Genomic DNA, 72,089 nt, shown 5'->3' with positions numbered 1-72,089 from the left:
GCTATGGCGACCAGTCGTTCACCGGTCGTCTCAGGTGAGGACACTCACCTATGGAGACCACTTCATCGGCGCTTTTTCGGCCGGAAAAAAACGCCGATCACGCAGTCACAGGGAGTGTCAACTCAACCTTTCCCTTGTTTCCTCTCTTTCTCTCTCCTCTCTCTCGGTAAGTTCGTCGAACAGGTTCTCTCTTCAATGTTCAGTTTTTTTTTTCGTTTTTTGTTGATCTATTCCCGCCCAAATTCAGTTAGAACCGACTTGCAATCCGTTGGGATTGATTCCCTGGTGCTAGCTGGATATTTTCCAGCTAGCAAAATCGATTAAAACGTGGTAAATTGATCGGGAATGATCGGTGAAGTCGCGGGCACGAGTTGTTTTTTTCTGGGTGTGCTTTGGCTAAGTCGGGCGAAGAAGGTGAGTAACCCGGGTCGGGTCGGGTTGACCCAGTCGATCCGACAGACCCGGGTTGGTCTAAATTCTCAAATTCGACCCGATTTTGACCTAATTTTCCAAATTTAACCCCAAAATTGAATTCCCCATCATATTCCGAACCCAAATATATAATTTGCCCCAATTTTTATTACAATTGTGTCCAAGATTTTCTCATTTTTATATTCGGGTTAATAGAGTTTTGTTCAATTTGATGTCCTAATAACCTGATTAGGCAAAATTGATGCCAAAATTGAATTACCCACATCTGATTAACCCTAGAAATGATGGTCTCATGGTTCGACAATTTCATATTTGGCACCATTCCCAATTTGAGTTCAAAATTCTTAATTTTCAATTAAATTTTGGGATTTTTGATTTTTATGTCAAATTGTGCAATTGGACTGACCATTATGCAATTCAAGGTCCCAGAATCATTTGTTGTGAAGACACTATGACTTAAAAATGACTAGAAAAAATTTAATTGCATTTTTGGTTCAATTCGGGTTTAATTTTGCCCAATTTTAGGAAAAACATATACCCGATTGAGATTTTTCAAAATTGACAATGTATTCATGAAATTGGATTTAAAATAAGACTAATGACTATTTTTATGGAATTTTATGATTCCATTTGCTATTTTTCTTGATTTTCTCACCTATTTTGACTAAAAGAAATTAAGGAAAAATGCAGAAAAATGCTAAAAAATTATTTTTTGGTTTAGAAATAGGTTTCTAGGCTTGGCCAAGATTCCTAGTCCTAATTTTGAAATTTTTAAAAATATGAAAAAAATGAGCTAAAAATTAAGTGTCAACACGTATATGATGGTCCAAGAGTGGATTTTGCTTGAAGGAATTCGGGACTCAAATTTCAAGTTTGAGGTAAGCCACCTCTCGAGTTTAATGGCTACTCTCAGGATTGAGCTCAAAATGCAAACCAAGATTAAAGCAGTGAAACCTTCGGATCCTGAATTTCAAAAGATTCTGAAAATGGGCGTGGTGAAGAGAAAACCTGACTTTCAAGTATCCAAAGACGAGATCTTGAAGTTTCGTGGACGATTATGCGTGCCCAATAATGGAAGACTTAAGGAGGAAAATTTGACAAAAGCTCATAGTAGTAACTACAGTATTCATCCGGGCAGCACAAAGATATATCAAAATCTGCGTCAGTACTATTGATGGAATGGCATGAAAAGGGATATTGCCAAGCATGTGGCTAAGTGCTTAACATGTCAACAGGTGAAAGCACAGCATTGTAAGCCTGGTGGATTACTGCAATCTCTTGAAATCCCAGAATGGAAATGGGAACATATCATGATGGATTTCGTGATTGGTCTACCGAGGAGTTAAAGAGGTAATGATTCTATCTCGGTTGTAGTGGATAGACTCACAAAGTCTACTCATTTCATTTACGTGCGAAAGGACTTTGCCATGGACAAGTATGCTGAGTTGTATGTAAGGCATATAGTTCATCTTCATGGTGTGCCAGTGACAATCACGTCGGATCGAGACCCCAAATTCACTGCTACTTTTTGGAAGAGTCTTTAAGGCGCCATGGGAACAAAATTGCAGTATAGCACTGCTTTCCATCCACAGACAGATGGCTAATCCGAGAGGACGATTCAGACTTTTGAGGATATGCTGCAAGCCTGTGTTATGGATTTCAAAGGAAGTTAGGAAGAACAGTTACATTTTGTTGAGTCCGCGTACCACAACAGTTATCAGTAAAGTATTAGAATGGCACCTTTTGAAGCGTTGTATGGTGGACCCTGTAAGACTCCTGTTTGTTGGAATGAGGTTGGTGAATGAAATATTACGGGTCCTGAGTTGGTGCAATAGTCGTCGAATGCTATTAAGGTTATCAGGGACAGGCTAAGGACAGCCTAAAGTCGCCAGAAAATTTATGCAGATAGGCGACATAGACCGTTGGAGTTTCAAGTGGGAGATCACGTGTTCCTCAAAGTATCACCAATGCGAGGGACTGCGCGTTTTGGCGAGAAAGGCAAGCTAAGTCCAAGATATGTAGGACTGTTCGAGATGTTGGAGCGAATTGGATTATTGGCGTATCGTTTAGCCCTGCCGTCGAGATTGGCTCAAGTACATGACGTATTCTACGTGTCTATGTTAAGGAAGTATGAGCTGGATGACAGGGTATCGTACATGGAAAGACTAGTAAGAATTGAGGATCAGAAGGAACAAGTACTACGAAACAAGACGATTCCTCTAGTCAAAGTTGTGTGGCAACATCATGGAACCGAGAGAGCCACGTGAGAAAGTGGAAATAATAAGGCATCAATACCCCTTTCTTTTTGAGGAATTGGAAGTAAATTCAAATTTCGGAGACGAAATTTCTATAAGGGAGGAAGAATTATGATATCTTGGAAATTAGACTTATTTTGGTGATATATGAATTGGTGATTTCATTGACGCTCTATTAATTAATTTTTGCCCTGACCTGATCACTTAGGGAATACTAACTAAAGGTGAAAGGCTATCGAGGCATTTGCTTCTAACAGCCGCCCATTAGTTTGAGATGTACTATAGCTGCGATTGATTGATTTTAGCCACGAATTATGATTCAATTTTGAGCGTCGAATGTTCAAGGGTTTCACAACCAATCCATAGGACGTCGCCTCATAATTTTACGAGTTGCCTTTGAAAATTTCAAATTTGAATAAGGATCAAAGAATCAGGAATTTGATGTGAGAAGCGGAAGTGGATCGGGCAAGAGCCTATTGGGCCTCACGCCTAAGGGGGCCAACCAACAAGGCCCGATAAGGATAAGTTGGCCCGTAATCGGTACAAGGGCCAAGGATAAAGTGGTAATTTTGGGGGACAAAGTTGAGAAAATTACAAAAATTGCATTGTGGAACAAGTGTCAATCAAAGAAGAATTTTGGGGGATATTTGTGGGAAAATCATTTGACTTTCTCTCTCCCCTCTCTCTCTCCTCTCACCCCCCCACTTCAGCTGACTCCCCCACCGACTCCCACCAGCCCTCGTCATTTCTTTCTTCTTCTTCTTCGTTCTTTCTTCTTCTCGACTTCTTCTTGTTCCGCCGGTTGCCGGACCAAACCGCACCAAACCAACTGTAACATTCCGATTTTCGACCCATTTTTGAAATTTATAAAACGTGTAATTCGTCAGTGTGCTTATAGTAAAATCTCGCCCGGGAACTAATCACTCTCGGTTATTTTTAAATTAGAGATTTCGCTAGAATCGCACTTGATCGAATTTGGCCGTTATTTAAAGCCTAAACTTTGGTGTTGATTTTCGGGAGTTTCGGGACGAAATAATTTGGACGATGTCGATATTATTGTGGCCAGTGTCGAGATTGTCAGGAATAATGGAAAAATGGGAGTTTTTGACCGGGTGCGAATTTGGACTAGTAGACCTCCCTCGGGGTAATTTGACTTAATTGATTTGGCCTTTGTCCCTTATTATATTCGAGGTTTAATTTGGACCGGTAGATCGTTGTCGGTTTTAATTATGGGCCATTTAATTGCATTATTTATTTAATTGAACATTTAAATTTCTCTCTCTCTCTCTCTTTCTCTCTCCTCTCTCTCCTATGCCCGCGCACGTACTTCCCCCCATTATCACGTCTGTCCTGCTCTCTCTCTCTCTCTCTCTCTCTCTCTTTTCCCTCTCTGGTCGCCGGACGCGCACGTCTCCCCCCTGGCAGACGTCCCCTCGGCCACGCCCATGCAGACCAACCACTCCTCCTGACATTCTCTCTCCTCCTTTTTCCTTTTCCCTTCCTTCCTTCTCTTCTCTTTCTTCTTCCCTTTCTTCTTCTTCGCCCGTCCTCGCTTCGTCCCCTCGTCTCTCGCTTCTTCTCCCCGGCCGCCACGTGCCGCCGCCGCTCGCCCGCCCGGCCGCCGCCGCCAGCCGCCGCCCGCCATCGCCGCCACGACCCCCCTCTCCCTTCCCATCCCACCTGCTTTTCTTCCCCCAACTCTTCCCCGTTTCCGCTCGCCCGCTACCGTCCTACGCCGCCGTTCCGGCCGCCATCGCCCCCACTGGCTCGCCGTCACCATCCTAGCTCCCCCCCCAAGCCGCCGTCGCTCCTACTGCTCCGGCGACGACGCGTCTACCTTTCCCTGTTTTGGCCAAGCCTCGGCCGCCCAGCTTGGCCGCGCACCTCGCCCATCTCTCCATCGCCGTCGCCGTCGCCGCTCATCCTGCACCGGAGCTGTCGCCGTCGCCCTCCTCTTCCTTTTCTTCCCCGTTCGCGCGGCCTGGGTCGCTGCGGAGCCGAGGCCGACCAGATCCGCCGCTCGCCGTCCGTCTAACCTCCGACGCCACTGCTCGCTTTGCCGCCCCCCCAGCTCGCCGTCGCCGCCCGCCCTCGCCCACGCCACGTTCCGCGGAGTACCTTAGTTGCTTGCCGTTTTGCCTCTCGCTCGTCCTCTTTGGCCCACCCGTCGCCCCCATTCCCGTCGCTGTCGCTGTCCGGCCGCCGCCGTCGCTGCCAGCCGTCACCGGAGCCGTTCTGTTCGGTGAGGTCCCCGCCACTCGCCGGCGCCGCCGCTTCTCACCACCGTGAACCCAACCGCTCGCCCTTGCTGCCGCTGAGTCGTCGCCACCGCTGTCCCGACGATCCTCCCCGTGGCCCAGCCCCGTTTTCTTGCTCAAGTCGTGGTAAGCGACTTCCTAATCCCGACTTAGGATGATGGGTAATGCTAGACTTGTTTAGGGGTTCGTGTGTTCGTGTGTGGGCTGAATATAGTGAATATAGTGGCTGTCATGGGCTATTTGGCGTGGTTTTGGTGGCCGTTTAGCGCGATTGGGTGGCTGAGCTATGGGCTGGTTCGGGGCGAGTGGAGGGGCTGAAGTATGGGCTGAATCGCGATGGTTTATGGCTGAATTTTGTGGTTGGATTAGAGGTCGTTAGTGCTGGAATTTATGCCGAGATCGTCGATCGTTCGTGCGTGATTTAATGGTCGTTTGACGGTAGTTCGTGTTGATGATTCGTGATGGGGATAATGCGCCTATTGTGAGTTGAGGCTTAGTGTGATTGTATGAGAGGCCATTGAGGCTAGAATATTAATTTAGTGTGTGATTGTTCCGTGTGGTCCAAATGCTTGAATTGTGTTCATATGTGGTGAATTAATGATTGGTTGTGATCGCTCTATAGTGATCGTAGGTGTTTGTTGAAATGCAACGTGAATTGGTAGAACCATGGCCTTTTTGGCTTGAGCATGGCGAATTATGTTGTGGTCGTTTGGAATGGTTGTGTGATATTTGATTCCGTGAAAGACGTGAAATTGATTGAATTAAGTGGCGTGTGTGTTTGCTTGAAATGCTCGGATTGATCGGAGGGCTGCCAACTTGAGGCGTGGTTACGCGGGTGTGGCGAGAAAGGCAAGAAAAGACCTGAGGCGTGTTTACGCGGGTCATTGGAAAGAAAGTTGGCCCTGAGGCGTGTTTACGCGGGCAGTGAGAATGAGCCTGAGGCGTGTTTACGCGGGCTGTAAGATTGGACCTGAGGCGTGTTTACGCGGGTCGTGTGATTGGGCCTGAGGCGTGTTTACGCGGGCAGTGAGAATGAGCCTGAGGCGTGTTTACGCGAGCTGTGAGAAGGGACTTGAGGCGCGTTGACGCGAGTCGTGGATAGTTGGTTGGACACGTGTGCGTAATGTGAGTGTTTGGATTGGCTGGATGAATATGTGGATGTTTGGTTGAATTAGTTGAATGTACGTGCGGATGTTTCGTTGGGTTGGTTGAGTGCAAGTGTGAATGGCGCTCGAGCGATTGTGTTATATTCTCGGGATATTATTGAATTACCATGATTTGACTAATGTGCAGAGATGGCGTGTGATTTGAGGCAAGGTAAGTATATTATGTGAAATTTGTTATGTGAATAGTTAGATTGCATGTTTGGACTCGTCTGGGTACGCATTGGCCTATGTGGGGTTTAGGGGTCTGCTTATTGAGATTTATCTCATTCCCGTTGTTAAACATTTTCAGGTTTTGAGTGACGAACAGTCGTCACGTGCGGTTCGGAGGCCGGGGGTGGTATTGGACATTGATGCTTCATCCTTGTTTGGATGCCCATTGTTAATAGTGAAGTTAGGTTACCCAATCACCGCCCCCTTTTGATGATCGTGGTTTGAAGTTAGTAGCCAGGGGTTGATGTTGTGTATTGTGAATGCTGTAGGTAATTGCCAAGCTTGTTATGCGTATATTGATTTGTGCAAATACTATCCTTTGGTCATTATTTATTGTCTGGGTTATTTCTATTTCGCTTCCGCTTGCCTTTATCGTTGGTTGTTTCGTTTGGGTCGGCGACGCGTCCTGGGACGTCGCGTTCAATATGGCCATCGAAGGGATGTCGTGAGCCCGTCGGGGTTCGGGGCGTGACACCAACCACCGCCGTGCGTCGCTCTTCCTCGCCGTCGAATCACTGCCATCCTAGCTTCCTTTCTGGTCGAATAGCTCCGTCCCAGCCGAGCTCCAGCCGCCCATCGCCGGTTAGCCCAAGCTGTGCGCAAGTCGCGTCGCCCGCCACCCGTCTCCGCTGCTCGTTCGCCACTGTCCAGGCCGCCAAGCCACCACCACTAGCCGCCGTTCCATGCCCAGAACAACCCCTGAGCTGCCACCGAACAGCCACTAATAACCACTCATCCGTCTCGCCCGTTCGTTGCCGTTCGCCGCTCGCCATGCCCAAGCTGAGGCCACCGTGGACAACCGTCTTGAATGCTTGAGTCTTGTGGTATGGCATTGTTATGAACACGATCCATGTTTGATTAGCTAATTGAAAAGATAAGAATTGGCTTTGAATACTTGAGTGCTGTGTGATCACATGTCGAAGCCGTCTTGTTGTAGATCACTTGACGTTGCCTGATTTATCGGGGTCTTGCTGTAGATCGCTTGACAATACCCGATTTGTCGGATGCTTAGAGATTATCTCGATTGCCGATACTCTGGATGCCGAGTCGCGGCCCGAGGGCGAATTCGATGCTCCTTACGGGATACCATCTTACTATAGATCGTTTGATGTTGTCGTATTGGAATGCCGTCATCTTGTAGATCGTTTGACGTTGCTATGCTCGACGGAGCGGGATGATGCCCGGTCATGCCGAAAGACTGCCATCTTGCTGTAGATTGCTTGATGTGTAATGGTCTAGAGGGGTCGTAATAAATGGAACACGCATATTGCATAGTGCTTGATTATGGGGTGAAAACTGCTAGTCATGGTATGAGACGTGCCCAAGTGGGTTTTACCTTATAATCAAGACACGCGCTATCACGCCCCGAACCCATGAACGCAATAACATCCTACCTTGGTCGTTATAATGCGATGTCCCAGGACTCGTCGCCGACCCAATCGATCTAACTTACAATTAAACGTATGCGGAAGCGAACTTCAATCACCCAACAACATTCGATAAACGGGATAGTAAGGAAAACAATTGATACACAACACAACGAAGCCATTTTTATAATACAACGGTAACCCACGGAAGATGCAATGTACACGCCTAAGCAAGGCGGCTTCCTAACAAGACCACGGACAACAAAAAGGATCGGGTGGTCGGGTTAACTTAGCTTCGCTACCAAAAAGGAGCGATCTAAAAAGATGGGATGTCCTAACCCATCATCAAACCCCGTGATACCCTGGTGGCGTCTCCGGATCCGACTCCATGTCATCCGAATCGGATAATCAGTAATCCGGGTCAGACTCCACTTTATCCGCCACAGACTCCATATCATCCGGACCAGTATCCAGATCGGTAATAGCACTATCCTGAGGTTCAAAATCTATGAGGTTCCAAACCTCATCACCAGGGCCATCATCAGGGGGTCTATCAAAGCCCCTTATCGGGCCAAACCATCTATTGCCCTTCCTAATGAACCAGGCAACGAATTCATGTGGTTGCCACATCTCAAGCCCCTCGTCAACCCAGACAATTGACATATGCTTCTCGTAAACTCTACTCGGTCCCATTGGGATCTCTACTATTATCATGCCCATATCCATGGGCACGCTAAAATGCATCGGAGGGCTACTCATACTCGGGGGTATGAAAATATTTAAATAAACAACAATGAGATAAACTCAGTAAGTTAGGCTGCGAATGACAACCATTCTGTTTCAGAAATCAATTTCTGACCAGAAATTGATTTTTCTATTTCTGTTTCTAGTGAAGTTTCTGAGCAAAAAAACACGTTTAATAATGACACAAAATTTCTGTTCTAGAAATAGAAATTTGTTTGATAATAGCATAAAATTTCTTCCTCTCAAGTGGCCGGTGAGTGGACGACGGGCGGTGGATGGTGGGGGGAGGTGGCGGCGGGAGAAGGGTTGCCGGCGGCAGGAGACGATGGCCGGTGGTTGATGGGCTGCGGCCCACGGTGGCCGGCGGTGGAAGGTGGACGACGGCTGAAGGAGGGCAGCCGAAGGCGGGAGCGGTGGCCCACAGTAGCCTGCGGTGGGAGGTGGGCGGCGGCCGAAGACGGGCGGCGGCAGGAGGAGGGAGGCCGGTGGCGAGAGACGGTGGTCGGCAGTGGGAGGCAGGTGGCAGGTGGCGGGTGGCGGGTGGCGGGTGGCGGGTGGCGGAGGGAGGAGGGCGACCGGCGACGGGAGACGGTGGCCCGGTAGACGGCGGGTGGCGGCCCACGGTGGCCGGCAGGTGGCAGCCCATGATGGCCGGCGGTGGGAAGCGGGCGATGGGAGACGATGGCAGGCAGGGGGATTCGGGCGGCGGTGGGAGGAGGGTGGCCGGCGGCGGAAGACGGTGGATGGCAGGCGGCGGACGGCGATGGAAGGTGGGCGGCGGCGGTCGACGGGTGGCGGCGAACAGCGATCGCCGGTAAGTGGGTGGCGGATGGGCGACCGACTAGTAGCAAGGGCGAGCGATGAGAAGAATTTTAACTTCTCATTTCTGTTCCAGAAATAGAGAAGCAAAAAATTTTAAGTTCTGATTTTTATTCCAAATCTATTTCTGAAACAAATTTTTGTTCCAGAAATAGAAATTAAAATTGCGTTACCAAACGGATTTCTATTCCAAACCTATTTCTAGAACAGAAATAGAGAAATATAATGGTTATCATTCGCAGCCTTAACGACCTAAGCCTCGATTAGGAGGTCAACTCATCTCGGATGCCCTAAACATACAATTCAGTTCGATGCACACAAACATGCCATCACACAATCGTAAATAACCTTACCTTACCTTAGTACATGCTCTGTATGTTATAACATCATGTACCATGATAATTCCATAAGTATATAATGCAGTCAGAATATGCAGCAACTTTCCCATGCACAATGTATCCACACGTGTCCCAATTATAAGGTGAAACCGCTTCGGCCTGTCACATACCTTGCCTCACAATTTCATCCCATAATCAAGCGCAACACCACCATAATCTTTCATGCGTATTCCGATTACTACGGCCACATAGGGCACAGCATAACCCGCGTTATTTGCATCAGGTTGACGGTCTTTCGGCATAACCGGACATCGTCCTACCTCATCGGGCACGACATCGTCTCACCAACCTCAAGATGGCATCCCTTAAAGGGGTTCATTCCGAATCCAATTCACGAACGACTTCGTCGCCTCCGCCCCTGCGACGGTATCCAATTACCAAATTGGGGACACTTGTTAAGGCCACGACCAAATCCTAGGTTGGCGGTCATCCGGTATAATCGAGTACGAAAGGAACCTTTAAGTGATCATGCATACATAACAATCACTCAAGTCCCATTGTTATCTTTCTCAATTAGCCAATGCAGACAAGATCCGTGCTAATATGTTAAAATATTGCAACTTTCACACGTAAAAATGCACTAGAATAATCACACGTGATAACATACATATAATTAAACTATCAAACTTTGCATACTTCCCAATTCAAACATCCACACCCAATTTAGCTCATAAAAATTGACATATAAACCCGACACCTCGGGATTTACTGTTCATATGCCCGTAATTCCATCCTTAAAAATGGCAATACAATTCATTTAGTTATACAAGCCAATTTTTACCGCAATTTCCAACATAGACATCACAATTCAAGCCTAAAACAATCACAATTTATTATTAAACTCTACACAAAAATGTTAATAAAATATTAATATTTAAATTCCGAAAATTAATTCATTTAATAATAAAATATTAATTATAAAATAATCTGATAGCTTATCGCATTTTTTCGATAACTTATCAAGTCCACTTATCACTTATCATGATAACTTATCGACTAATCCCTAATTAATTAGTACTAAACATAATTAATCTAAACTAACTCATCCTATTCAAGTTTAACCTACTAATCAAGGGATTAGCGCAATAACTCACCCGTTAGCGATTCCGATTACACGGACATGATGATGGCAGGGCTACGCGTGGCACGGTTGGAAAATGGCTCGGGTGATGACGGCAGCTGGGTTTCGGCTGAATAGCAGCTATGGGCGGCTGGTTTGCTTCAGCGAGACTCAGACCGGTGGTGGAAATGGCTTGAACGGGTGGCTCATGGTGGCGGGAGGCCACGGCATCACTGCTGGTGGTTCCACAGTAGCAACACAGTAGCAAAGGGGGCTGTTCTACTTGTTCAGCCGAAAGAAGAAGAAAGGAAGGAGAAAAGGGAAGTTGCCGTGGAAGAGAAAGAGGAGAGAGAGTGAGTGAGATGAGAGACTAAGAGAGATATTTCTCTCATTAAAGCCATGTCCTTAAAGTCTTATTCATCATTTCCCCACATAAATGCCAAGCCCAAAGTCTTCATGCATTAAACCCTTTTGTTTCTTGATCATAAATGCTAGAAGGGTAAAATGGTAATTTCACAAGGTATAAAAATACTATATACGTATACAAGCTAAAATTTTGTACGGGCTCATATAAATCAAGTTTGGGCTCAAACAGATAAATAATGGGCTTGAAAATGCTATCGGGCTCAACTTGGACTTGAAAATAGAAAATGGGCTTAGTGGGCCTCATTGGGCCTACTTGGGCTTGTCTTGGGCCCAAATGGCCAAACCACATGGGCTTGAGGCCCAATGTGCCTTTGTCCGGCACACTTCCTCGTGGGCTCTAAATTCTCGGCCCGTTAATCCTTTTTCGAGAATTCTGAGCAAACCGATAAATTGGAGGATTAATGAGGCGACGTCTAATAGTTTAGTCTTGAAATCCTCGAAAGTTCGACACCCAAATTCGGATTCTAATTCATGGTAAAAATCGATCAATCGCAACTTTAGTATGTCTCAAACTAAGGGGCAGCTTTTAGGAGTTACGCGTATTCGACCCGTGGTTGACTTAATATAAACCACATTTAAGTTTTCTCGAACTATGAATGATCTCAGTTGTCATGTAATTGCGAGGGGTCAATCGCTGTTCCGAAGTACACAATTGTTAGGAATTGATTTAGGGTCGTTCGCAATCCATACAATGGTCAAACGGAATCACCCGCGCTTCAATTATATACTATTGGCGAAATATTCTATAAACGTTCCTTGATCAGTTTATGATGGCTCAAAATTATCCCTCATCAATCCTTATGATCGAATTGTCAATCCATGATCGAGTTCTCAGGTCGTGTGTACTTAATTCCCTAATAGCCTTTCCCTATCGGTTAGTCTCTCATGAGTGATCAATTCAGAGCGAGATTTATTAACAGTGCATCGATTAATATCATCAATTCATTACATCTAGAATAGGGTCGAAATTTGAGGATGTCACACGCACGAGTATGGATACATGATGCATGGGAAATCTCGATAAATGTTCCGAGTATGTGTTATGCTTGATGCATTGTTATGACACTTGATAACCTATGTCATGCATGATGTGTGTGCCAAAGCGAGGTAAGGTTGCCTGTGATTGCTTACTAACTTGCTAGTGATCAGTTTATGAGGTGTGACCGCATGGCTAGGAACCCCGAGGCGAGTCGGCCTCCTAAGCAGGGCTTAGGCTATTAGCTTATTGAGATTTTTATCTCATTTGTTGTTGTTAAACCTCTTTCAGGACCTTAGAATGTCGATGCACCCGGTACAGTTCAGGGTACCTCAGGATATAGATACTGTTATTTCCACATATGTGTTCCCCGACAAGCCGTACGTTTTTTAGCACAACTAGACGACAGTTTGGGTAGATGAGGGACTAACTTATTGGGACCCCTATCGATTCCAAGCCTGGTTTGTTAGGGATGGTGAGAATTTATTTGGGCCTCTCAAGGGTTTCGACGGTCCTCCGGAAGAGGGTCCTAGGCACGAGATATGGGACCTTATGGATGTTGACCCGCCTAACGGGTCAATAGAGAATCTCGAGCCCGAGCCCAATCCCGCTCCCAAGTACCCATTGGATTTTGAACCATCGGAGCATGATCCCGACTCGCCTTATGTCGACTCACCGACGCTCTACATGGATAGCCCATGAGTGACCCGCCTGGAAGCTGACTTTTTGACTGACACGCTGTTGATGTAGTAGATTGACCCTTAGCCTGGTATCTTTTTGTAGGCTTATGTGGAAATGCCCAAAGGGGGCTTGTAAGAAAATGTTTCCCAAGGGTTAATCAAGTAAATACTAAAATGGTGTTTTGGTTTGGCTTTTGTGAGCTGTGTTCCTACCTATCCCTGTTTATTGTTGTTGTCTGGGTGTTTATTGTTATAGCTTCCGCATGTGTAATTAAAAGATAAAATGAAGGGTCGGCGATGAGTCCTGGGACGTCACATCTGAACGACCATAGCGGGATGTTGCGCGCTCGTTGGATTCGAGGCGTGACATGCAAAGTGCTAAGGCTATTTGGCATGTAGAATGCCAAACGATGAGTAGCCTATTAGTTGCGCACTTCAAGCTTTCAGCTGACCTTGGATGACAATCGGAGGATGAGAGGGAATTATTTCTCGTGCTCCCAATGTTAGTGCCGTTGTTGTGTTATTATGTATGTTACAGTTTGCACTAGGCTAGATATTTCGCATGTTGTTAGTGTTTTGAGTAGATATATAAGCAATTCTAAAAAGGAAACATTTGAAAGCTGTAAAACGGATTATGAGGTTATTAAAAAGGGAAGCAAATGTTGTTTTGGCATCTGGTAAAAGATGGGCTCCAAGCGGTATACCAAGTGTTGAGTATGTCTTAAATTTTTTATGGGCTTAGGCCAACTTTAGGGCTTGGGGGTAATATAAATATTACTTTTCTCAAGTTATTGTTGACACATGATTTTTAGCTCTTTTTTTTATATTTTCAAAAATATCAAAATTAGTATTAGGAATCTTGGTCAAGCCTAGAAACCTATTTCTAAACCAAAAATGGTTTTTTTAGCATTTTCCTGATTTTTCTTTAATTTCATTTAGTCAAAATGAGTGAGAAAATCAAGAAAAATAGCAGATGGAATCAGAAAATTCCATAAAAATAGTCCTTAGTCTTCTTTTAAATCCAATTTCACTAATGCATCATCAATTTTGGAAAATCTCAATCGGGCATGAGCTTTTCCCAAAATTTGGCAAAATCAAATCCGAATTGAACCAAAAATGCAATTAGATCTTTTCTAGTCATTTTTAAGTCATGATATCTTCACAACAAATGATTTGGGGACCTTGAATTACATAATGGTTAGTCCAATTGAACAATTCAACAAAGAAATCAGAAAACCCCAAAATTCAATTGAAAATTAGGAATTTTAAGCACAAATTGGGAATCGTGTCCAATTCAAAATTGTCGAACCATGAGACCATCATTTCTAGGGTTAATCAGATGTGGGTAATTCAATTTTGGCACCAATTTTGCCTAATCAGGTCATTAAGGTATCGAATTGAACAAAGACCCAATAACCCGAGTACAAAAAGTTAAAAATCTAGGACATGATTTTGTCAAAAATTGGGGAAAATCACATATTTGGGTTTAGAATGTTATGAGAAATTCAATTTTGGGATTTACTTTTGAAAATTCCTTCGAAATCGGGCTTAATTTGAATTTTTAGTGAAAGCCGGACTTACCGGGTCGGCCGGGTCGACCCGACCCGACCCGGGTTAGTCATCCCTTCGCCCTGTTCGCTCATTGCACAATAAACCCAGAAAAAATATTATCAAATCCGTGATTTCGACGACTTCATGTGATCAATTTAGCACGTGTAAATCGATTCGGCCAGCCGGAGAATCTCCAGCTGGCGCCAGAGAATCGTTACAACCGATTCTTAGTCAGTGGTAACGATTTTTGAGCGGGAAAATTGATCAACAAAAGTGAAAAAAAACATGATGAAATGTAAAAGAAGCTGTTCGACGAAATTCCAGAAAGAGAAAAGAGAGAGAAACAGTGAGAAACAGTGTAAAGTTTAGAAAGAGAGAGAGGAGTAGAGATCCCTGGATCGAGTGATCGGCGCCTGCCGATTGAACGGCGTCGGCAAATCGATCATTCAAGGAGATCTCCTTCTCGGGTGACCAACAAAAGTCTGATCGCGAAGCTCTGAAAACCGCGATTGTCTGGAGCATCCAGAGCTCATTCTGCGAATCCAAGACCACCGGGTTGAAGCTCAAATATTAAGGAACGATTCCATAGGCACGGATCAATTCGGCGATTCCTCCTGATCATCGCACGAAGAAGGTAAACATCGCTTATGATCACATTTTTGCAGAATTCCAGAATAATGTTTTGGTTTGTTCGTGCATGTTTCTCTATGATTTTACTATATTAGGTGCCTAAAACGTGTTCTAATCGTGTTTTACTTTGATTGATTGCATTTTTTTATTGGAAAACATGCATAAAATGTCTCGGTTGCCCATTAAACCACCTCGCCGGAGTTCGGGAGTCCTCGTCGGAGTGTCGTCGTGGCCTTAGGCCACTCAAGTTAGTCTTCCTTGATCTTTGCTTGATGTTTTGTTAGTGATTAGAATCGAGTTAGATGGCTAGGGCGTTCTATATTGTAATTTGAAGATTTGGTCAGTTAATATAGAATAGTTGCAAGTTAGGTTTTACCGACCGGCTTTTCGCCGGCCGGCGATCGTCCGGCGGCACTTTGATTAGGCTAGATCAATACTAGAACATATGAACTTGATAGCAGATCAAAAGAAATGGTGAAATAGTCGTTGGAAGGTCGTCGGAGGAAGGCTCAAAGCCACGGCCTCGAGTACTCAAAATAAGAAAATATGCACACTAGGTGCTCGGCGAAATCCTGAAGAGAAAATCGCTAGAAACGGCGCCGTTTTGGCGCTGTTTCTCGCCGAAGAAGACAATCGACTACCGGCGCCGGCAAGGCCCAGTTCGGCCAAACCGAACCGGGTTGAACCGGGCTGGTCCGATTCTTTTTCCGGCGAAAAATTAAAAAAATCTAAAAAAAATTAGACATTTTCGGAAAATTCATAAAAATTTCAAAAAATTAGAAAATTTCATAAAAATTCAAATTTTTTAGAAAATCCATAAAAATTCAGAAAATTCAGAAAACACAAATAAAAAATGTGAAAAAATTCAGAAAATCTAAAAAAATTGTAAAATTCGAAAATTCATAAAATTTTTTTCAGAAAATCATAAAAATCAATTCTTGGTTAATGAAATTCTTAGAAATTTAATTTTCAAAAAAATAAATAAAAAAAATAAAAAATTTCAAAAATTCACAGAATGGTCCAAAAACACTGTGGCCAACCTTGGAAAGTGAAATTTGAATTTTTGAAAGTACCCAAGCGGCATTTTTAGAAAATCTCAAATTCAGGGGTTATAACCCCTAAAAAACCCTAAAACCCTAAAAAGACACAAATCATGAAATGAACAAGCCTTTAGGGCTTCATTAGGGTTTGGATGTTTTGGTTGGATTTCATTTTTAAACACAATTTAGGATTGTTTGGTTTGATTGACCTTGATTGCGCATTTAATTCTTGATTGATTTCCCCACAATTAGAATGGATAAGATTAGTGGATAAGCCTTGGAAACTTGCGTGACACGTTAGACATCGTATCGTTCTTAGGTATCGAAAAGGCGTTAGAGATCTCAATTTGGGATCATTAACGTAACCAAGTCCCCGAATTCAGAATCTCTAGTTCGTAGAATCGTGGTATTTCTCCCATACCCTGATTAGGTTTCTAGTCAACTTACCAATAATGACCAGTGGCGACTCCAAAATCGAAAACTTAGATCAAGTAGGAAATTATCATCCACTGTCACGTGAGGTATGGTCTGGGAGAGACCTTTGCACGGAAATACCTCCTTAGCGCGCAAACCCCGAAAACTCAAAAAAAGACCGGCGCGACAGTTATTAGATTAAGAAGTTGAGACAGAAAGAGTCTTTAGTTTTTGAGTTACCTTTATGTAATCCTCAATATTTTATAGTGGATTTTGCTTCTCCTCTCCCCGTGGTTTTTCCCTTAAGAGTTTTCCACGTAAATTTTGGTGTTCTTTATTCTTCTCCGTTTTAATTTCGTTATTGTTTCCACATCAATCATAATAATTTGGTATCAGAGCCTGAGGGTTTTTCGATCTTCTGGTTATGGCTTCAAGTTCAACAACGAAATTTGATATCGAGAAGTTTGATGGGAGAGGCAGTTTCAACCTATGGATGGTTCGTATGTTGGTTGTTTTTACGCAGCAGGGTTTGAAGAAAACTCTGTTTGGGAAAGGGAAGAAATTGCAAAACACATCAGATGAAACTTGGGAAGAATTAGATGGAAAAGCTCTATCTACTATTTAGTTGTGTCTCACAAATGAAGTTCTGCAGAAGGTACTAGATCAAAAAGCAGATTCAGGTTTATGGATGAAATTGGGGAGTATTTTTTTGATAAAATCCCTCACCAATCGGTTGAGGCTCAAGCAACGACTCTTCACTCTTCATATGGCAGAAGGTGCTTCTCTCAAGTCTCATATTCTGATTTCAATGCTATTATCTCTGAATTAAAAAGTATTGATGTTAAGATCGAAGATGAGGATCAAGCTCTTTTACTGTTAGTTTCACTACCTCCCTCTTATAAGAATTTTAGAAAGACCATAATTGTTTGTAGAGAAACTATTGATCTTGAAGATGTCAAAACTAGTCTTCCAAATAAGCAAAAACTATATACAGAATTGACTTTTGAAGGCAGTAATGATCATGGGGCTGGTTTAGTCACTAGAGGAAGATCTGTTGGGAGAAGCAGTAGTAGCAAGAGCATATCAAAATCGAACCATAGGGATTTGATTTGCAACTATTGTAAGTCTAAGGGGCATATCAAGATAAATTGTGTGAAACTAAAGGCAAAGCAGCAAAGAGAAAATAATCTGAATCAACAAAATCAAAAGAATGGAAATTGACAAAATAATCAGAACTACCAGAATAGACAGAATCAGGGAAATGAAAATCCTGCTCAAGCTGGTGTTACTGAAGAAGAAAACGAAGATTGGTTATTGGTTGCAGATGATAAAGATAAATTTAGTAAGAGCTGGATTCTTGATTTAGGCTGTTCATACCACATATGTCCTAATCGTGATTGGTTCTCCACATATAAGGAATATGATGGTGGAGTTATTCTAATGGGAAATAATGCTAAATGCAAAGCAGTTGGGATTGGGACTGCCAATATTAAGATAAATGATGGCATGATCAGAACCTTGGAGAATGTCAGACATGTTCCTGATTTGAAGAAGAACCTTATCTCTTTGGATACACTTGATGCTAATGGTTGTAAATTTACAACTAAAGGGGGAGTTATGAAAATTATGAGAGGTTCACTTCTGTTGATGAAAGGTCTAAAAATTGAAACTTTGTATCAACTGCAAGGTATTACAGTTACTGGTTAAGCTGCAGTTTCATCCTCTATGGCAGAATCAGATAACACTAAATTGTAGCATATGAGACTAGGCCATATGAGTATTAGAGGGATGGAAGAGCTGAGTAAGAGAGATCTTTTGTGTGGTCAAAAAATTGGAAAACTAGATTTTTGTGAGCATTGTGTTTTTGGAAAACAGAAAAGGGTCAGTTTTAAGACAAGAATTCACACAACAAAGGGCACTTTGGATTATATTCTCTCTGATCTTTAGGGGCCTGTGAAAGTTCCTTCGAAAGGTCTTGGCTCGAGGTATTTACTTATTGTCATTGATGATTTTTCAAGGAAAGTTTGAGTCAATTTTCTAAAGCAAAAGAGTGATGTTTTTGTTACATTTAAGCAATGGAAAACATTGATTGAGAAGCAGACTAGTAAGAAGATCAAGAGACGAAGAACAGATAATGGGCTAGAATTTTGTGAAGGTGAGTTTAATAAGTTCTGCAAAAACGAAGGCATTGTAAGACATCATACTATAGTGAATACACCACAGTAGAATGGTACTGCAGAATGCATGAATAGAACCTTATTAGAAAGGACTAGGCGCATGCTGTCTAACACTGGTTTAGGCAAGGAGTTTTGAACTGAGGCAGTTAATACAGCTACTTGGTTGATGTGACATTCCGAATTTCGACCCATTTTTGGGATTTATAAAGCGTGTATTTCGTCAGTGTGCTTATAATAAAATCTCGCTCGGAACTGATCACTCTTGGGTTATTTTTAAATTAGAGATTTCGCTAGAATCGCACTCGATCAAATTTGGCCGTTATTTAGAGACCGAACTTTAGTGTCGAATTTCTCGGAGTTTCGTGATGAATTTAATTGGACGGTGTTGATATTACTGTGGCCAACGTCGATATTGTCCGGGATTGGTGAAAAGTGAAATTTGGACCAGGTGCGAATTTTGACTAGTAGACCTCCTTGTTAGTGTGTTTTAGTTAGTGTTTTTGGCCTTTTCCTAATTTATAAATTAGGGTTCTTCGTGGACCGTCAGATCGACTCCGAGTTTAAATGTGGGCCGTTAGATCACACTCGATTAGTTGACTTTCTCCCCCTCTCTCTCTCTCTCTCTCTCCTCTCTCTCTGCTCCCCCACGTCGCCGCTGCCCCCACGTTGTTGACTCTTCTTTTCCCACTGCTGACCCCATACTGTTTCTACTGACTGCTGCCGTTTCTGCTTCTGCCTTACCACTGCTGACCCCGCGTTGCTACTGCTGCTGCTATTGACTTCCCCATACGGTGGCTGACATCACCCATTCCCCGTGATGAACTTCACGTGTTGCTGCTTCTACCCCTTTGCTGTTGCTACTGCTTCTTCTTCACTTCTGCTTCTTCGTGCGTCTGGTTCTTCTTCATTCTGCTCCCTTTGACTTCTTCTTGTCCAGCCGGCTGCCAGACCCAAACCACGCCGGAACCAGCCACGCCGAGCAACACTGCACCCTGCCACCGCACCACCGCCATCCTAGCTTCATCCCTGGCCGAGCCGCACCGCCCTTGCTGCCCCAAAGTTTTCCGTCGCCGGCTGTTTTCTAGCTGAGTTTCCAGCTTCGTCGCTTGCCGGTTCAGCCGCCGTTCACCTCACACCACCGCCATTCTCTCCCATTCTCCCGCTCATCTCTCTCTCACTTGCTCACTCGCCATCACCAGCACCACTCCCGACCACCTGAGCTGCTGTCCGTCGTCCGCCCTTGCCGCTGCATCGCCGGTGTAGCCACTGCCGTGCCAAGGCTCTTGTTTGCTCCCTTGCTAGGGTGTCTTGCTTAGGCTCTCTTGTAAGTGGCTTCCTAACCCTTGACTAGGCTAAAGGGTGACTAATGGACATGTTAAGGATGGTTTAAGGGCTGTGGATAGTTGGTTTAGTGGCTGGTTGTGCTTGGTTTGCTTTGTGGTGCTTGTTGGTTGATTCCCGGTAAGGTTGCTGCTGCATCGCTGAATTTTGCTATTTTTACTGTAACATGTGTGGGCCGAATTTGAGGAAGTGTTCTTCATGAAAGTTGTTCATAACATCTTCATGTTTGACATATATTAAATCTTGAATTTTTGGAGATCATTTAGGGCCATTCATAAGTCCATTTTTGGACCAAATTCAGTCTGCCGGATTTACTGTTCACCCGACATTCTTGCCTTTCCGATTTTTATAAATTTTTCCAGACCTATTTTCGAAATACTTCCGTCATAAAACTTGTTGGGGACATTTGTGGTTATAACATATAACAATTTCAAAGCTTTCTAAGGAGATTTGGTTACTGCTTGAAATGCATTTTGAAAACCGGATGGCCAGTCCGAATGAAATGTTTTATGTCCGAATTTGGATGACAAAAAGAGATGGTTCTAGGCAGAACTGGGTTTTGTGTTCTTCATAAAAAATGTTCATCAAGATGTCTTATAAGACATATCCGAAATTCATAATTTTTGGAGTTGAATTACTATTTATTTTAAAAGGGATCCCAGAACTGTGCGCTGGCCCAGTATTGCTCCGAATCTATGTATTCGGTTTTCCCTTGTTTCTTGTGGCTGAGTTATGGTGCTTGGTGGCTGAGTTGAATGTTGAGATGTATGGATTTATGCCATTGAGTGTATAACTTGAATTGTGGATTGAAAGGTGTTGGAATGATTGGGTGATATGGTTGAGCTACATTGCTGCCCTTATGAATGGATTAGTTGGGCTGAGTTGTTGATTTGGAATTGAGCATGTTTGTGTGTGATTATGGCATGTGGATGTTATGTGAAGGGAATGAGATATGTATCGCATATGATCGATAATCCTTGAGGCGTGTTGACGCGGGGAAAGGCATGAAATTGAATGAGGATGTACGTTTGGTTCTATAAACCCTGAGGCGTGTTGGCGCGGGGAAAGGCATGAAATTGAATGAGGTTTGATCCTATAATCCTTGAGGTGTGTTTACGCGAGGAATTGGATTTGTCTTGAGGCGTGTTACGCGAGACAATGCCCTGATAAACCGGAGGACCGCCGACTTGATGCGTCTTTACGCAAGTCATGCCGTGGACTTGATGCGTGTTACGCGAGTCGTACGATGAGGTGGACCCGAGGCGTGTTACGCAGGTCGGTATTGATCGAAGTGGACACATGTGTGTGTCGAAAGTTGAAAGATGTGAGCATGTGTAGAGTTTGAGATTGGAATAGGTTGGAATGTTATTATGAATGCATGTGTAGGAAATTAGTTGTATCTTGGAGTGCATGTGCAATGAGAAGTTGGTTATGTTATTGCGATCCAACTAATGTGCAGGGTTATATATGCATCGAAGTAAGGCTAGAGAGTGCCTTTGAATGTTATTGCATGTGATTGAATGTGTTAGGTGTTATTCTATTTGTCTGGAGGTACGCTTTAACCTATGTGGGGTTTAGAGTGCTTGCTTATTGAGACTCGTTCTCATGGTTATTATATAACCATTTCAGACCCCCGACCCCAATCATGAATGGTCCATCACAGCGTTTTGGGATCCCGAGGAAGAGCCGATGAAGCAAGACCCCGAAGAGGAGCCCATGGAGTTGGTGGACCCTTTTGTATAGCTAGGCTAGCCTACCCGACCACTTGTCCCTTTTTGATGATGGTGGTTTTAACCCTATTGGCCTTTTGTATGTAAGGTTGAATTTTGTAAGTACGTGCCATTGAACGAAGTATATGGTTAATTTGTTCAAGTGTTCTCCTTCTATCCTTGGTCTTCAAGACTTGTCCGGGTGTTATAATTGCTTCAGCGTGCGCTTTATGTTTTAATGTTCGTTTGGGTAGGCGACGAGTCCTGAAACGTCGCATTCGAAATACGACCACAGAGGGATGTTGCGGGCTCGGTGGGGTCTGGGGCGTGACAGTTGATAAATCGTTCTCCTTGCACATCTATTGAGTGCAAGACACCTGAGGAGATATGGTCAGGTAAACCTGCTGATTATTCTTCCTTCGAGTATATAGATGTCCAACATATGCATATGTTAGTGAAGGCAAACTAGAGTCTAGAGTAAAAAAATGCATCTTTCTTGGTTATGCTTTTGGTGTAAAGAGTTATAGACTTTGGTGTGCTAATTCATCTAAGATTATCATTAGCAGAGACGTTGCTTTTGATGAGTCTGTTATGCTTCATCCTAGCAAGGAGTCATCTATTCCTTGTCAAGAAAATCTAGAAAGTGCTGCAGAGAAGATGGAGCTTGAAGTAATTTTTTCTCAATTAGTTCAATCGTCTACTGATAATATTGTGATTGAAGAACCTGAGGAAGAACCATATTCTATTGCTAGAGATAGACCAAAGAGGATGACAAAGCCTCTAGAAAAATATGGGTTATCAGATTTTGTTGCTTATGCTCTTTTAGTTGCAGAGTCAATTGAATATAGTGAGCCTAAAACCTACAAAGAAGCTATATGTTCAAAAAATTCAACAAAGTCGTTAGTTGCTATGAATGAGGAGATGGAATCTCTTAAAAAGAATCAAATGTGGGAGCTTGTCAAGCCACCAAAAGGAAAGAAAATTGTGGGTTGCAAGTGGGTTTTCAAAAGAAAGAAAGGTATTCCTAGAGTTGAAGACATTAGGTTCAAAGCTCATCTAGTTGCTAAAGGCTATATAGTTAGATTGAGGGAGTTGATTTTAATGATGTGTTTTCATCTCTCATTAAATACAGCTCCATTCGGGTTTTTCTTGCGTTAGTTGTTATGCATGATTTAGAGCTGGAACAACTCGATGTAACAACAGCTTTCTTGAATGGTGAAATTAAGGAGAAAATCTATATGGGTCAACCAGAGGGTTTTCAATTTGAAAGTGAGGAAGGCCATGTTTGTCTATTGAAAAAGTCTATATATGGCTTAAAGCAATAACCTAGACAGTAGTATAAAAGGTTTGATTTGTTTATGGTGCAACTTGGCTATTGTAGGAGCAAATTTGATAGTTGCATATATCTATGCAAACTTCCAAGTGGCTCTTTCGTTTATTTGTTATAATATGTCAATGACATGTTGATTGCAGCGAAAGATAAATATGATATACAGAATTTGAAGACACAATTAAGTGCTGAATTTGATTTGAAGGATTTAGGTGTAGCAAAGAAAATCCTTGGCATGGAAATTCGGCGAGATCGAAAAAGGGGAAAACTGTATCTTTTCCAGAAAAGTTACATTGAGAAGGTGTTAGATCGTTTTGGCATGAAAGATGCCAAACCAGTAAGTACTCCTCTTGCTGCTTATTTTAGATTATCAGCTAATTTATGTCCACAAACAGATGAGGATATAAAATATATGTCACGTGTTCCATACTCTAGCGCAGTTGGCAGCCTTACGTATGCCATGGTTTGTACTTGACGCGATATTTCACATGCTGTTAGCGTGGTAAGTAGATATTTATCATGCTCAGGAAAAGCTCATTAGCAAGCTGTGAAGTGGATTTTGAGATATTTGAAGCGTACTTCTGATTTTGGTTTAGAGTTTGGGAAAACTAGTGACACTCTTACAAGATATGTTGATTATGATTATGCTAGTGATCTTGATAAAAGGAGGTCTTTGACTCGATACATCTTTACCATTGGAGGTTGTGCAGTCAGTTGGAAAGCTACTTTATAGCATACGGTTGCTTTGTCCATACAGAGGCAGAGTATATGGCCATTACAGAGGTTGTTAAAGAAGCTATATGGTTAAGAGGCTTATTTGGAGAGCTCAGTGTGGATCATGGTATGACTATTATCCATTGTGATAATTAGAGTGCTATACATCTTACTAAAGATAAGATGTATCATGAGAAGACAAAGTACATTGATGTGCGGTATCACTTTATTCAAGACATTCTTGTTAATGGCTATATCAAGGTCTTGAAGATTGGTACAGAAAATAATCCAATTGATATGTTGATAAAGCCCTTGCCTATTGCTAAATTCAAGCATTGCTTGGATTTGGTTAATGTCTGCTGCAACTGAGTTTTTACTCTAGTGGGAGGAGAAGATTATTTATTGCTGATCTAGAATTTAAGCCAAGGTGGAGATTTGTTAAGTATGTCTTAAATTCTTTATGAACTTAGGCCAACTTTAGGGTTTGGGGGCTATATAAATATTACTTTTCTCAAGTTATTAGGTTAAGAAGTTGAGACAGAAAGAGTCCTTAGTTTTTGAACCACCTTTTTATAATCCTCAATATTCTATAATAGATTTTGCTTCTCCTCTCCCTATGGTTTTTCTCTTAAAGGTTTTCCACGTAAATTTTGGTGTTCTTTATTCTTCTCAGTTTTAATTTCGTTATTGTTTCCGCATCAGTCATAACACCAAGTTATGTGGATTCAGATTTTGTTGATGACTTGCATGGCCGGAGGTCCTTAATTGGTAATGTGTTCAGTTTTGGAAGCTGTGTTGTGAGTTGAAAAGCGCATAGTCGATAGTTGCTTTCTTGGCAATTGAAGTAAAGTATATAAAGTCTAGCGAAGAAACACATTGATGATAGATACCATTTTATACGTGATATGTGTCATAGGGAACCACATCCATTTGAGAAAGTACATAAGGCAAATAATCTGGTAAACATGTTAATGAAGCCTATCCAGTTGACCAAGTTCCGTTGTTGTTCAGTCTTGGTCAGCATCTACAATTGGGGAGAAGCCTAGATGGGCTTGGGAGACACGACAATCGATGAGGATGAAGCTGGACTTCTCCCCTAGATGGAGATTTGTAGATTATAACTCGAAGTAATCCCGATTGATTTGAAATACGACCCAAATTGAATTGCATGGAAATTTGGGCCAGGAAAGTCCATATTGGGCTCTTGCCAACTGGATTGTGGGTGACGCAAAAAGGGCAATTAATTTCTCACAAGAATTCTTTTCCTTATTGAAGACAAAGTCTATATTGACGTTGGAGAATGGCTTGTAGTTTTTCCCATATAAATATTCTGTTGTTAAGCTTGGTCTTATGTGCAAAGTGAGTATACTTAATATTTGGGCAAACTTGCGAGATGCATCAAGAGCGGTCATCCATTAGAATTGAGAGCGTGAGAAAACTCATTTATTGTGATGGATTCTTGCAGGTTTAGGTTTAACATAGGATTGGGAAAACGTTTATGAGTGAGTTTGATTATTGTAATCTCATCTTTACCAATTATAATGGAACCATCTCGTCGATCACTTCCTACAAAGTAAGCACAACGCTGAACCCCATAAATCGGTCGTGTTCAAATTTTAATTCTGCATCTCATCTCACTCAAATCATTTTGTTTGTTCACGTATCCATGTTAGTCACAACACCAAGTTCATTATTGTGATTCGTATGCATTTTCTGAGGAGCATTTTTAATTGTACTAAAAAAAATTAAAGGATTTGTTTATAACATTCGTATGGCAAATTACAAATAGGAATTTCAGTAAGTAAATAAATCGACTATCGACAAGATTCTACCCCATCAAGTTGACGAGTAATTACCGTCCACCACCCGTGAAATCTGAAATCCGAAGTTATAATAACTTTTTAAAGATACTAAATACTATTTACTATTGAAGTCTAGGAAATTGAGGACATGGGTCGCACAAACATAGGTACAATTAAATTGTCCGGAAGGCAGGGTAGATAAGTACAAATTATGGAATAATTTTACTGTTTGGTCGGCACCTCGAATTTTGATGTGTCAACAAACATCGTCAATGGGTAAATTTTTTTTTTCCATGTTTAGCGATAATCCTTCTTATTTCCACGAATAATAGTGAAGTCTTTGCAAATTCAAAGAAGAAAAAAAGTTGTCAACTAGGAATGTACGTTTTTTTCACTCTACCTTTATTCAGCGAGTATTGTATATGTCTATTTTACTTTGGGTGAAAAGTAGTTAACGAGTATTTGTCGGATTTTTTAGGGTTTGGTAGCCACCTTGAATTTTGATGTGTCAACGAACATCGTCAGTTGAGGCGATTATACGACTTCTCAACCCGAATTGAGATTTTCTCTCCTAATTTGATCTGGGAGTATTTTATTGTTTTCTTCTAGTTTTTTGTTTTTGCTTTATTCGCTTTGACCCTCTTCTCTGCTTGCTGGGCATATCTTCCGCTTCAATCGTTAAGAATCAACCGGCTACTTCAGATCCTCTAGATCAACAAGTCAGTCAAAATTGAGGAGGAATATAGTGAGTTCATGTGGCACTGGAGGTGGTTATACGACTTCTCCGAGTTTTGGAAGCTCTCATCTCCCGATTTAAATCTAGATTTGAGAACTCTTCTCTTCCGATCTAGAGTTAGATATGAGAGTTCTTTAGAGGTATTTCCCTGCTTGTTCAACTTCTCTTGATCTAAATCTAGATTTGGGAACCTATTCAATTTGTTTTTTGTGTCTCTGTATCGCGATGGTGACATTGAACCTAGGTGTGCACAGCCGGCAAGCCATAGCTATTGAAGAAGGAGAATACGGTGTGTGCTCATACGAGATTCAATTCAGCCGTAGTTCGTTCTATTTGAATGTTGAGACATGTATGTTCTTGTAAGATGAGAGCATGCTTAAACTTTTCTATTGTTCTACTTTACTGTTTGGGATTTGCTTTGTTTTTTAACTTCTCATATATCATCTCGAGATCTTGATATATGAATGAAATATTTACTTTTGACCAAAAAAAAAAATCAAACATTAGTAATGGGTCAATATTCCATGTTTTAGGGATAATCCTTTTTATTTCCATGAATGATACACTACAAAAAAACACCGGATTAGCGACGAAATTTGCGACGGAAAATTTGGAAAAATCCGTCGCAAATCGAATTTGCGACGAATTTTGCAACGGAAAAAATTGCGTCGCTACTAGGTCGTCGCAAATTTTTGCGACGGAAAATTTAAAAGTTCGTCGCAAAATTGCGACGAACATAAATTCGTCGCAAAATTCGTCGCAAATTAGCCACGAATACAATCCGTCGCAAAATTCGTCGCAAATTTGCGACGAACTCTATCCGTCGCAAAATTCGTCGCAAATTCGTCGCAAAAATTTGTCGCAAATTTCGTCGCAAATTTCGTCGCAAAATTCGTCGCAAATTTCGTCGCAAATTTCGTTGCAAAACTGGTCGCAAAATTCGTCGCAAATTTCGTCGCAAAATCGTCGCAAATTTCGTCGTAAAATTAGCGACAAATACAATCCATCGCAAAATTCGTCGCAAATATTTCGTCGCAAATTTGCGACGAACCGTCGCAAAATTCGTCGCAAATTACATCGCAAATTTCGTCGTAATTTCGTCGCAAAATTCGTCGCAAAAATTCGTTGAAAAATGTACTCGTTGCAAATTAGCGACGAACTGTAATGATCGCAAAATTCGGCTTAAAATATTCGTCGCTATGTTTACATCATTTCGGCCAGAAATTCTTGTCCATATCAAACAAAGGAGACAATGACATATAATTGAAACAGAAAAATGAACAAACCATAAATTCTGACAAACAAGCCACAATGACATATAATTGAAACAAATAACTGAAGGAAAGTTACAGAGTCTGACATGATGCTATTGGATATTCAATCTTACAATACATTCAAAACATGAACTAAGAGACATGACAACCATAGAAGACGCAGAAAAACCATACACAAGAAGACGCAGCTTTGGTACGATGGCAGGACACCAAAAGTAGTCACTTTTGTCGAGACCTGAGGAAATGTCGATACATAAATCAGTCAAGAATATAAAAGAAGCGTTTATGTATGGATGTGGAACTAGGTGTAAAATAATAAGAGGGTTAACAAAAATACGTTTCAGGACGAACATAAATGTTCTTACTTATGAATATGAGTGAAATTATGAAAAATCAAGATTATGAAGCAAGCTTACCCCCGATTTTGAGAATTTTAACTAGAAAGACCGGAGAAAATCATCATCATCATCATCATCAGCATTCTCGGCATCAATGTGTTGGTCATCATTGTGCCCATCACCTACTGGATTGGCTGGAGGTACAGGAGGATCGTCGTAGCGATTGAGGTTAAGGTGTTGCATAACGAGTCTCATTTGTTGTTCTAAGTTATTTATTTGTTCGTCCTTCTGAACAAGTAAATTATTCAGACGATGCACTTCTTGGGTCAATTGCTCGTCTTGTGGTGGCTTCCTTCGACCAGTCGCAGTGGATGATGAACTTCCAGGATTATTCGGCATGTACATCCTTGACAACGATCCCATCCCAAATATTTTCCCTTTTTTCACCCCACCCGTTGCCTCCATCCATAATGCCATATTATCAACTAGTGGCCCAGACTCAGGACAATCATCACTACCACTAGCACTGCTCATTAAAAGTTCATCATATTTTTCCTACATTAACAATGTAGATGAAAATAAAATCACTATATATATATACATATATCTACCATAAATATTGAAAGCATTCACGGTTTTCATTATAGTTTACATATAAGCCAAAGTATAACCTTACATACCTTAACAGCTTTTGCTTGATCGCCAGTCCATGTCTTATCTTTCTTTTGAAATGTGCGTTCAAATGTAGCTGCAAATGTGGGTTCCATCCCCAATTCTTGTGCCTACAAAATGTAAACATGAGTAATTGAATTAAATTAACTTATAACTCATTTAACAGACTTACCAGTCGTTTGCGATGCTCCGCAATGTTGATAGAACCCCCAGCATATGTGGCTGACCCATCACTAAAGCTAGAAAATCGATTTTTCTTATTCTGCTCACAGAGTTGCCGACTCTGTTCAGATGCCCAAAATCTGTTAATTGCCGCCCAATTGTCAGCTGTAAAGAAAGACGGCTTCACTTGCTTGATCTTCGCTCTATTCATGACATTTCGCATAAAATCACTGTTTTTCTTATCGAAAATTCTTCTCATTTCATTGTCTTCCGCTTCCTCCCACTTGAACTTCCGCTGCAATGAATAAAAACACAAATTGAAAGTTATTATGATGATCACATATCCATAACCATGCACCAGACAAATATAGACAGATTTTGTAAAGTTCATGTCGGGGAAAATATCTGGTCGTTTAGGTATCGAAAACTACAAAGTTGTTCTGGTCCCTTTACATCATTCTTGACCATCAATATACTACACCAAACTTAATTGGTGAGAAAATAAAATATGTAAAACTTACCTTGAACTCATTCCACCACATTTCTTTCACTTCTTGTGGAACACTTCTGTAATTAATATACTCTCCCATCCAAAAGTTTCTTACTATTTTGTTCAATTCCCTCACAACAGACGGAGCATCCGTGAATCTGCAATCATACGGATATTGTGCAACATCGACAATTCAGTTGACATCAATATCTAAAGCCCTAAATATTACATATACTAAAATAAAAATGAAGTACTTACGAATCTCCAAATGGGCATATGAAGAATCGGTTATCTTCTTGACCTGTGTTTCCGTCAATATTCAATTGTTCCGCCGAATAATGGGGTGGAACGGAAGGAGAGGGAGCTAAAGGAGATTGAACTGGAGGAGATTCAGTTCGCATGTGGCCAAGTCCCGTAACATGTTGTTGAGTATTAAAGGAAGGGCCAACGTGTCCATATTGTGATGGACCATATTGTGGTTGAGGGTTAGATAACGGGACAGGGGAAGAGGAAAGGGCCGGGGACGTGGACGAGGAAGATGCTTGTCTTCTAGACAAATGACCTCCACGTTTATACTGACAAGTAGGAAGGTTATGCGAATATGTAAAGAACTATTGACACGTATTACGGACACATAATGATGTACATGACGAAGCTTACCATTTTGATGGAAAGACTGAGAAAATGTTTCCTTGAAATGAGCCAATGTCGAGTGCTTATGACGTGCAATTTCCTACGAACAAATATACTATGAATCCCATTCATTTGATATTAAACATCAATATATGAGCACGATATGGGTGGCCACATATATCAAACATCACTATATGAATCGCATTCATTTTGATTAAATTTTTTTTGACCACGTACAAAAATTTAAATTTGACTGAAAGTGGGTGGCCACAGGTATTCTAAGTCATTCTGTAAAGTTTTGTAAGAGAAAAATTATTATTATTGTTAAATTTTTTTTGGGACCTAAAAAAATAAATTTCACTAAAATTTGGTGGTCACCGATATTCTAAGACATTCTGTAAAGTTTTGAAATTTAAAAATTTGTAGAATTTTTAAAATATTATTTTTTAATATAAAATTTTTCCTGTGAAATAAAAAAAAATTTCCATACTAAAATTGGGTGGCCACAGGTAGTATAAGCTATTAGGTAAAGTTTCCAAAATTTTTGTCCTTCTTTATTTTAAATATTTTTAGGGCACGTTAAAAAAATTAAATATAACTAAAAGTGGGTGGCCATAGGTATTATAAGCCATTCCGTGAAGTTTTGAAATTTTTTAAATTCTAATTTTTTTTGGCCACCTAAAAAAATTTAAATTTCACTGCAAGTTGATGGCCACATGTTTTCTAGGCAATTCTATGCAATTTTGAAATTTTATATTTTTTTAATTTTTTTTCACCCAAAAAAAATAAAAATTTCCCTCACAATGGGTGACCACATTTATTTTAAGCCATTTTATAAGGTTATGAAAGTTTTTAATATTTTAATATTTTTTGTCCTGGAACGTTAGAAACTCAAAATTTCACTCAAAATGGGTGGTCACTATTAATTTTTGCTATTTTGTGATATTATGAAATTTTAGTTTTTTAAAAATTTTAAAAAACTTTTACGGTCGAATTTCATATTTGTTGTCAACATATACCGTTTTTTTAATTTTCTGTAATTTTACATGATTTTTTTATACAATTGTTCAATTTTCAAGCATTTTCTATGAAAACGCTTAATCAATCACCTTATCATCATTTAATGCTTAATCATCCACATAATAGACAAATTAACTAGTCGACCATCGATCAAAGCCACATGCAATCCTGAAATCGACCCGTAACTTAGCCAACGAAAAGTGATCATAAAGAATCCCTAAACAAGTCCGACTAATTACCTAATTATACTAACTAGGGTTTAGGGAGTTGCTTACTTGGTTCAAGGACAACAAAAACCGGCCGATCGAACAGTTGCAGTCCCTACGTGGGCGTGGGCCCAAATGGTGACTAGTCAGCCAGGTGATCGGCCACGACCGGGCAAACGACGGCGGAACTCGGCTGTGACGGCGTCGGGCGGCGGGTCGGCGGCGACGGCATCGGGAGGCGGCGACGGCATCGGCCGACGACTAGGAGGCGGGTGGCCGGGCGGCGACGAGGCGGCGCCGTGCGGCCGGGCGGGCGGCGACGGTGACGACGGCGGCCGGCCGGCGGCGGCGGTGGCACAATGCTCCTGGCCCGAGGCGGCAACGGGCGGGGCTGTTCCCGGGAGAGCCTCGGCCGGCGATGGTGGCGGCGGCTGCGGGCGAAGCGTGGACGGCTCTGGCGGGCGGGCGAGGCGGCGAGGCAGGCGGCAACGGTGTCGGTCTGGCTGGTCGGCGGCGGCGAGCTTCGGGCCCACCGCTCGAACGCGGCGAGGGCGGTGAGGCGGGCCGGGCGGCGGCGCGACCCGGCGGGTGACGGGCGGGGGCTGCGGGGCGGGCGGCCCACGACCGTCGACCCGGCGGGGATCTGCGGGGGCAGGCTGCGAGGTGGGCGGCGACGGCGACGGCGGCGGGCTGCGACAGCGAGGGTGCGGCCGGCGAGGTGGGCGGGCGACGTGCGGGGGGCTGCGGGGCGGCGGCCGCCCGCGAACGCCGACGGGCGAGGGGCTTGCGGGCGACCGGCGACGGGCGGGGAGCTGCGGGGCGGCTGCGAGGTTGGGCGGCGACGGCGACGGTTGCGACGGCGACGGCGGCGGGGGAGCAGCGCAGATCGGGCTTGGGCAGCGTCGGGGATGGGGGTAATAATATCGCAATTTCCGACGGAAATTGGAGTTCCGTCGCAAATTTGCGACGGACACTTTAAGTTCCGTCGCAAATTTGTGACGGAACTCGTCCTTCCGTCGCAAATTTGCGACGGACTTTGAATGTCCGTCGCAAATTTTCCACCGACAAAAAATTTCCGATGGAAAAAAAAATCCGTCGCAAGCAACGTAAAAAAAAATCCGTTCGCAAATTTCGAACCGCAAAATTTCTCTCGCAAAATTTGCGATGGATCAGTATAGTCCGTCGCAAATTTACAACGGATCAGTATGGTCCGTCGCAAAATTTGCGACGGATAGGTTGAGTTCCGTCGCAAAATTTGCGACGGACATAATTTAATCCATCGCAAATTTGCGATGGACTATACTGATCCGTCGTAAATTTGCGACGGACATAATTTAATCCGTCGCAAATTTGCGATGGACTATACTGATCCGTCGTAAATTTGCGATGGACTATACTGATCCGTCACAAATTTGCGACGGAACTTCACTTTCCGTCGCAAATTTGCGACGGATTAAATTATGTCGGTCGCAAATTTTCGACCGACAAAAAATTTACGACACAAAAAATAATCCGTGGCAACTTTGCGACGGAAATAAAAATCCATCGCAAATTTGCAACGGATTAAATTATCCGTCGCAAATTTCGAACGGTAAAATTTCCCTCCCAAAATTTGCAAAAATTTGCGACGGACTCAAAATTTGCGACGGAATATACTGGTCCGTCGCAAATATGGACATACTACATATCGTTGTAAATTTGTGGCGTCTTTTTTTCGGTCAAAAATTTAACATCTCATTTATTTGGGTCCTAAATTTGCCACGTCTTTTTGTCAGTCCAAAATTTTGGCATCTCAAATTTTGCAATGGAAATTAGAATATCGGAAATGTTAGGGCATGTTAATAATATTTGACTTGTCAGCATTCAGGGAAAAAATTTCGGATGATCAATTAAAATAAAAAGAATAATCGACAATAATAATATAAAAAAAGCACAATAACAATAATAACAAGAACAATAATGATAACAACCAAAATAGCACTTGTAGCGTTAATAATTACACATCTATAGTATTTTGTGACAAAAATTTTAATCTTCGTCTTCGTCTTCGTCTTCGTCCTCGTCTTCATCATCTGTCTGAAAATCAGATTCTGAATATTCTTGTACATTTAATTCGCAAATTTCAGTTGGATCCACATCTATCATTGCTCCACACGGATCTCGTAAAGTTGGTATGTTATATTCCTCAATTTCAACCGTGTTACACACTTCCTCTTGTTGGTAGGCTCTATCCTTCTAGTGTTCCTCGATTTTCCTCCGTGCTTTGATTTTACATACAGCCCACCAATCAGCTTTGTCACGTTTCAAACTAGGATATGATGCATAACATACTTGAATTGCTTGTTGTGCCAAGACAAATGATTCATACTTCATATACCTTTTCTTGTGATTTATTTCAACCAAATTGAACTTCGTATGTACCTTCATTCCTTTGACCGGGTCGAACCACGTGCACTTAAATAACACAACCCGCATCATTACTGGCCCAGGGTACTCTATCTCTATGATTTCATCCAACAAGCCATAAAAATCATCTTCTGAACTGCCACCATTGGATGACCGAACACACACACCACTATTCATTGTGGATTTTCCCATTCCATATTCTTGAGTATGAAAATTATATCCATTTATGAAATATGCTGGCCAACTTCGAACTCTTAACTATGGACCCCATGACAGATGATATAGCAATCCTTGCCCTCCAATTTCATCATAATTACTGTGAACCTAATGTTACACATGCAAAGTCAATAATATATATTATACTAAATGATGTATATAATTTTAATAACTTGGTTTTGGTCCATAGGCAACTTACATATGTCTTGAACCATGCTGCAAATTGTTCATCGCACAAACGGTCAAACTCATTTGGTTGTAGTCCAAACATTTCAATTGGAAAATCCTAATATTAAAAACCATATAAATATTAGCAAATATTTGACACACAAAACAAATATTTGCAAATTTACACTTACTTGAAGTATGGCTCGACTTCTGGGCAGTTTAGTAAAATATAAGTACGGGCTGCATGAAATTCTTCGCCTGATAAGTAACGAAACTGACATGCGCCGCTTGGTCGACCCAGATAATTGAAAATAGAGAACGCTGTGCAATTGGGATCATTAGGGCCCTCATCATTTCTGCCTGCTCTCCGCCTCTTGCACTGAACGTGCGGCTCAAAATAGTATGATGCAAATGTTGTCACTTCTTCCATAATATATGCATTACAAATTGAAGCTTCAACACGTGCCTTATTCTTCACTTTTTTCTTCAAATGATATAAGAATCTAGTTGAAATAGAAAGAAGCTTATCGGAACATATTATATGATAAACTAATTTGAACTGTATTTTAAAAAAAACATTACCTCTCAAATGGATACATCCATCGAAATTGGACAGGACCTGCAACTTTGGCTTCATAAGGCAAGTGAACTAAGAGATGCTCCATCGAATCAAAAAATGCTGGAGGAAATATCCTTTCTAAGTTGCAAAGAATAATTGGAAGATCTCTCTCTAGTTTTTTCATGTGCGATGTTTTTAACACTGTCGAGCAAATATCATGGAGGAAATTGCTTAACTCTGTAATGGCGCCCCATACAAAGTTCGGTAGAACTTCCTTCAAAGCTATTGGAATTAGTCTTTCCATTAGGATGTGACAATCATGACTCTTCAAACCTGTGAACTTGCATTCATTCAAATCAACACATCTCCCAAGGTTCGAAGCATATCCATCAGGAAACCGCACAGATTTCAACCATTGACAAACAACTCGCCTCTGCTGCTTATCCAATGTATAAACTGCTTTCGGTTTTGGTCCCCTGCTGCTTGCATCCACAGCTAGTGTTGGCCGATCGCAAATATCTCTCATATCTTTTCTTGCGTTCAAGTTGTCTTTTGTTTTTCCAGCGACATCCATCACAGTATTTATGACATTGTCGAAAACATTCTTTTCTATGTGCATGACGTCAAGATTATGATGAATAAGATGAGCCTTCCAATATGGTAGATCCCAAAATATACTGCGTTTTGTCCGCTTATGTGTACTTCCGTACGCAAAAGTCGTGCCGTGCCGGTTCTCAACAACAGTTGGAAAGTCCTGCACACGCTCCCAAATTTGATCGCCGGTCAACCTCATTGGTGGACGCGTTCTTTCAGTCCTATTCTTGGTGAACTCTTTCTTATTCCTTCTAAAAGGATGACTTGGCGGTAAAAATTATCTGTGACAGTCAAAATAGCTGGGTTTCTTTCCATGTTTTAATTTAAATGACTTTGACCTCTCCAAACATATCGGACATCCTAAGATCCCAGCTGTACTCCATCCAGATAACATTCCGTAAGCTGGAAAGTCATTTATCGTCCAAAGAAGGGCAGCCTTCATTACAAATGTTTGATCGGTAGAAACGTCATACGTAGGGACACCTTCAACCCATAGTCGTTGTAACTCCTCAATCAATGGTTGCATATAAACATCTATCAACTTTTTCGGATTTTACGGCCCTGTCACGATCAATGTCAAAAACATATAAGGTGTCTTCATGCACATACCAGGTGGAAGATTGGACGGCGTTAAGATAACTGGCCAACATGAATAACTTTTTCCTGTTTTCCCAAATGGAGCAAATCCATCGACATAAAGACCTAACCTGATGTTCCGAGGCTCCATCGCAAACTCAGGGTATGTTCTATCAAAATGTTGCCATGCTTCCGCATGTGAAGGATGACACATTAGACCCTCTTCTGTTTCATGATTTGCATGCCAAGTCATGTGTTCAGCAGTGGCTTTAGACGCATAAAGCCTTTGCAATCTGGGGATTAAGGGCAGATAAAACATTTGCTTGCATGGTCTACGCTTCTGATTACGACCCGGCGTCCTGTTAATCTTGTACCTAGGTTGGCTACAGAATTTGCAAGATTCTGCATTTTCATCATCTCTCTAATATATCATACAACCCCTACTACATATATCAATCCTTACAACCGGAAGACCTAAGTTATCCACTAGCTTTTTCATATCATAAAATCACTTGGCATGATGTTATCACGAGGCAATGATTCCCGCATTACTTCAACAAAAGAGTTGAAGCAATCCGCAGACACATTATGCTCTGCCTTAATATTTAATAGTCGGGCTGTCACCGATAACTTAGTGTGGTCCTCACAACCTGGCCATAAAGGTTCATCTGCTGCTTTCAACACATCTCGGAACTGATTAGATTGAAAAGTTTCATTATAAACATTCTCATCAAAACCCATTACTCCTATATCTTCCAATTATGAAGCATGACTAGTACCCACTTGTTCACGTATAGGAGTAAAACTAGTACTTGCATGATTTGATTCTGTGACAAAATTATAACTAGCTGCATCAATCACCATCCTCTCGTATGGGTTCAATTGCTCATAATAGCCACATTCTTCCCTAACTGAAAATTAGTCACTTCTTCCATATCCTTCATCAGATATAAATGGTTCACCATGGGAAGTCCAATTATAATAGTTCGGACTAAACCCAAATCTAGTAAGGTGTTCTCTAACTTGATCACACACAAGAAATTTACCATTACCGTACTTTTTACACAGACACCTTAACTTATTTCCATCCATGAACTCATATTTACTACTAGCAAAGTCTAAAAATAGTTCCAACCCAGTACGAAACTCATCTGTCCATCCTTGACGTCCAGGTAAGTTCTTATTATACATCCAAGCCCTTTCTCTTTGCATTGTGTCTGTATTAAAATAAAAAATTATGGTCAAATATTTAAAATATCATATCTATTGTTCTTAATTAAAACCATAAAATTTTTGAAATTATAATTTTTGTTATTCACGCAACAATTAATATGAAATTGCAAAAATAGAAAAAATTACCATGTAAAGAAGACTTACCCAAATATTTGATTGAAATATTGGTAGGAGAAAGTGGTCAATTTGATGAGAATTGCAACGTCCACTTGGATTGCGAGACCTTCAATTAGACACATGTTGACACCTAAATTTTGGCGTATCATTTAGTGTAATTTGCATAGAAAATTAGGGATTAAATTTTTAACCCCTAAACAAAAATATTTAAATTGCATAAACATATAGTTTAGGTCCATTTAATTTAATTGCATTTTTTGCATTAGATTGGCAATGGCGAATGAGCTTAAAATTTCATCGAACGAGACTTGGCTCGCTCGGAAGGCAAGGGCCGGGAATTACAAGTCAAACGGGCTCGGTTGTTTTAATTTGAGTTTAATTCAGCCCATTATGCTTAATTAAATAATAGCCCAAGTTAAATCAGCCCATTTAAATTAAATTAAACCTAAGCCCAAGCCTAAGCCCATTAAGACTATAGAGCCCATCTAATTGACCTAGGTTAGCATTATATCAACATGTTTAGGTCAGATTTCAAAGGGGGGGGAGAAAAATTTTCAGATCTGATTTTGAGAGCTCAAGTGCGAGAGTGAAAGAAAGGGAGAGAAGGGAGGTCGGCAACACCACCACCCGTGGTCGTGCCTCCCATCGCGCGTCACCGCCGCGTCGGAGGACCGCCGACACCGTCCCGGTTAGCCACCATCACTCTTTCCGTGTCCGCAAGTTATAGCCGTTGAAGGACCATCGTCGCTGCTTTGCCTCGCCGAGCAGCCTGTCCCGAGAGGCTGTCGTTGCTGTTGCTGCTTCTCCATGCACTAGCCACGTCTTCTCCAGTCAACCGAGGAGCTTGTCAACGCCTCCTCTCCATCCTGTTGGTCCACGAAGCAGCGGCTACGATTTTGAAGATTCCCCATGCAGCGTGCATAAAGACGTCTTCGTTCAGCCGCTTTCCCTCGCCAAGCTGAAGACTCTTCCCTGTCCAGCGGCCAATCAACAGAAGCTGCAGGCGGTGCACGTCAGTGAGGCTACAGCATGCACTTCGTCTAGCGCAAGATCAGTACCACATCACCCGGAACCGTTTGTGCATCGCTGTGAGCCCCCGCCAAGTTGCTGTTCAGCCGGTCATCGCCCCCGCCGTCTTCGACGCCCGTGAGCCACCGTGTCGTCGCCACCACCGCCGTCTCGATCCGCAAAGCCCGATCCCGATCCACAATTCGAATTTGGAAGTTATCTGCAAATTAGGTAATTCAACATTATCCGATATTTTCAGAATATTTAATTTCCTAATATGGGTGTTTGAATATTTCGTGAATATCATGTGGATATTTAGATATCTTAGGATAATGTTCGATATATCCGCAATATTTTTAAATATTCAAAATTAGGAAAACTTCCTAATTTAGCAACGTATCTAGACGACTATCCGACCTTATCCCTAAGGTTCGATACGCGGCGATACGGAAAATTATTATCCTATCCATAACCACTTGGGTATGATAATGATTTTTATCCGCTTTCCAAATTTGAATAATCGGCTTTCCGTCGATATCTATAACCCTATGGATATGACCGATAGTTTGATTTTTGTGCCTAATCCGAGTTTGAAACAAATATGGCGGATCCCGTGGACGTTTTGAATGTGGTTGCTATCCTTGTTTATTTAATTGCTTTCCTTTTTCAAATAAACAGAAAATTCAAAAAAATTTTTTAATTAGATTTGAATTAGAGTTTTCACATGTCTAGGAATCCTAAATATATCTAAAAGATAGAGTAGTTGTTTAATTTAAATTAGGACTTGAGATGATCTATTTCCTAGTTTAAATTAAGTAATATTCTAATCTTAATAGATTATTCAGGTTATTTTATTATTTCGAATTTCCATGAAAATCCCAAGAAAAGAAGAATGAATTGTTTTAGGATAGATTAGGATAGATTGTATTCTTAATTTAAGTAATTCATTATTTCGAATTTGAACAAAAATCCTAAAAAGAAATCATGCTAGGGTAGATTAGGTCATCATAGTTTGCATGTTAATTTAGGCATTTTTATTATTCCGAATTTAAATTGAGAAAATACCAAAAATAATCATTCGTCTTGTCATTAGAAATAGGTCACGTCGTCGCACGACATATAGTTTGCATGCTAGGTTGCATTAATCGCATGTCATTGCATATAGGCTAGATTTCATTTAAATAAGTGAAAATCCAAAAAAAGAAATTGAGTGAATTGCTTGTTAATTAGAAATCATATTAGGGTGTCAATGTGATTTTCTAGCTAACAATGCAGATGCTTACGTTGCTTCCAGGTAAGTAATTCTTCCAAACTTGCAATTTATTTAATGCTTTCTGGGTGTTAAATTGGTAGTTTGCGCACCCGCATGATCACCTCACATGCTAGTGACTAAGTTAAAATGAATCCAAACTGTCTGCCAAAACATTTTTTTTTTTGAAAAGAAAAGGTACCGAAAGGGCGTTAGACTAGACCTAGCGTAACCAAGTCCCCGAGCTTAGAATCTCTGGTTCGTAGGAATAAAACATATCTCCCTATGTTTTATTTAGGTTTCTAATCGACCTACCACAAATAGATTAGTGGCGACTCCAAGCATGAAAACTTGTGCATGTTAAAAAACTTAAACCCTAAGTTGCGAATTGGTAGGGCTTGGGAGGGCCCGAGTTAGGCTTAGTCCTAATAATCCATTAGCCTGAGAGAAATTTTAGGTCGCGACAGCTTGGCGACTCCACTGGGGACTTGAGTTAAAACTCTTAGCGGACTTAGGCCAGTTTTTCTTTTCAAAAAATATTTTTGTTTGGCAGCGAGGATCCCAGGTACGTCCCTAACATTTTAGGTGTTAAATGTTTTCGCAGAATGGGAGGTATAAGGGGAAGCGTGATTGTTAACCCTTGTTTTGCAGAGAGGTGTTTGGATGTATGGTTTATTTTATGCACGAAGCGCTGTTTGACATAACATGTTGTGCATGCCTTGCATTTACACTACACCGCACACACTACCCGCTGCAGGACCTGGGCGGCACAGGTTTAGGATGGTACTAAGACAGCGGACACCCCGACCACACCCGCGTGGTACAGGTCGCCCTCCTTGGTCCCGAAAGTTCTTTCACGGTGTCATTGAGTTCCCACCACGGTTGCACCCTTTGCAACCCGGGTCGGCTCCTTGACTAAGCCGGAGTAAGGGGAACCCCGGCCTAACCACAACCATGACTGGGTTTAGCCCGGTAATCCTCGCGTCTCCATTTTGCAAGCCAGAGTCTAGATAGAAATCGAACCTCACATTTCATGCGCATGTCTATGTGATTGCCATGGTCCTATCGGGTAAAGTAAGTTTTCTAAACCTTTATTTCGCAATTTATTTATGTTCCGTATTTTCTTTGGTCGGTCCATGACATTAGGTCGGTCGTGAGTCTTGGTCTATACACTATGGGAGGGGCAGACATTCGGATTCTTGATGCTCCTAAGGACGAGCTCCGTGCCTGGTGGAATGTACTCAGTCCGACCAACCGCAAGCTAGTTGAGGGCCACATCGGGAGGCTGCTCCCCCTACTGGAGGTCCAAGTCCGTACCGGCCTCGTTCGAGCATTAGCGCACTTCTGGTGTCCTGAGACCTCTACCTTTATATTCGGTAAGCACGAGCTCACCCCGACATTGGAAGAATATAGCGTGCTCATTGGAAAACCATTGGAGTCGGAGTTAGTCACACTACCTTTGGGAATTGATTCTACTTTAATGTTGGCTGAATTTTTGAATGTTGGAAAAGATGAATTGGGAAAAGTTTTAAAAGCAAATCGCGGCACATGTCATTTTTCATTCCTGAGTCAGTGTTTTGAAAAAGCCACATCTTTTCAAAAGGGCAAAATCTTTTTGTTAGCATTTTTCGGGTTCGTGATTTTTCCTCACTGTAAGAATGCATGTAGTCCGTCAATCGCATGGTTGGTCCAACAAGTCTATCTTGAAAAGAATTTTGGCAACACCATTTTAGCCGAGACTTTCATTTCACTCACTAAATTTAAGCAACATGTTGACAAAACGTTTCATGCCCCCCTCGAACTTTTGCAAATTTGGTTTTTGTCTCACATAAAAGGATGTGGTGATTTACTCACAATATCCGAGCTTAGTGATTCTAGCCATCCCATTTTAAGCTATAAAGGAAAACAAGGAAATGCACCTGATTATCATTATTCCGAATGGATCATTTTCATGAAAAACGCTAGACCCCAAGGTTTCCATTGGCATGCTAATTGGTTCAAGGTCGAGGAAGCTCGGCTTACGTGTAATGTTGTTGGACCGGTGCCACTTTTGGGCTTCACTGGCGCAATCGAGTACTACCCTGCCAGAGTGTCCCGACAGTACCAAATTCTCTAGGGACTCCCTCCGGCGTTACAACCGGAACTCCTCCGGGTCGACTTCGCCGATGATGATAAAGACCACGAAGGGACCGTAGCTCAGCTCAATAAGATGTGGAAGAAGTGCCGTGTGTTAAAGATAGCTCGGCCCGAAGGAGAACTAAAGGGAGAGCAGAAGTCCTATTTCGCGACGACCCAGTACATTCGACGGCACAGAATCCCGCAGGATTTGCTCCCGAAGATACCCAAGGTGCCTCTCAAGTCCGCCAATCGCTCAGAGAACAATCGCCTCAAAAGGAAGGCCGAAGAAGCTGAAGAAAAGGCAGCCAAGATAGCTCGAGCTTATGAGCAATTGAAGAAGGAAGTCGCCTCCCATATGTCTATAGATCAAGCTAAATAATAAGCTCGAAGTTCTTTTCTCATTTCAGTTTTAGTTTTTAAATTTGTTTAGGAATTGAATCATTTGTCTTTATATTCAGTTCAATTTCAAGTCATTAATTGGTGTAAAAATTTTCACCATTTCAATAAAGGGGTCTTTTGAATTCAAAGCGTTTAGACCAATGTCATGGATCGGCGTATGATTTTGCTTGGCACTTATGTATGCCTGTTTCGTTCTGAAATTAGGTAACTACGGACCGATCACGATCGCCCATTCGTACACGGTCGAGAGCCAGAATGGCCGATCAAATCGACTTGCAAGAGCGTGTTGTTGGTATGGAAGACCAGATGAAGCAACTTGTCATCGCGATGCAACAAATGTCCGCCGAGATCAAAGCTCTTCGGTCGATCCACTGTTCCGGCATCCCTCGAAACATCGGTCCCAAAGCGAAAAGTTAGAAAAAGTGTCGATGTTGACGGAGATGACGATATTCCCGATTTAGAAGATGACCCCGTCCAGATTATCGACAACAAAGACAAACCTGACGAACGAGTCAACAAACTTGAAAAAAGAGTGAAGCAGCTGGAAGGTTCGCGGGATTCACCTTCGATCGATCTATCCCTGTACTCACAGATCAAAATCCCAAAGAAGTTCAAAATGCCAGATTTTGACAAGTACAATGGCACCACATGTCCAAAAGCCCACCTGCAGCTCTATCACGTACAGATGACTTCGTATGTTGACAACGAACTCCTGATGATCCATGCCTTTCAAGCAAGTTTGACTGGTCCTGCTTTGAACTGGTATCTCATGAAGAAGATAAATGGCCTCAAAACTTGGAAGGAAGCCAGTGAAGCATTCTTAAAGCAGTACAGATTCATAACGGACATCATTCCTACCCGTGATGATCTCGAACGTGCTCAGATGAAAAAGACTGAGTCCTTCAAAGACTATGCTATCAGATGGAGGAATTTAGCTGCTCAGGTTGTCCTAGAACCCATAGACAGTGAGTTGAAGAGGATGTTCGTAAAAACTCTCCCGTTCGAATACCGTAATCGGATGGTTGCCATTCCGGCTGACAACTTCAACCAACTTATCCCCATAGGCGAACAGATTGAGATAGGGCTGAAAGATGGAAGGTTTGTCGAGCCGTCCTCCTCGACCGGAAGATTTGGTGCGAGAAAAGAGAAAGAACCGGCATGAAGTGAATGTGGCTTATAACCAACCGAGCCAGCGGAATACTAACTCCGCCCCAAGAATCCAAGTAGCGGAAGCTCGGCAACAAAACTCGGGTCGTCAACCTTTTCAAAGGAGGAACAACAAGAGGCAATTCACCTCCCTCCCCGGGTCGTTGTCTCAAGTATTGGCAGTACTTCAGAAGAAAGGCTTGCTTACTACTGAGCCAAAGCGGCCCAATCCTGAGCGGTTCTATAACTTCGACCCGTCAAAGAAATGTGATTATCACATGGGTGAGCTGGGACACTCAACCGATGATTGCTATGTCCTCAAGCACCGAATCCAGAACCTCCTGGACACGAGGGCTTTCTCATTCCAACCCGCTAAGCCGAATGTTCAGAATAACCCACTCCCCGATCACGCAGGCAATGTGAATGCCATTTTTAGCTTCGATGCTGGTCGAATTAAGAACGTCAAGGTGTATACTACGGACGTCTATGGCGAGTTGGTGAAAACCGGTTATTACCCGAGTAACGAGACCCTTCCCCTGGCTGTCATGAGAGAAAGAATCTCAAGGATGGTAGAAGCTGGGATGATTGTTTATGCTGACCACACTGGCATTGTTTCCACTATTTCTGAAGTGGTTATTAATTGGGAAGAAGAGTTTGCTACATTGAACACCGGGAAGGACAAGTTCGACCCTTTGCTTGAAGACATGCCTCCGCTCGAAGACGCGTCTGATGATGAAGAGATCGTAGTAAGCACGCCTACAGCTGATGAAGGGATAGTGATCGAGATACCTCAACCACATGAGTACAGTGATAATAAGGCGGTCCCTTGGTCTTACAGTCTCGATGTCGACTTGGTTACCAGATCTGGGCGTACCTATAGCCAAGCTAATGCCCAACCTGCAAAACCTATTACTGATGAAGAAGCCAAAGAGTTTCTAGCTGTGATTAAGGCTAGCGAATACAACATAGTTGAACAATTGCGCAAGATGCCCGCGCAAATCTCTCTCCTTGAACTACTTCAGACATCTGTCAAGCATCAGAAGGCCCTAATGAAGGTGTTAAGTGAAGTCCACGTGCCAGAAACGATCGATCATGATAAATTGAAGGAATTTGTCGGTTCTATACTCCTCAAGGACCTCATAGCCTTTTCAGATGAAGAGTTTCCTCTGGAAGGGAGGGGGCATACCAAGGCACTTTACATTTCTGTCAAATATAAGGCCTCGCATGTAGCCCGGGTACTCATTGATAACGGATCAGCCTTGAATATCTATCCTTTGGCGACTTTACACCGCCTCAAGATAGACCCTTCTAGGATAAATTTTGCAAAGACCTCTGTGCGAGCCTTTGATGGAACGAAGAAAGAAGTAATGGGAGAAATCCACCTTGACATACAGATAGGACCAACGATGTTCAACATCCTATTTCAAGTTATGGACATTCCCACTGCATTTAATTTTCTGTTGGGTCGTCCATGGATTCATACTGCGGGAGCTGTGCCATCCAGTCTACATCAGAGGGTGAAGTTCGTTGTGGAGAGAAAATTAGTCACAGTTCACGGTGAAGAGGAGCACCCAATCTACCACGCAACGGCTATCCCCTATGTTGAGCCGGATTGCAAAATAGAATCAAGCTATCAGTCGCTCGAGCTCGTATCAACCATACATGCATCGAGAGGATCATCACCGCCCATTCCTAAGGTGTCAAATGCTGCAGTCATGGTTGGAAGAGTAATGGTATCCCATGGCTTTATTCCGAGTGAAGGTCTTGGTAGGAATGGTCAAGGTATCCGCCAACCGGTGGAAGTCTCTCGAAGGCCCCACACTACTGGGTTGGGATACCAGGGGTCAAGCGGGCCAAATAATGGGGGATGTGGACATGAACGTGGACTCGGCCGAGGTCGAGGTCGAGGATATGGATATAATAGACAGCGATCCGAAGAAGAGCCGAATAGAATTACCCACGACAATGGAGAGCTTGGGCATGGTAGGTTGCTTCCACATATCCGCATCACATTTCTGGGCCCTGCAAGAATGATGCATGAAGAGAAAGAGGTGATCGACACTTTGGGGCAACCAAGCGGCAAGTTCGATTTTTATGTGAAATACTCGGCGCCCCCGAGTTTCTATGTTAACCCCTGTGACATTGTCCCGGATGGATGGGGAGGTATGGATGATCCAACACCTCTAATGACAGAAGATTCTGATGATGCAATGGATGGAATCACTGCCCTGTTTGATGATTTCTTCGTTGGAGCTATCGAGGAAGGACCGTTAGAGGGAATGGGCACAGGCCCACAAGAGTAAAACTTTTACTTTTTCGCACACTCCCCTGCGTGGGAATTTTTACTGCTTTTTAGGACTTGCCCCGTTTTGGGCGCTGCTTTCCATTTTCATTTCTAGGATTTGATTGTTGCAATTTCCATTCAATAAATGTAATTCATTTTGAAATAATCAATGAAATTACAAGTTATTTTCGTTTTGAGGACATGTTGAGGTACATCAAACCAGCCCGGTGATGATATCCAACCGATAAAAGAAAATATAGTCCAAGGAGAATTCTGAGGCCTGGGCTTCTTCATGTTCCTTCGTGTTAAAATATTTTTGAAAAGAATTTCAAAAAAAAAAAAAATTAGAAAAAATGCAAGGTTTACCCCTGTTTGTCCTTTTGAATCCCTTACTTTATGTTTCAGGGGCAATCTTATGACGCGTGAAGGTATGGAAACGGTCCAATCTGATGAATTATGTGCCACTGAATCTGATCTCGATGATACTGATGAACTCGAAGATTCCTCGGACCTTCAGCGCGATCTAGAGCGTCATGAAAGGTCTAAAGTCCTGACGGTAGACCATACTATCACCATCAACCTGAGTGATTCCGGAGAACCCAAAGAGGTGAAGATAGGGGCAACCCTTCCCGAAGGTGAAGCAAAACGCCTGGTCCAACTGCTGAAGGATTACCAGGATATCTTTGCATGGTCGTATGCCGATATGCCGGGTTTAGAACCTTCTATCGTGGAGCATAGTCTACCTACTAATCCGGACATACTACCCAAGAAACAGAGGTTACGGAGAACCAAGCCTGAACTTTCAAAGAAGATAGAGGAGGAGGTCATGAAGCTCTTGAAAGTGGGATTCATCGAAGTCACTCAATACCCCAGCTGGGTGGCCAACATCGTGCCAGTCATGAAAAAGGATGGCCGAGTTCGGGTTTGCATCGATTACCGCGACCTAAACAAGGCCAGCCCTAAAGACGATTTCCCTTTGCCACACATAGATGTTTTGGTGGACAGTACTGCTGGGTTCGAGCTGTTTTCCTTCATGGATGGTTTCTCGGGTTATAATCAGATAAAAATGAAGGACGATGATAAGGAGAAAACAGCGTTCATCACTCCATGGGGGACATTCCACTATAAGGTCATGCCCTTCGGCTTTAAAAATGCCGGGGCAACATATCAACGGGCAATGGTGACGCTTTTCCATGATATGATGCATAAGGAAATCGAGGTCTATGTCGATGACATGATCGCCAAGTCTCAATCTAGGAAGAGTCACGTCGATACCTTGAAGAAATTATTCGAGAGACTTCGTGAGTTTAAGCTTCGTCTCAACCCAACGAAGTGCATGTTTGGAGCAACCTCGGGCAAATTACTCGGGTTCATAGTAAGCAGTAAGGGCATTGAAGTTGACCCCTCCAAAGTGAAGGCTATATGTGAGTTACAACCTCCATCGACCGTGAAAGAAGTGCGAAGCCTCCTGGGTAGGTTGAACTACATAGCCCGCTTTATTTCCCAGCTCTCTGAAACTGCTAAGCCATTCTTCAAACTTCTAAGGAAGAATGCTCAAGTGGAATGGGACGATGATTGTCGAGAAGCGTTTAACGAACTAAAGCAGTACCTGATGAAACCACCAGTGCTAGTCCCACCAATGTCGGGCCAGCCTTTGATCCTTTACCTCACGATTCATAGCGAGTTTCTAGGTACGATGCTAGCCCAGAAAAATCCTGAAGATGGAAAAGAGCGAGCCATTTATTACCTAAGTAAGAAGTTCACCGTTTCGGAGTTGAATTATCCTGAAGCCGAGAAGACTTGCGTTGCACTAGTATGGGTGCTCCATAGGGTGCGACAATATACACTACATCATCAGACTTTGCTTGTGACTGAGAACGATCCCATCAAGTATTTACTTGATCAACCGGCTTTGGTAGGGAAGTTAGCCAAATGGCAGATTTTAATTTCAGAGTTTGATGTCCAGACGATGCCACAGAAGTCAGTTAAAGGCCGAGTAATTGCTGATGTGTTAGCTGAAAATCCTGGAATCCCTGATGATGATAGATATTCCCTAGAAGATCGCATTTTGGTAATAAAGGAAGATACATGGACCATGTTTTTTGATGGAGCTGTAAACTTGGCTGGTTCTGGCACTGGGGCAGTTTTAATATCGCCAGATGGGCAACATTATCCAGTAGCAGCAAAGTTGGTGTTCCCATGTACCAACAACATAGCCGAGTACGAAGCTTGCATCCTTGGACTCCAAGCTGCAGTGGAAATGGGGATAGCCAAGTTGAAAGTGTTTGGTGATTCCGCTCTGATTATTCTCCAAACTGTAGGGGAGTGGAAGACGAGAGACACCAAACTGGTGCCGTACCATGAATACCTCGAAGAAATCATAGAGGAATTCGAGGATATCTCTTTTGAGTACTTGTCGAGGTCCCATAATCAGTTCGCCGACGCGCTAGCTACATTATCATCCATGCTGCAAGTGACTGGTAGAATAGAGGTAGAACCCCTGAAAATTGAAGTCCTGACAAAACCGGCCTACTGTATGGTTGTAACTGGAGAACCTGACGAGAAGCCATGGTATTATGATATCATGAGTTACATCCAGAAACAAGAATTTCCTGAGGGAAGCACCCCGACTGACAGGAAGTACATAATGAAAATGGCTTCAAAATTCTTTGTCAGTGGTGAAAAGCTGTACAAAAGATCCTATGATTCGATCCTACTGAGGTGTGTAGATGCGGCTGAAGCTACCAGAATCATGCAAGAAGTACACGAGGGAATATGTGGTCCACACATGAATGGTCACATGTTAGTAAAGAAGATCATGAGGTTGGGTTATTATTGGCTTAACCTTGAAAGTGATTGCATCCAGCATGTTCGAAGATGTCATCGCTGTCAGGTTCACGGGGATAAAATAAATGTTCCTCCGACGGAATTACATCAGTTGTCTGAGCCATGGCCTTTTTCAATGTGGGATATTGATGTAATTGGCCCAATTAATCCCAAGGCATCGAACGGACACCGGTTTATCTTGGTCGCGATTGATTATTTCTCCAAGTGGATTGAGGCGGCATCTTATGCGAACGTCACTGCAAAGAATGTTGTAAGATTCATTAGGCGAGACATAGTCGCTCGTTATGGTGTCCCTGAAGCTATTGTCACCGATAATGGGACAAATTTGAACAACAAGTTCATAGATCAGTTGTTTAATGAGTTCAAGATCCAGCACTTGAACTCATCTCCCTATCGTCCACAGATGAATGGAGCAGTTGAAGCTGCTAACAAGAATATCAAGAAGATCCTGGCCAAAACGGCTGAAAACTATCGTGACTGGCATGAAAGGTTGCCATTTGCACTAATGGCGTATCGGACTTCCATCCGAACCTCTGTTGGGGCGACACCTTTTTCCTTAGTGTATGGTATGGAAGCGGTCCCGCCCGTCGAAGTAGAGATCCCTTCCTGCGAGTCTTGTCTCGGGTGGAGTTATCCGAGGCGGAATGGATGCAACAAAGGCATGAGCAGTTGAACCTAATAGATAAGAAGCGATTGAAAGCCATTTGCCACGGTCAAACCTATCAGCAGAGGATAGCTAGATCCTTCAACCAAAAGGTGCGTCCAAGACACTTCGAGGTAAATGACCTAGTCCTAAGGAAGGTACTGCCAGTCTTTCCTGTTCCTGAAGGTAAATTTGCCCCAAACTACATTGGTCCATATGTAGTTAAAAAGGTGCTTCCCGGAGGTGCCCTGATTCTCGCAGAAATGGATGGTCATGAGTTCTCCAATCCTGTTAATTCTGATGCTGTAAAGATGTATTATCCTTGATAAAACCTGACATTCTGCAGCAAAAGTTTCCAGTGTTTGGCTTTATACCTTTGAATTGTAAACATTTCACTGATGAATAAATGGTTTCAACCAATTTCAAGTTAAGATGTTTGCATTGGCTTTAATTTCTGCATGGTTATTTTGTCGATCAGTATCATTGACTTCAAAGGAGAAGTCTATTTAGACAATCTGATAACTCATGTGGAATGACTTGAATGTGTCGAATGAGGTACATCGGGATGATGGAAGGCAAGCCCTATCCTATACATAGTCCCATGCACTAATCCCGAGTGAGTTGAGCGAGAAAAATTTCATGTACGTAAGGTAAAGGGTTATCTCGCAAAAGGTACGGCAACCGAAATGACGAGAGGCGGTTCATTTCTCTATCCCAAACACTACAGGTTATCCATTGTTTTGCCACTTTGAGCCTAAACACTTGGAGAAATTCTTTCAAATTACCCCTGTCAAGAATTACCCCACATTGGGGCAAACTGGAGGTCAGTCAGCATTATAAAGTGAAAAATGAGTAGAAATTTTCTTGCTCTCACTTGCATCAATCTTCGAGTGTTGCTTTTTTCAGATGTATTCACACGAAATTCAAGTGCCTTAGGATGACGAAGAGCATTTCTTTCTCTATCCTATACACACTTTATCCTTTGCTAAGCCCAATTGAGCCTGCAAATTCGTTTCTTAAAACCAGTTGGTGATCATCCCCCACATTGGGGCAAGGTAAAAGTTGTCACCGCCGAGCAGCATATTCAGAATGTCAATCGAAGGCAATTACCCCTGGAAGTCTAATGTTGAATCATTTAGTCAGAGTATAGTTGGCCAACATATGCATTGTAAACAGCGTATGTCAAGTGTAAAAAAAAAAAAGAGTTCAGTGGGCAAGAAAGAGCAGTGTGCCTGGTAAAAGCAAGGCCAATGCCCAAGGATGAAAGATATGTGTATCAAAATCATCCCTAGTGGGATAGTCATAGTCCTACAAATTTAAAGAAGTGGTGAATTCAAGCCCAATGAAGCATTCGTTGAAAAGACAACTCCCAAGAATGAACACAAAGACCGGTGACAATGCCAAGATGATCACCAACTTATTCACCCCAATTATACACATTTTGAGCCTAATGATCTATTCATTTCTCAACCCATGAGCCTAGCCTACATTACGTCCCTTGTAAAGTCTCTTCAGATTAGGGCACTTGAACTAACGAAGGATTCAGATGTTTATAAGCTTAGCTCGAAGAAGTGCGAGCAAGTCCATTTCTATCTCGTTTTGCAGGGTTCTTGACTTGTAAACCCGGAGACGATTGCGGAGTATTGTTCTTTCAATAGCCTTGACTCAAAGAGTCCCCTTTTGCTAAGCCAATGACCAAGCCCATGTTACGGTCCTGACAAAGACCTCTTAGATTGGTAAGGTCGTACCGCTTGCGAGAATACTCGGACCCTTGTCCACATGATGAAGGTGAGATGGAGTGATTCTCATAAATCAGCCTTTTTCAATGAGAATGAGAGAAAGCCCTTTTAGATCGGAAGTCCCTCATTCGGCATTTTCAAGACATCCACTTGTAAGTTCGGATTGTCTTGTCATGATTGTTCCCCAGCGGATTTTGTAATACCGATTTGACAAAACCATCGTGCATGAAAATCATAGTGCATGTGTATATGTGTTCTTGACAGTGTGTGAATGCATATTACATATTACTTAAATCCGTGTCTAACAGGAGACACACCTTCAGAGTTGGAGATATCGCCAGGTACGTATATCTCTATCCCTAGGATGTCTATGACTATCTAGGTGTCCCTAACCTGTTTGAGCAATCGTCAGGACCCACATTTGATCATTTTTGCGATCTCTAGATGCCTTTGATGATGTTTAGGTGTCTATTGATCAAGCTTTTTCAGGTACCTCTGATGATATCTAGGTACTTTGTCAAGGAACCCTTGAACACTTGGGCTAGCCCCTTTGTTCACCAAATCACAGATTTTCATACAATCTCGAGAAGATTCTCCCGTTACTCACCTATGAGCAGGTATAGGTGAGGCGGCCAAATCTTTGCATATGAGCAGGTATATGTAAAGGTCGGAATTCTCCCAAAATCTCAGGTATTCCCCCGCTACTCGCCTATGAGCAGGTATAGGTGAAGTGGCCAAATCCTTGCATATGAGCAGGTATATGTAAAGGTCGGAATATTCTTTCAACCCCAGGTGTTCCCCCGCTACTCGCTTATGAGCGGTATAAGTGAGGCGGCCAAATCTTGCATATGAGCGGTATATGTAAAGGTCGGAATATCCTCTTGACTTCAAAAGTTCTCCCCGCAATTCACTTATGAGCAGGTATAAGTGAAGCGGCCAAATCTTTGCAAACACCCATGGAGATGTATAGGTAGTTGGTAAAGATCGAAACTGTTCTCACGAATCCAGATGATGATTGGATACGTCGAGCTTTCTTCGTGTGTTTTGACTTAACTGCAGATCACCGAAGTTCATCAACGTATATCAGGTAATACCTATGGAAATGAGCCCAGACATTTGCCAAACAACATACAAAGTCCGAGTCGTGCCTCGAATTGCGCTATCTCACTCCTGTCAGGTAAGTAATTCCAGGTATGTTTTCCACTCATGTTAGCACGCATCATTTCTTAATGCATTTTAAAATGGGACTCATAATCCCGACAAAAACAACATTCATTGCATTTGCATGGTTGAAATTTAGGTATCATTTAGTCTTTGAATGCAATCTCTACGAGCTCACCTTCAAAGAGGGGCAGCTGTTGACACCTAAATTTTGGTGTATCATTTAGTGTAATTTGCATAGAAAATTAGGGATTAAATTTTTAACCCCTAAACAAAAATATTTAAATTGCATAAACATATAGTTTAGGTCCATTTAATTTAATTGCATTTTTTGCATCAGATTGGCAGTGGCGAATGAGCTTAAAATTTCATCGAACGAGACTCGGCTCGCTCGGAAGGCAAGGGCCGGGAATTACAAGTCAAATGGGCTCGGTTGTTTTAATTTGAGTTTAATTCAGCCCATTATGCTTAATTAAATAAAAGCCCAAGTTAAATCAGCCCATTTAAATTAATTAAACCTAAGCCCAAGCCTAAGCCCATTAGGACTATAGAGCCCATCTAATTGACCTAAGTTAGCATTATATCAACATGTTTAGGTCAGATTTCAAAGGGGGGGGAGAAAAATTTTCAGATCTGATTTTGAGAGCTCAAGTGCGAGAGTGAAAGAAAGAGAGAGAAGGGAGGCCGGCAACACCACCACCCGTGGTCGTGCCTCCCATCGCGCATCACCGCCGCGTCGGAGGACCGCCGACACCGTCTCGGTCAGCCACCATCGCTCCTTCCGTGTCCGCAAGTTATAGCCGTTGAAGGACCATCGTCGCTGCTTTGCCTCGCCGAACAGTCTGTCCCGAGAGGCTGTCGCTGCTGTTGCTGCTTCTCCATGCACCAGCCACGTCTTCTCCAGTCAACCGAGGAGCTTGTCAACGCCTCCTCTCCATCCTGTTGGTCCACGAAGCAGCAGCTACAGTTTTGAAGATTCCCCATGCAGCGTGCATAAAGATGTCTTCGTTCAGCCGCTTTCCCTCGCCAAGCTGAAGACTCTTCCCTGTCCAGCGGCCAATCAACAGAAGCTGCAGGCGGTGCACGTCAGTGAGGCCACAGCAAGCACTTCGTCCAGCGCAAGATCAGTACCACATCACCCGAAACCGTTCGTGCATCGCTGTGAGCCCCCGCCAAGTTGCTGTTCAGCCGGTCATCGCCCCCGCCGTCTTCGACGCCCGTGAGCCACCGTGTCGTCGCCACCACCGCTGTCTCAATCCTCAAAGCCCGATCCCGATCCACAATTCGAATTTGGAAGTTATCTGCAAATTAGGTAATTCAACATTATCCGATATTTTCATAATATTTAATTTCCTAATATGGGTGTTTGAATATTTCGTGAATATCATGTGGATATTTAGATATCTTAGGATAATGTTCGATATATCCGCAATATTTTTAAATATTCAAAATTAGGAAAACTTCCTAATTTAGCAATGTATCTGGACGACTATCCGACCTTATCCCTAAGGTTCGATACGCGGCGATACGGAAAATTATTATCCTATCCATAACCACTTGGGTATGATAATGATTTTTATCCGCTTTCCAAATTTGAATAATCGGCTTTCCGTCGATATCTATAACCCTATGGATATGACCGATAGTTTGATTTTTGTGCCTAATCCGAGTTTGAAACAAATATGGCGGATCCCGTGGACGTTTTGAATGTGGTTGCTATCCTTGTTTATTTAATTGCTTTCCTTTTTCAAATAAACAGAAAATTCAAAAAAAAAATTTAATTAGATTTGAATTAGAGTTTTCACATGTCTAGGAATCCTAAATATATCTAAAAGATAGAGTAGTTGTTTAATTTAAATTAGGACTTGAGATGATCTATTTCCTAGTTTAAATTAAGTAATATTCTAATCTTAATAGATTATTCAGGTTATTTTATTATTTCGAATTTCCATGAAAATCCCAAGAAAAGAAGAATGAATTGTTTTAGGATAGATTAGGATAGATTGTATTCTTAATTTAAGTAATTCATTATTTCGAATTTTAACAAAAATCCTAAAAAGAAATCATGCTAGGGTAGATTAGGTCATCATAGTTTGCATGTTAATTTAGGCATTTTTATTATTCCGAATTTAAATTGAGAAAATATCAAAAATAATCATTCGTCTTGTCATTAGAAATAGGTCACGTCGTCGCACGACATATAGTTTGCATGCTAGGTCGCATTAATCGCATGTCATTTTCGAATTTGGAAGTTATCTGCAAATTAGGTAATTCAACATTATCCGATATTTTCATAATATTTAATTTCCTAATATGGGTGTTTGAATATTTCGTGAATATCATGTGGATATTTAGATATCTTAGGATAATGTTCGATATATCCGCAATATTTTTAAATATTCAAAATTAGGAAAACTTCCTAATTTAGCAATGTATCTGGACGACTATCCGACCTTATCCCTAAGGTTCGATACGCGGCGATACGGAAAATTATTATCCTATCCATAACCACTTGGGTATGATAATGATTTTTATCCGCTTTCCAAATTTGAATAATCGGCTTTCCGTCGATATCTATAACCCTATGGATATGACCGATAGTTTGATTTTTGTGCCTAATCCGAGTTTGAAACAAATATGGCGGATCCCGTGGACGTTTTGAATGTGGTTGCTATCCTTGTTTATTTAATTGCTTTCCTTTTTCAAATAAACAGAAAATTCAAAAAAAAAATTTAATTAGATTTGAATTAGAGTTTTCACATGTCTAGGAATCCTAAATATATCTAAAAGATAGAGTAGTTGTTTAATTTAAATTAGGACTTGAGATGATCTATTTCCTAGTTTAAATTAAGTAATATTCTAATCTTAATAGATTATTCAGGTTATTTTATTATTTCGAATTTCCATGAAAATCCCAAGAAAAGAAGAATGAATTGTTTTAGGATAGATTAGGATAGATTGTATTCTTAATTTAAGTAATTCATTATTTCGAATTTTAACAAAAATCCTAAAAAGAAATCATGCTAGGGTAGATTAGGTCATCATAGTTTGCATGTTAATTTAGGCATTTTTATTATTCCGAATTTAAATTGAGAAAATATCAAAAATAATCATTCGTCTTGTCATTAGAAATAGGTCACGTCATCGCACGACATATAGTTTGCATGCTAGGTCGCATTAATCGCATGTCATTTTCGCATGCCATTGCATATAGGCTAGATTTCATTTAAATAAGTGAAAATCCAAAAAAAGAAATTGAGTGAATTGCTTGTTAATTAGAAATCATATTAGGGTGTCAATGTGATTTTCTAGCTAACAATGCAGATGCTTACGTTGCTTCCAGGTAAGTAATTCTTCCAAACTTGCAATTTATTTAATGCTTTCTGGATGTTAAATTGGTGGTTTGCGCACCCGCATGATCACCTCACATGCTAGTGACTAAGTTAAAATGAATCCAAACTGTCTGCCAAAACATTTTTTTTTTTGAAAAGAAAAGGTACCGAAAGGGCGTTAGACTAGACCTAGCGTAACCAAGTCCCCGAGCTTAGAATCTCTGGTTCATAGGAATAAAACATATCTCCCTATGTTTTATTTAGGTTTCTAATCGACCTACCACAAATAGATTAGTGGCGACTCCAAGCATGAAAACTTTTGCATGTTAAAAAACTTAAACCCTAAGTTGCGAATTGGTAGGGCTTGGGAGGGCCCGAGTTAGGCTTAGTCCTAATAATCCATTAGCCTGAGAGAAATTTTATGTCGCGACAACACATACCCAAAAAGAATAATCACTGAAGAATTATTTTTTAATAATTTTTAATGTGCGATGGAAAATGGAATTTGCGACGGAATTTTCACTTATTCGTCGCAAATTTGCGACGGAAATGGCCGTTCTGCCTCATCCAAAGGCCGGCGAGGTGTCCACAGTCGTTCAACCGGTGATGCAGATACGAAAAAAAAACAAACATAAACATATATAAAATAAAAAAAATTGCAATTCAACGATGAATAGTCACGAAGCTAGCTAATGATACTTACCGGTACAAAAGCTTCACCGAGATTAATATATGCGTGCGCGAATTTTGCTGATTTCAGATATATGAAAGAGGGAGAAAAGCGAGAGAGAGCGAGAGAGAGAGATAGGGCTGGAATATCACGGGCTAATAAACTACAAATTTGCGACGGGCGTGCGTTTTCGTCGCAAGTTTGCGACGGATTTGGCGACGGCTTTTTTTTCCGTCGGAAATTTGCGACGAAAATTTTGCGACGGATTTATTTTCCGTTGCAAATTTGCGACGAACTTATTTCCTTCGAAAATTTGCGACGGTTTTTTTTTCCGTCACAAATTTACGACGAACTTTTTTCTGTCGCAAATTTGCGACGGAATTAGCGACGTTTTTTTTTATTTCTGTCGCAAATTTGCGACGGAATTTGCGACGTATAAAAATTCCGTCGCAAATTTCCGACGGATGTTTCATCTATCGCAAATTCCGTCGCAAATTTGCGACGGAAATAAGTTCGTCGCAAATTTGCGACGGAAAATGTAATCCGTCACAAATTTCGTCCCAAAATTTGCGACGAAAAATTTCCGTCGCAAATTAAATGTTTTTTTGTAGTGATAGTGACACCCTTGCAAATTCAAAGAAGAGAAAAAGGAAGTTGTCAACCAGGAATGTATGTCTTTTTCACTCTACCTTAGATGACTTCGGCAAGTATTGTTTATGTATGATTTTATTTTGGGTGAAAAGTAGCTGTTATGTCGACAGTGATAAAACATCACATCTAAACGCATAAAAAAAGACTTGAGGTGGCCTTGGTCAACTTTGGCTCACCGTGTGAATCAACTTTTTCTTCTATTTTTTTTGCCTTTCCTTATTCTTATAGTCATTTTCAATCTATCCTCGCACCTTCCATTAGATGATGCGTCGCACCAATTAGATAACGCAGCCCAAAAGTCAACCTTTGAGCTAATGTTTTCCCGGTCCATCCCTCGTGACTCACCAAACATATTCGCACTCCGCCAATCGGCGTTAATGGCTTTACCATATGTGTACATTAGGATAATCTTATGGCAAGTTGGCTTTTGGGCTTCGCCAAAAGACTCTCAGACTCAATAAAGATTAGCAAGTGTTAGAGTAATTGATGAGATGATGCCACTAAATTCCCGAGAAAAGGTCGTCTATCAATGGATGCGTGGACTTAGTTATTTTAAGCTATGATGTTGGTTGGAGCATATAATCGTGCCACCCCCTTTTGACCCTTTCTATTCTCTGTTTTAGTAGATATCGGTTGTGTATTAAGAACGACTTTTCGCTTCTGATCGCGATTTTCGTGGCAGTCACGATTGAAGTTGCTTTGCAATAGCGATTAGAACTATAACGGAATAGACCTGTAATCAATGGTGGACCTCTAGAATAGTAGGCTGGTGGGAGAGATTGAAATCTTTTTTTTGTTTGGTCAAATTTTTTTTCGAAGTTAACAAATTTTTGCAAAATTTTTTAGTTGATTCTTTCGGACCTAGGGCGTGAGAGCCGCCATTTGCGCTCCTAGGGCGTCCCTTATTGGTTGTAATAGCTCTTATGTTGTTTGATTTAGATAATCATTGGCGTGGTGCTGTAATGGGCCTAATGGCAAAGGAATGAGGATAAAATATTCAAAATGCTAATATTTTTTTTAATTGATGCTACTCGTTCTACAATGGACAATACGTAAGTAATTACGTCATTATATAGTTCATAATGTATTACTAATATATAAACAAATAATCGAATGGGTTAATACCACGAAAAATCCCAAACTGGTACACATGTGACAAATTTACTTCAAACTAATTTTTTGACCACAAAAAATCCCAAACCTGTACATTTGTGCCAAATTTACCCTGCGTTAAATTGGATTAATACTACGAAAAATCATAAATTGGTAAATATGTGACAAACAGAGGGGTAAAATCCTTAACCAGTATTCCCATCAACTGCCATAATAGTGTAGGTAGTATCATTATTAGATGTTAATAATCAAAATTTTTTGAAACTATATTTAATATATATATATATATATATATATATATAGACACACACATTTAGAGTAATGTTAACTATTAAAGCATGCACAATTTTGTACGAAATGATGATGCTTTACTTAATATTGAGTGCTTCCAATATTTAATATTTGAATTATCGGACGTCTTGTTGGAATTATTCTCATCACTATTTTAAAAATTGAAATTATTTCTTCAGAAAACCCCAAATAACTTTTTTTATTTTTTATTTTTTACTTTTGTTAGAAGCTGAACTAGAGAATGTGTTAGGATCGACATGGTTTTTAAAATTATATCTTAAATTTAGCGTTAGCTTTTGGCTTTAACTGGTCCGTGACTTTCGCATAAAGTATGATCATCGCGAATGAGTTTCCATATTGAATAGTTAGAAAATCTAGTTGCATCATAAGTCATATGATGTTTCGGTAACTTTTTAAGGTCAGTTATTTGACTAAATGCCGTATATAAGTCATGAGTTAGGATTTTCGTTAAGCAACTCCTGACATTAGACAAAAATCATAGGAACTAAACAAGGACATGGGGATTTTTAAAATGGTAAAGAAGAGTATTACTTTCACGTAAGGCCTTTTGAACTTTTAGTTGTGTTCAAATTGTTGACCAATTTTCCCATGCTATGGACTGGTGATCACTTCCTTTATAATAATCATTTGTATGAATAAAGAGACCGATCATCACTCAAAGATATTTTTTTGGTCAAAGTAACATTTCATTTATTTCAGCGAAAATATAAGAGTAAAACAACACAGTCCAATTACAAACCAAGACAAATTCCAGACAACTTCAAAACAAAACAAGTTCCAGATAATACTTCAATTCATCCTTATTAGGCACATCATTAGGAGTTTGAACCCTAGCTAGCCACACAAAGACAATGTAGATTGTAGCCCTTTTATTTGCAAACACATAGGTCTATTCTTATTCCATTTCAACAACATATGATGTTTATCATCAATTCACATGTTAGCATTGCGAGGGTATGATGGGGCGAACTATGCCCCATTCAGGTGATGCGGACATCTGGACTTGCGGAGCTTCTTCTCGTCGGAAAGTAGCTTTGCGAACCTGGAAGAATGCAGACCAAAATTAATCAGCATTTCCAATGCGGGCTAATTTTAAAAAAAAGCACTAACTTTATCTTGAGTGACAATTTTGGCCTGTCCTGAACTTTTTTTTGTCTCAATAAAAAGTACAAATTTTTACTTGAGTCCCAAATCTGCCCCTTATAATGTAAAATTTTCAAATTGTTCGGGTCAGATTTGAGATTTAAGTTAAACTTCATGATTTTTTATGAGACAAAAAGAAATTCATGCCAGAATTGTCATTAAAGGTAAAGTTGGTGCATTTCTTTTTGAAATTAGGCCTTTCGATGCTAACCAAAGAAAATAAACCTGCAATCGCTATAACTATCCGAAGGATAATATCGTTCCACACGCGTTCAATACCGACACGCAAAATTTTTACCTCTTGAGGGCTTCCTCGTTGGTGCCGGCATTTTCGATGGGTTCGTGTTGACCGGTCCCGACATTTGCTCTCGAGACCGGCTTCTTCAACAAGCGCTTACCAACTTTCACCAGGCCTTCCAAGTTCTCCTTCGTGGATGTGTCCACCGAAGATAAAGTCCCCTTCAGGGTGTCATCCTATAGAAATCCATTCAACTCTAGTTGCATGAGTTGGTACCAAGTGTAGATCAATAGAAATCACAGCAGCAAGAATTCACAAAGACGGCCAAGTTAGCGAAGATCTTACGTTGATGCGGAGGTAATTTTCCTCAGAATTGTAGGCCCTGAAGACCACGCGGTTGTGGTAATCGACAATGTCGGCACTCCCTTGAGAGTAGACGTCGATCAAAGGGCTCGATCCATCCTTAACCAGCCAGCAGAGCAACCCCCACTTTGAAGCCTTCTTGGCATCGAACTTGAGCTCCGACATGTTCGAGCCTGTCCCCAGTGAAATCACCAGCAGTCGAGTGTAGTTCATGGGCGGTTTGATGTCGAAGAAATCTGGGTCTTCGTTCAAGATCTGCCTGCTCACCTCGCTGATGGCGATCAATGTCTGAACAAAATAACGTTTGCGGTATTCCAACAACTTGAAATAGAATGAAGTACAAGGTACAGCGCTCATATCACGTGTCGTCAACTAGATGTCATGAGAATTCTTAAGTAAAATGAAAAACCAGATGTTTATAGCCGCGTCATGGGTCGTCAACTTAAAATCAATATGAAGTAATTTTCCAGTCAATTTTACTGGTGTTTAATATGAGCATTTTTAATTTGGTCCTCTAAAGATTGAGGCTCTGTACTCTTAGTTGATCCAATTTGTCGACCCGACGCTTTTAATTTTTCTATAATGGGTTGATCTCAGCTAATAACTGTAACTGATAATAATTTTTACATGCCAAAAGCGGTTCTTTGTAGGATGTTATTGAAATACAATTCTCGAGTACCAAACCCTAATAATATGAAAAAGAACCTTTTTGTTGTGTCAATTTGTGGTATCCAAAACTTCCGTTCAGTTAATCCCGTTGAATGTGCACAAATTTCCCCTTTTCGACGTGTACCGAATAAGGCTCCATTCACGCAAATTGTGGCAATGACTACCTGATGTTACCTTGTGAAAGAGACAGACTTGATTCGAATATAAAGTACAAGGTTCTCTGGTCAAGTGCGCACTTGACCAGAACTTATATGAGACTACTTTTTTTTGGTAAGGGATATGAGACTACTTTGAAAACAAGGAAAACAAAAAAAACAGAGAACAAAACAAATCGCCGAGTTGGACGTGGCTTGCCGTCAGCTAGACTGTCATCTCAAGATAACCATGTATTATGACTTTTGTTGATTAGCTGCTTGTGAGGTGTTATCCGTAGGTTCCACACCTTAACAAAACATCCCATCTTTGGACCACAGATGAACCTAGGATTGTGATCCGACGCAGCATTGTCGCAGCCGAATAATCTAGATCGCATTCAATTCTTTATTCATTTAAAAAATCATATACGGTAGCTTATACCACGTCGACTCCATATTTCCAATCTATAAAGGCCTCGGATACTGTAAAATGAAGTTGATTTAATTTAATAATTAAGGATTGAACTTACTTGTCTAGATCAGGTAAATGTTTAACTCTTCGTACTGTTAAGTATAATTCATATTTCGGCCATTCATCTCGTGCCTCGGTTCATGTTTCACAACCTGGACCATGAAATTAACGGGTATTTCTCGGGTCAAGGTTGCTTTACTTACAGTGAACTTCCTCGTCGCAAAAGAAGAAGATATAGTAAAGGCACTCCGTATTAAAACCCAGCGATCCTATTTTAGCCGCATTATTTTATCTATACAATCTTTGATATCAAATAGGCTCTATTAATTTATGATCGTATATATATATATATATACCTTTTCTTATGTGTACATGTATGTATGTAAGTTATGATTATGTGCGTTCATCAGACGTACGTACCGGATTGTTGGCAACCATACCACCATCAATCAGATTAAATTCATGGGCTCGTCCAGCTTCATCTACCGTCTCGAAGTAATGGGCGGGGAAGTACGTCGGAGCAGCTGATGTGCCGATGCATATGTCAGATACTTGAGCGTCCAAGGATGAGTTTCTCGATACCTACACGAGATACAAATCAATTAAAGAAAACTCCTCCTATGATTAGCGTATATGCGTATAAGTTTTCCTCTATTAGGATTAGGTAATTGATCATAATTGTCTTTGTCAAACTTGCATTATCAATAATCCCTTTTTCAATTGGAAATCAGCAGTTGCAAGAAAAGTATGATTCCGTCACATCCCTTCACACTCCAAAACTTCTACACTAGGCTACAATAAATCGAATATTTCATAACATGCGTGTGCTCACTTAGGGCAGTTTCAATATGAATAAGGGATTGATGTAGATTGAATTCAACAATTGGCACTAATTCAAGTAATGTGCGATTAGATCATGTCTCGCTCAATCGGTCATATACACAATAATGCTAATGCATCATCCCAAGACAAAAAAGGGCTTTACTAGCATAATAGTCTTTGGACCACTGTGAGAGTAACAGCATGTTGTGAGTCACAAATTCTTAAAAGAGTGGATCCCCACAATAATTTTTAATTATTTGTTATTTATTTTTTTGTGGTCCAAAATAAATTGGTAATCTCATTGGTAAATTAAGGAGCGTCAAAACTGAATCATTTCATTAAAAGGGCTTTGCTAGCATTTTGGGCTACTGTGAAAATGACAGCATGTTGTAAGTCACAAATTTTTGAAAGAGTGGACCCCACAGTAAATTAAGGACCGCCACTTAATCATTTCAAAAAAAAAATCGTGAAATTACATAGAGGATGTTATTAGATAAACAGTAATTGGGTTATATATATTCCTCCATCCCTAATTGGAGGAAGTTATCTCTGAATTGTCCATCCACACGTAATCTAACTAAAATATGGATAAGGTCGATGTCTATGTTTGCAACTCTCATCGGTCAAAACCCTGGTAACATTCTCCAAACTCAAGATGGAGGAAAACATGACCTGTACGATTTATACCGATCTACGACTGCACTCTCTTCAAGAAAAAAAAAAGAAAAACATACAGGAACTCACCTCATATGAAGAAAATAAAACTGGTTGAAGCTTTTTGATATCGAAAGTCGGGATAACCAAGCTGGTAAGGGTCTCGTGCAATCTCGTGCTTCCAAGCATCCTCCTTATTAATTTGTGAAGATAAACTCCATTGTACTTGGGCCCCCCCAGAGATTTCATCGTGTTCAAGACCGAACCCAGACTCCCCCTTTTTTTTAAAGGAAGAAGTAGCGGGAGCAAGCAGAAAGAAGTGGCAAGAAGACTCAAATCAAATATATTATATGTGACGAGAGAAAAAGCTAAAGAAAATCATCAGTGAGCTTAAAAAATGATGAAAAGAAGTTCGATAACTCAAATTTAGCAACATGAGAGGTATGTTGACGATCGATTACCATCCTTGGGGGAAGATTTTAGGACAATTCTCCAAGTAAAATGGGACTATGTCTTTCGCGGCGAAGAGAGGACGGTTGTGAGCATCAGGTACAGCCAACATGGCCGTGATGAGACCCCCTGTGCTTGTTCCTGCTATCACATCGAAATAATCTACGAGCCTCGCACCTTCACCGTCCAGCTCCTGCACCCAAAAAACTCAGTGAGTTCTGGATTGATGTCTCCTCAAGGGATGGTGTGGACACCGGGGATGCCCCGCGTTTAGAATAAAAGAAAGGCTTCTCAAAAGCTGCTTCGACTCAAACCCTAAGCAGGGGGTATGTTTTCTTGATCATCGTAGCACAATAATGTAACTCTTGCGTCCACTTTGTTCGTGTGATTTGTTCATGTTAATACCTGAAGTTGGGCTTCGAGGTAACCGAGAATGACCCCCGGAATGATTCCTCGGACTCCTCCACCGTCAATGCTAAGGATTGTGATGAGTTTTCCATACGTCGGAGGCTGAATTTTCACCAACGAAGCTTTTTTCTCCATTTCTTTTAACTGTTAATGCAAGAATTGAGAGAGAGAGAGAGAGAGAGAGAGATATATATATATGAAAGAAAGTGTGGTATCTCCATTGTTGTGAAGCTCATAAATATATATAGAGGGATGCAAGATGTGTACGTAATGGTTCGATCTGGGGAAACATAAAGATTAATACAGTTGGCCGTGTGGCTTTTGCTCAGCTCTTGCTTGGTCAATGTGAACGTTACTCTCACGTGGGAATGAAAAAGGGATTAAGATTGAATCGCTTGTTTAAACTGACAAGGTTTTCTTATAGCAAAAAGGGTCGGTCCATGGAGGCAAAGTTAATTGCTTGCACACATTTTAGAGTGGTTGTGAGGCGAAGAGAGATACGGGGAGGAGGAAGGAAGTTTGTTTTGATCGTTCATGAAAAGAAAATGATGCCCGTGCGAGAGGCGCTTTTGCAATCAAAGACCTAGACGACACACCAATGACTTTGGTTGAATGAGGGTTTTTAATTTGTCAAAATGTGGGAGACCTAATAGGCAAGGTTAGTTAGGTACATGTATACATTTAAACATCATGTTTGAAAGTCTAACAAAAAACTTTAAAATGACAAGTGGAGAAAGACTATGTCTAAAAAGCATATAAATTCATTGTTAAGCTTACGTGCAAGCCACATAAGAAATGACATGTGGAATTTGATAAACAAGGGGCAGATGTGCATGTAAAATAAATCGGCGCAGGAGTTAGCTCTAATACCATGTTAGAGTGTCAACCCAAAAGTTTAAGCTGATATGTGGATAGAAATTACATATATATAAAGAGCATGTAAATTCTATAATCAAGCGATGTGTGATATTTCAATACCCTCTCTCATGTGCATGCCAGATTAATAATGATATGTGGAATTTGATGAGAGGGTGGACACACAAAAAATAAACTGAGGCAGAATTTGATTCAGATACTATGTAAAAGGTCTAATTCAAAAGCTTAAACTAATAGGTGAATGGAGACCATATAAATATAAAGAGTATATAAACCTATTGTCAAGTGATGTAGGATATTTCAACAGATCCAAGGAAACCCGATGCTTTATTTAGCATATAGATTTTTTTATAAAATTATATTGCATTTCACTTTAAGTTTAGGAATGTAAGTAATATATTAGCATCAATAAGTATAATGGTGTGGAACTAGGACATAATGATTCCCACCTTGATCGAAATTGAGCTAAGATGGAGTAATTAAAGTAGAAATCTAAGTCCGTTGGAATTGAATGTAAAATATTATACACCAAATCTCCATGTTCAAGCTCCTATTGTGTAGCTAAAAGGTACTTTATGTCAATATACTTTGCTCGCTCATGATAAATCATATTCAAAGGTAGATATATCATGCCTTGATTGCACGGTGTATAAAAATGCTTTTATGCTCTAACCTAAAGTCTAAGAGCAAACTCCTTAGCCATATCGCCTCCTTTGCTATAAAGAAGGTTAGTGCCATATACTCCACCTCAATCGAAGATAAGGCAACATCATCTTATGAGGACGCCTTCTAACTCACTGCACCACCTGCCAAAGTAAAACATACCCAAGTAAGACTTGCACTCATCCAAATCAACTATGTGATCTGAATCTACAACACCTATGGTCTCATTGCCATTGCAGTCCCTCTATTAAACTACACCAATGGCCGTTGGCCCTTTTGAATATCCAATGATCCACTTCATAGCTTTCTAATAAGTCTTATTAGGATATTTCATGTAACAGCTAATCACGCTCATAGCTTGTGAAATATCGGGCCTAGTGTATACCATAGCGTGCATAATACTGCCACCTGCATTATAGTAAGGAACATAGGAAAAATGCTCATCACCTCCTCAGTTTGTGACTAATAGATTTTGCTGACTATATGTTAGAACGTGTCACAATTTCTTAATATATTTTCTTTTGAGACAGATGCAAAACTCTTACACCTTTATCACACGAAATCACTTTACTCAATATATTCTTTGTAGCATCTAAACCTTTCATCTCAATCTCAGCACTCAACTGCCGCTTCAGCACATTAATATCATGCATGTCACTATTAACATGCCATCAACATATAATAATAGATGAATCAAAGACCCATCATCCAATATCCTAAAGTAAACATAGCTATTTGACTGATTGTTCGAATAGTCCTGACTAGCCATGTGAGCATCAAAATGTTTACACCACTATCTAGGAGACTATTTTGGCCAATACAAAGATTTCTCTGATAAGCAAAAATGATCTTCCTTACCTAAAACAGCAAATCCCTCTGATCGCCTCATGTAAATCCACTCTTTCAACTCACCGTGAAGAAATGTCATTTTCACATCTAGCTGCTTCAACTCGAGATCTTATCTAGCAACCGAGACTGTAATACAAGATTAGAAGTACGGCATACCACAGAAGAGAACACCATTGTAGTCAATGCCCTCCTGTTGAGTAGATCCCTTCACAATAAACCTCATCTCTTACCTTGCTGTCTCAACATTGAGAATGCTCTCTTTCCATTTGTAAAGCCATTTGCACGCAACTGTCTATTGGTTCTTGGGTACTTTGACTAGCTTCCATGTCCGATTTTGATGGAGTGATTATATCTCTTCGTTCATAACCACTAGCCACTACGTCGACTTAACATTAACTATCGCCTTAGGGTAAGATGAATGCTCAATTGTCTCCACCTTGTCACCCATAGCTAACACATAAGCAATATCTATATGATCATAACGTACTGATGGTTTTATTTGCCTTTGTTTGCCCAAGGCTATGTCACGCTGTGGTTTTTCTAGTTGTTTTGTAACATCAACTTCAGGAACTGCAACGTCACCTGCAGTATCAACCTTTATTACCTCTAAGGTTTCCAGCGTCTCCACTCGAACCTCTACCTAAATGTTGTCACCATGATCCATTTGCTTTGTTGGTTGTGTCTTAGGACTCGCCTGTCAAACCATAGTAGTCTTGTCGAAGATCATGCTGCTACCAACTAGAAAATTGGGTGATATGAGATTAATGCACCATGACTAGTAACCTTTCGCTCCATGTGCATAATACAGAAATATGCACTACTTCACCCTCGGCTCAAGTTTACCATCACTCCAATGAGCATACGTGAGATATCCGAATATTAGTAATCTGGAGTGGTCAACAAGTTTCCCTAATCATACTTCTTCAGGAGTCAACCACTCTAGGATAGATAATAGAGATGGATTAACTAGACAACAAACCATGTTCATAGCTTTGGCCTAAAATTATTTGCCAATTCCTACATGTGAAAGCATGTACCAAGCTCACTCTAGAAGAGTTCTACGTTTTCTGGCACCTTCTGCTATAGTGTTCTGAGCATAGTGTCATGTCTTATAATCCCTTCGGTTTAGCAAAACTCGGTAAAATCATTATTACTTAACTCTATGCCATTATCGAAGGCACTTAATTTATTTACTTGATTGCTTCTCAATCAGCGTCGTAGACTTCTTGAACCGATTAAACACCTCAGATTTGTGCTTCAGAATATATACCTATACTTTCATCCTATAAATGTCAATGAATGTTATCAACTATTGAGCCCCTCCTTTTTATGGGATTGGAGATGGGCCTTAGACATTTGAATGAATGTAATCAACCAGTTGCATGATCAAATGCATAGCAACACTTAATTTAATCTAACGCTGCTTCCTAAAGAGGTAGGCTAACACAAGTCCAACTTCCTATTTTCAGACCCTTCAATAATTCCCTTTTACTCAATGTCGTTACACCTGCATACTCATGTGCCCCAACCTCATATGCCATAACTAAGTCAAGTCTGAATTTGACTTACCTGATGAAATTGTATCAGCTCTTGTCACGATCTCTCCCGGTTAATTATAGAGAGAATTCACCTTCTTCCTCTCTATCAATGTCATGGCACTGTGAGAAATCTTTAACAATTCGTTTGCAGTATGTACTTACATCTGATGTCATCGATATCCCCAAAGAAATAAGGTTATTATGAAGCTCCGATACATACCTCACATTCGTCAATGTGCGCTCTATCTTGTTGTGCTTTTGAATCTAAATCGTCCATATTTCTACAACCTTGGAGACCGCCTTATTCCCTATTAGAACTCTATCACCATTTTCAGCTCGTTAAGTAGTAAATTGGTTCCTCTAAGGGGTCATATGATAAAGAACATCCCGAATCTAACACTTATTTGTCTCTTGACCAGGCGATAATCACACATAAGATGGTCTCCACATCACTAGTGCTCTCATCAATGATGTTCGCCACACTACTTACAGCATTATACATACCACTCCTCTTTCTCATCTTTGGACAATCTTCCTTGTGTACCTCTCCTCGTGACACTCAAAACACTTCGTGAGATCCTTGGACTTTCTATTGCACAATTTCGACCTACTTTTAGTTGCTGCTGGATTCTAGATGTTCATCTTTACCTCCAATCACTATTCCTGGCACTATATTCTATGCTAAACCATTAACTTGCAACTTCCTCTGCCCTTCCTTAGAGAGCAAGACAGATTTTACCTCTTCCAAAATAATCACAGTATGCCCTCACAACAGTGACAAGTAAAGTGCTCTCATGACTCCAGTAGAGAAGCCAATAACATCATGTCCATTTTTTCATTAGTAAGGACATCATTGATGTTTTTCAAATCCATTATGTGTTTGTTGAACTCATCTAAGTGGGCTCTAATGGAAGTACCTTCAGTAAATTGAAATTGAAACATGCTATTCAACATGTATATGCGATTATTCAAACCCTTTGTTACATAACAAGCCAAAAGTTTTGCCCACAACTTTGCAGCAACATTATCCTCGACCACTTCTATTAATACTTCAGCCAATTGATTCAATAAGAGTATATTCTTCGGTCTCTCCATTAGCTCATGTCACGTCCTAACCTCGGGGTTATTAATGCGACGTACCCCACACTGTCACGTCCCGGCTAAGACCATGACCCGAGGCTCACTTTGCAACATCTTGGCTAAGACTGTGACCCGAGGCTCACTTTGCAATGTCCCGTTTGTATTGTCTTTCTTTTACGAACAAGCAGAAGCATGAATTCAGGACAATTACAATCAAAACAAACAACGGGGTACGACAAACATCATGAGCAAAATATGATAGCAAATATATTTTACAAGCCAAACTTTTTACATGCCCCTTTTCTTTTTACGGGCTTTTTCCCCTTTCAACACATTACATGTATCCGCATAGGCTGGGGAAATTCCTATCTCCTCTAGCATGACTACAGCTCCTAAAACTGGTGTGAGACTTCCATGCCTACAAATTTGAAAAATAACGGAGTGAGTCGAGGACTCAGTAAGTAAACCTCACTAAACTTCGGATAGGAGGATGCCTCGCTATCGAACAAAGCACATGTCATAGCTACATCAATTAATAGCAGATCAATAGCAAAGATGTTTCAAACATACTCATTTTTGTGCATAAGATGATCTCAACTTGTCTTTCTATGCAAGCAACAATATCTCAACCAAAGCATGCACACGAGGGATTCATTATCTCAACCGTTGGTACGGTTCTTCGAGAAATTCTCTAGGCAATGTCCCCTAATCCAAGGGTGAAGGCTTTTCATCTGAACTTAATCGGGCAACATCCCCTAATCAAGGGCGACGGCTATTCTTTTCCCTCTTGCGACCATGCTAATAAGCATCATATCAACTTGAGGACATCACACGAAGTATGTATCATGCCATGTTACCTCTAAAGCCTTATGTCATGCCGGGCACGAAACTAAGTTCGTGGTTTGAACCGACTGGTCATGGTGCCGACCTACACCAAGCAAGGCTTGGATCAGTACACCTCAATACCGACCCTCCAAGTAAGGCTTGTTCCGACACGCGTCGACACTAATCCGAACCAAGCGAGACTCGTTCATGATCTGGGCGTGCTCTCAACCATGATGCCAAACACATGAGCAAATCTTACAAATGTAAATGCAAGCATGGCAAGCTATATCAAGTGTTCACAAACCACATAATTCATGCAAGCATCACAAACACATGATTCGCCCAACAACGCAACGCAACACCCTAGCCAAGGTATCGTAAGTCTACTTATAACCCTCCAAGGTCATGGCTGTGTGTGGCCTAGGGGTGAGCCGAGCGGCAAGGGGCGTGGCAAGGACACAGTGAGACACGGGCACGAGCGCGGCAAGTGCGCGGTCGAGATAGAGAGGGCAGCCAAGAGAGAGTGAGGGCGTGAGGGAGAGAGAGAGAAGTGATGGTGGAGTTGTGAGAAATGAAGGATGGGTGCCTCTATTTATAGATCTCAACCTCATCATTGCTTTGCCAAGTGGTCCAATTGTTTTCTTTAAAGTGGCAATCCTATTTGAGTGAGTTGGCTAGCCTACTGAATGGTGGCAAGCCTAACAAGAAGAGGTGGCATGCCTATGCCATTAGGAAAATCATGAAGCTAAGGTGTGCATTTCTCATTGGCACACTTGGTCATGAATCATCAACTTCTTCCCAAAGGCAAATCTTGAGCCATCATGACCAAATCTTCCTTATACCACCTAATATGATCATTCACCTCTTGTAATGATAGCCCATGTTCTAGAGTCTTCTCTTTTGTCCATACTTTCAAGAATATAGCAAGTGTGAGAATTAGACCAATGAAAGTGCTAACTTGGTCGGGTATGAGTTCCTCGTGTCCATCCATGATGGACCATGCCTACTAAATCGAGGTTCATAGCCAAGTCACCATCGGAAGTGGTAGGTCTTGGCTAAACTTACGATGGATGACTAGGTCAGTGGCCCATGTCGTGGGCATAATGGCCGGTATTGACCGGCCACGTGGCCTGGCAAACCGGGCTCACAGCTCGTACAGACCAAGCCCATAGCCCATGTGTGACCTGGCGTATGGCTCGTGCATACCGGGTGCATGGCCTATGCGTGACCTGGCGTGCGGCCCGTGCAGACCAGGCACATGGTCGGCGCTTGGGCTGGCCTTTGGTCTTACGGGAGGGTCCAAGTTAGGCACATGGCTGACTCGTGGCTCGGTACATGGCTTGGCACACAGCTTAAGCACATGACCCATTTGGCAAGGTCGTCGAACCAATTCTCGACCAATCCACGATCGGTCTGTGACTCGTCCAAGTGTCCCATGGCCAATCCATGACTGGTCCATCGCCAAGCATACTTGGTCCGTAGACGACCCTCGATTGTTACGTAGTTGTGTGGGACCGATCGTTCCGTGACTTACACATGGTCGCAGGGATCAATCTATGGTGACCCACACACGGCCGCAGGGATTGATCTATGATCATCTGCGATCGGTACATAACCATATGGAACCACCCGCGATCAGAATAAGACCGTGCGGAATTGATCCATGATCGTCCACCAATCCGTGGTGGTTTAGGACCGTCCCACGACTAACCCTTATGGTCAATAAGTCGATCCATGGCCGAATAGCTTGAATAACTTGTATGGTCATTAAATTGATTTACTAACGATTCCTTTGATCATTCCAGGATCGATCTTTCAATCAGACCATGGCCGATGCCTTGATTGTCCTTCCGATCGGATTGATCGGTCCATGACCTATCCTTGGATTGGTCTATGGCTGATTTCTCCCACAATCTGCACGCCAGTTCTATAGCCATTCCGTATAGCCAAAATCATGGATTTGACAGCTCATCCTATCAGTGTCTTTCATCCGTTTTGAAAAATTATCTTTGCCATCCAATGCCTTAGCCAAATCTTAGGTTGTTAATCACAACCATCATCTTATCGCTTCGCAACCAAAGTTGTTCCTTCCTTTAAACTTCTCCATTTTTTCATTAATGGCAGACATAATTGCAACAACAGAATTTCCAAATAGTGAGTGAAAACAAAAAACCCTAAATCAAATCCAAAAAACTTCAACCTTGGCTTTGGCACCAATTATTGTAAAACAATACAAAAGCTAACAATCATGCAATTTAAGTCAAGGATCAAAAAACGAAATTACTAGAGAAGTTAACAAGGAACAATAAAGCACATGAGAGATTTACTTGGTTTGGTTTAAGTGTCGATACCTTCCACAGCACAGAGCTAGCCTTAAATAATTCACTAATCAATTAGAAAATCACAAAACTATCGCTTGAGTGTTCAAATGTTTCTTAGCCAGGTGATCTTGAGTGGAGAAATTCAACCAAAAGGCCTCTTCCTTTTGCAGGCATGCGGTGGTTCCCTTTATGAACAACTCCTGTTCTGCTTCTTGCTGATTTGGTGCTGCTCTCTCAAACGAGAACCGAGCCTTCGAGCGTCTAGGAGTGATTCCAGCGAGTTCTCAAAGAATCCAGACCCTTGGCTTCGCATCCTGCTGACCTTGTGCCGATTTGCTCTAGCCTTGTTGAGCCCAACGACTCGTGATATTGCTGGATCATCGTGTCCTCCTCTTGCAGCCATCGACCCTTCATCGAGCCAAGGAGTTTCGTCTCTGTTTTTGCAGGTTTGTCGGAGCCCTACGAGTTGTTGTCTCTTGGTAGAATGTCACGAACAGCAACCATAGCCGGCTGAGCATCCGAACCATCATCCGCCAGTCCCGTTTTGGAAGCGAATCATCCAAACAAGGTAATTTTCTCAAGCCAAATTTGGTCTCCATATTTCATTACCTAAATTGGGTTATTTGATGTTAATGTGATTTTGAGTGATCTGGGCATTATCCAACTAGGATTTTATTGCGTATGAAATCGAATCTAATTACTAATTTGAGCCGTGAGATGACGAGTCATTTTTTTAATTATATTTGATTTTATTATTAAGTCGGGTTGTTGCTTCATCAAGATTGTGATATCCGTTAATTTGAGACGCGAGACGACAGATTATTTTTTCGGATATCATAATCTTTTATTTGAATCTTGGTGGATATCTTGGGCGATTTTATGTTGTCTCTTCTATATTTTTGTGGATTGGAATTGATTTGTTTCCCGTTAAAAAAATACAAAAAATATCACTTGAAATATATTAGATTCCTTTTCTTAGAAAGTATCACATATTTAAGTTAGGATATTCATTT

General features: G+C 41.4%; 1 protein-coding gene and 1 pseudogene across 2 annotated transcripts; one reads left to right on the top strand and one right to left on the bottom strand.

Annotated features, from left to right (window-relative positions):
* Window positions 1–45,533: 45,533 nt before the first annotated feature.
* On the top strand, window positions 45,534–48,907 carry LOC130138720 (uncharacterized; annotated as a pseudogene).
* A 10,101-nt stretch (window positions 48,908–59,008) lies between these two features.
* On the bottom strand, window positions 59,009–63,059 carry LOC115673884 (patatin-like protein 1). Of its 2 annotated transcripts, none has more exons than XM_030596147.2 (6): window positions 62,922–63,059; window positions 62,528–62,709; window positions 62,157–62,343; window positions 61,011–61,172; window positions 59,298–59,603; window positions 59,009–59,188 (listed from the first exon to the last, which is right to left on the bottom strand). In XM_030596147.2, exons 1-6 carry the CDS (start codon window positions 63,057–63,059, stop codon window positions 59,009–59,011), a joined length of 1,155 nt encoding a protein of 384 aa, XP_030452007.1. The 2 variants fall into 2 exon arrangements, with proteins under 2 accessions (XP_030452007.1, XP_056170034.1); XM_056314059.1 differs by having other exon boundaries at window positions 62,955–63,059.
* Between the last annotated feature and the right edge of the window lie 9,030 nt (window positions 63,060–72,089).

This window comes from Syzygium oleosum, unplaced genomic scaffold, assembly GCF_021117445.2.
Source record: "Syzygium oleosum isolate NSW1041296 unplaced genomic scaffold, Sole_v2.1 Sole_v2.08, whole genome shotgun sequence".
NCBI lineage: Eukaryota > Viridiplantae > Streptophyta > Magnoliopsida > Myrtales > Myrtaceae > Syzygium > Syzygium oleosum.
Note: the sequence above shows the minus strand (reverse complement) of the source record. Positions and strands in the feature narration are given on the sequence as shown.

What these genes read in the sequence shown, in the direction of transcription:
- LOC115673884 (XM_030596147.2), bottom strand. Translation starts at nt 63,059, where the DNA reads ATGGAGAAAAAAGCTTCGTTGGTGAAAATTCAGCCTCCGACGTATGGA. An exon ending in TTTTATTTTCTTCATATGAG is followed by an intron (nt 61,173 to 62,156) that starts GTGAGTTCCTGT and finishes TATCTCGTGTAG; the next exon opens with GTATCGAGAAACTCATCCTT. An exon ending in GTATGGTTGCCAACAATCCG is followed by an intron (nt 59,604 to 61,010) that starts GTACGTACGTCT and finishes TATTTTGTTCAG; the next exon opens with ACATTGATCGCCATCAGCGA.